The sequence below is a fragment of the Pan troglodytes genome, chromosome 16, assembly GCF_028858775.2.
Source record: "Pan troglodytes isolate AG18354 chromosome 16, NHGRI_mPanTro3-v2.0_pri, whole genome shotgun sequence".
NCBI lineage: Eukaryota > Metazoa > Chordata > Mammalia > Primates > Hominidae > Pan > Pan troglodytes.
The window spans coordinates 86647506-86719594 of NC_072414.2; the positions used below are offsets into that span (position 1 = coordinate 86647506).

Here is a 72089-nt window from a genome sequence, read left to right on the forward strand (position 1 = left end):
TTATAAAAGTGAAGAAGGCTGGATGCTTTCTGTTGAAACAGACTGTTAAGAACTTTGTCAAAGAATGAACCCTTACTGTAACCCACACCTCATTTGTCACCCTGATGGGCTGAGGAAAAGTGACATTTACAAACTGAGAATGAAAGCACATCCATTTCACCAGTCTGACACCCTGATATAATAACTATTTACCTTGAGAAAGAGGCACTGAGATTTCCGATTCTTGTGAATCTTCTCACTTTGGCACTTATTTTCTCACTCTGTCAAACAGCCCCAGATTAATGGAACAATTTGTTCAACAAATCATATTAGGAGAATGTGCACAGGGTAGAGAGAGAGAGGTGGGGGAGCAGAAGATTTTTACTCATTCAAAGCAGTGGTATCTCTGTAAATAAAAATGTAGTTATGCCTGACATTTACAGAGGGACAATGTGAAAGGGAAAGGGTGTAATGACTTCGGGCAGTGGAGAGATCACTTTGTAAGAACAGTAGTGCTCAAAGGGGAATAAGATAAAGTTACACATAACATCTAGATTGAGCTTCTTTCTAGAGCATATTTGTCAAATACAGCAAGATCTGCCTTTGTTAAAAAAAAAAAAAGTTTTCCATTAAAATTAAGCATCTTGTTTTCTGTGGTATACAGACATGTTCCTTTTAAGCCCACACCTGGGGAACCTCAAAGAATTCCAAGAACATCTTACTACAAAAGGGACAATTCAGGTCCTCAGAACAGATCACAGGTATGGGACGTGTGATAACTCTGTGATTAGGACTGAGATTGTTAATTCTGCTAGGTATTCAATTCACATTACACAGGCAAATAAAATAAAGTAATCGGCACAGCCTCAACATTGTTTGTTTCATGTCTTTGTGCCAGAAGTTTGAATGAATATTTAGAATATAGAGAGCTAATAAATATCATCTACAACAAGTCATGTTTATTTAACTATGCTTCTAACCTATTCTCTTCACACATGCAAAAAAATACGACATAATACCACATTTTTCACTAACTTTTGAAGGACACTCAAAGTTGACTGTGAGGTTCATCTTTTTGTGTTAGGGTTGTCACACTGCTATTATACCTTACATCCACAACAGAAATTGACACTCACTTGTCCCCTATATCTGTATCCTGTGGCCTTGGGTGTCAAGGGAAAATATTGCTTTGCACTGTTGTACTGCTTTGATTTCTCTTTCCTTTCTCATTTTCTTTTTCTTTCTTTTTCTTTAAGATTTTTACATATTTTTGAGCCACAGGAGAGAACCCAAACACCTCTCGACACAAAATTAGTTCCTGGAAATTCCTAATTAACATGGAGAGAATATTTTCTCTTTACTGGACTGGAACTTTCTACTGGGAAATGCTTTTTTATCCCAAGTTTATTCTAGAAATATTTTAGTGTAAAAGTGACCTGTTTGAATCATTAAGGAGTAATGACAGCTCAACAAAAGATTCATTTCCAGTCCTGCTTCAATGGTAAAAAACAACAGGAAGCCTCCTTCCATATTGCTGATATGACTGCCTCCAAAAACATTAAAAGGCATCTATACTTTTAGGTACTTATTCTATAGGAAAACATTCTGTTTCAGAGAGTTTAGGCCATTCTGATGACTGCTTTTTTTTTTTTTTTTTTTTTTGGCCCCACTTTTCATGTAGAAAATATTTTGCCAAGATATTGCATGTACTTTTTGGAAATTTGGGGACCTAATGTTCCAAAAAAAATATGTTCATGTTAGAACATTTTAAATTTATATAGAAGATAGAAAATCTCTCTTCTAAGTGCATAAGTGTGTATATATAGTGTGTGTCGTTTATACATATACTACATACATACATATATACATCTGTGCATATGGATATATCTATGTATCTCTCCATCTCTCTAGGATATAAGGTCAGAGATGACTGTCCCATGTCACCTCAAATAAGTGCTGATGGCCAGGTGCCGTGGCTCATGCCTGTAATCCCAGCACTTTGGGAGCCTGAGGCAGTTGATCACTTGAGGCCAAGAGTTCGAGATCAGCCTGGCCAACACAGCAAAACCCTGTTTATTCTAAAAACACACACAAAAATAGCCAGGCCTGGTGGCTCATGCCTGTAATCCCAGCTAATTGGGAGGCTGAGGCAGGAGAATCACTTGAACACAGGAGGTGGAGTTTGTAATGAACTGAGATCATGCCCCTACACTCCAGCCTGGGCAACAGAGCCAGACTGTCTCAAAAATAAATAAATAAATAATAAATAAATAAGTGCAGATGTATTTTAGGGATACATGTGAGCTAGAATTTGTAGTAGAAAGCCCTCAGGGGCATAGAAAACTCTATATTTTTATCATGGTTATAGTCATGTGATTTGTCTATTCTGATAGACTATTCCTAATCCTTGTAGAAATTAGGGTAACTTAACACAATGGAAGTTCCACTCAAGAATCAATGCAGATATCTGATAGTGGCAGGAGGCAGACAAATGCCCCTGCAGATAGAGGTGGGTCTCCAGTGACACCTCACCTCCAAGCCAAAGACAGTTTAAAGCCAGAAAGCCAAGCTACAAGTCAAATCCACAGACCGGATTGAGAACCTGTCTTCCCATTTGGCGTGCTTTTCTCTGATTGAAGCCCCACCCTTCACCTATTTTACATATACCTACCCTTTCCTAATTGGTTTTCTACACACTCCCAGGCACACACCTTTGAGTGGTGCTTCTGCTTTAGCCTTTTTCGAATACTCACAAACTAATCAGCAGACACTCCCTTATTCTGAGCCCATAAAAGCCACTTTATGAGCCCATAAAGCTCACACTGAGTGAGCCCATTCAGCCACCCTGGGAGAGAAACCACTCAACTACCGGGGGTGGGAGACCATCCTTATGTCCACTCTCTGCTGACAGCTGTTCCGTCACTCGATAAAATTATTCTCTGCCCTTCTCACCCTTCAATTGACAGCATATCCTCATTCTTCTTGGATGTGGGACAAGAGCTTGAGAACTGCGAAACACAGGTACAAGATATAACACAGGCAAGCTGGGGCTCAGCAGCAGTCTGAGCTGCTGTGCCAGCCAGACTTGGCCCAGGTGAGCCGAATAGATGGGGTGCTCCCTGCTGCAAGCCTGGCAAAGGAGCCAAGAAAAATCCTGCATCATAGCCACGTTGCCAAGAAACATTCCTCCCATGGTGACTCAGGAAACCAGGCTCCTTCCTTCTTGGTGCTTTTTGGTCTCTTAGGGCTTGAGGTCTTTGGTGTCTAGCCTGTGTGAAAGGATAAAGAAAGAGGAGTCACTCCCACACCCTAAAGATTCCAGCCCAGGGGTAACACACACTATTTCTGTGGATGCAAAGAAGACTGGAAAATATTGACCCAGTCTGGGCAGCTGCCTTCCAAGGATGATAACTCATTGTGGAAAAGGAGCTACAAAGCCAGAAGTCTCTGTTACATAGCGCTGTGGCCCATTGGTTTCCTTGACGCTGTTTCACTTTTTTCTATTCCCCCTTCCACTTGCTCATTGCTCACACTCCTTCATGACTTGGGTTTGTCCTGATTCTTCAGGTGCCTAACTCTGCCTCTCAGTGCCCTCTAAATTTTTTGAGTGTCTACTCTCAATTCTTTGACTCTTCTCTATTTTCCAATTTGAATTTCAGAAGGAGAATCTGATTGTTCTATTTGTCATCTTTTTATCCATGATAGGCTACTCTTTGGAATTGGTGTCTAAATGTCTGGTGTCCACCTTTAGTCTAATTAACTGTGCTTTTATTCATGGAGAGGTGGGGGGGGTGGTACTTGAAGTTTTTCTTGGAAAGAACTGTGGCCATCAAGGTTTTACTTGTCTATTATGTTTTTTTTTTTTTAGTTCTCCTCCCCCGACACACACTTATCACACATCAGATGCAGTGTAATAGAATACTAAATCCTTGTCATAGACTAAAAAGAGACAACATTCCAAGAAATGTTAAGGAAGCACTTAACCATGTGGATTTCTTTATTGGATTCCTGAAGCTTCTAATTCCTTAAGCTCCACCAATGATTTCACTTACAGATGACAACTAACATTCTTTTCTCCATGTACAGATTTAGCATTTTAGTTTGGGGAATATGATTCCTTTCTTTAGTCTTCAGCCACTTCAGGAAGAATATATCCAAGTTGGAAGAAGAAATTCTGATTTATTGTGGTTTCTTTAAAAAGAAGGAATCATGGCCAGACGCGGTGGCTCACGCCTGTAATCCCAGCACTCTGGGAGACCAGGGTGGGCGAATCGCCTGAGGTCAGGAGTTCCAGACCAGTCTGGCCAACATGGCGAAACTCTGTCTCTACTAAAAATACAAAAATTAGCTAGGTATGGTGGCAAGCGCCTGTAATCCCAGCGACTCAGAAGTCTGAGGCAGGAGAATCACTTGAACCCAGGAAGTGGAGGTTGCAGTGATCTGAGATCGTGCCACTGCACTCCAGCCTGGGCAACAGAGTGAGACTCCTTCCCCACCCCCCCCCAAAAAAAGGAGGAATCATAGCATCATAGCATTCAACTTGTCTGTGAAATACATTACTGCACATTATGGTTATAATTAGAAGCTTAGTTATTTTGAAATGTCTTATTGATAGGTACCATTGATTGAATGTGTTCTTTCTGTTGGGCAGTGCTTATTGTTTTCAGTCATCACAATTTTCCCAGATAAATGTTTTAATCTCTTTGTTCAAATGAAGAGGTAGTAGTGGTTCAAAGGGATGATTTTACTTGGTCTAAGACACACAGCTAAATACAGACCCTAAAAGTTAAATTTATGTCTACCTCAAACTCCTGTTTCTACTATATATTCGTAGCCTCTCAGTTTGGATATCTTACACTATCTTGCTATTTCCCAAGTATTTACTCCAAATAAAGAACAGAATATAATATAAAGTCAACCAATATTCCCTAAGCAAGAGATGCAGTAGCAGCAGTTTCACAAAGACTATCTCATTTATTCCTTTAATAATCCTGGGCAGGAAATTATTAGCAGTCCCATTTTATAGCTAAGAAAACTGAGGCTCTGAGGATTAAGTAACTTGCTTGGGCCACAATCTGTAAGTGGCACTATCAGGACTTGAATAGTGATCTGGCACTAATTCTGGAGCTCTTCCTACCTCCAATTTTTTATTAGTTAATAAAAATAATTCAGAGAGACAATAAGTGCCTTGCATTAGCATCCCACAGTCATAACCCCTCAGGTAGTGCTCCATATATGTAATGAACAAATTAATGGATTTACCTCCTACATCTGATGGTGAACTAAAATTATCACTAATTTTTTTTTCCTGCCTTTCCTTCCTGTTTTCCCTTTGATTTGTGATACACATAACTGGAAAGCCTGTTAAAAGATAATTTTCAAAAAACGATAAAATCATGACTCTCACACAGATACAAATATGAAGACATATTAAAGAATGTCTGTTACTGCTATAATACGAAGGAAAGAGGCAGATATCATAACCAGTTCAAAGGAAAAGTCAAAAGAACATAAATGTATATGGAATATACATAAATGTATAAAAGAATGTTGAGATGAATTGTAAATGGAGACGAAACTTTTCCACCAGGGAGGTGGTAGTGTTCAGTTAACTATATCCTAGAAAGGACACTGCTATCAGTTACCTATAATTTACAGAGTTACCAAATAGCTCAAAGACGGTGAACAAACAGGGCTAGAACTGGGCAGCCAGACAGGTGTGCTATAGATGATGAATATTTTTCCATTGAGATATTTGTATTTTAACAGGCCCTTAATGTAGTAGAGAAGCTCATTTAGAGTATTACATGCAGTAGATGATAGACAGGTTGTTTGAAATAAACATAATAGGACTAGTCCAATATATAGTAGATGTATGAATGAATGGGATGTTCTTTTCTATGCTATTTCCGTATTCTGTGTAAATGATCAGTAACGAACATCCTTGTAGAGCTGGCAAACACACAGAAGCAGCCAACATAGAGAGAATGGGCCTGAAATGCTGCTACCCTGAAGAAAAAAAAATACATATATATCAGCTCATCCTGGTTCCGGCCTGGGGCATGGGTGGGGGGTAAAGGATTAGAGTCCCTTGGTCCTGGTCTGCCATACATAAAGGGTCTCAAATTTACACTTAAAACGTCAGTGACCTCCAAATGAGGTTACACGGTCTCAGCTATACACTCCACGGAATGAAGAAAGAAAAAACACATCACGCAACTTTCAACATGTGTCTCATTTCCAACCACAATTGCTTGGAATTTAAAGCTGGCATTTTTAAAAATCCTGCAAGTAATTAGCAAAATTATATTTATGTGTGTCCCTCGTGTGTGTATATATATTAAGCACATTAATTTGTACAACATAACACTTCTTGCTTCCACATTTCATTTTTCTTTTTGTAACTTATTAACCAGGAGGCTCATAAACGCAAGTGGCCTTGACTCTCCCAGAACTGAGAGGACCTGCCCTGGCCCGAAGCCAAAGGCATTTTCCCCAGCAAATAGCTGGACTTAGGATCTGTTTAACAAAGCTCCTTTAAAAGTCCTTTGGAGTGCGCCGGCCGGTGACACCCAAGAGGCGACCCCTCCGCCCTTCCGCTTTTGGAGGGTGGGCGGCCGGGGGTGGGGGTCACAATGGCCAGCGTCCCCGGAGGGCGCCGGCTTCCAGGTGCGGGTGGGGCTGCGCGCCCCGCCGGGCCCGGAGAACTTTCACTGGGCGTCCGCGGCGCGCAGACAATGGGCCGGGGAAGCGCCTTATCGCGGCGCGCAGGCCTTCCCCGAGCGCGGCGGGAGGCGGCGGCGCTTCCGCGGGCCCAGGGCCGCCAGTCCCCCGTTCCCCGGTCGCCCGCCGCCCCCTAGCCAGGCCCCGCCGCCGCCGCCCGCTGCTTCCTCCCGCTCTTCCTCCCTGCGACCTCGCGGCCTCCTGGCGAGGCGCGGCCGGCGGAAAAGCTTGGTGGGGTGGCCGCGGCAGCGACACGCGCGGCCGGCCCCGGGAAAACAAAGGGGGGATGTGTGTGGCCAAGAGTCCGGAAATGGGGCGCCGGTGGGGGCCGGGGCGGCGCAGCTCTGCCTCCTGGAGCCTATTGTTTGCCGGCTGCACATGCACACGCGCTTAACAAGAAATTAACACATCCTGCCGCCGCTTATCTATCCATCGATGGCCAAACAGACGGCGCAGTCACTTTGCACGGAGAGGGCTTTTAATGTAATGACCAGGCCGGAGAAGAATATCTCAAGCCCTTCGTAGAAGTTCCTCTTTGTTTCCATACGGCCCTTGATACCATTTGTGATTCTCACGCTACTATGACAGCTTTTTAAAAAATGTATTACTTTTTTTGGTAGGGGGCGTCTTTGAATTTCTTAAAAGGGGGCATTCTGAAGATCCCTTGCCTAACACATTTTTTTTTCGTCTTTTTGGTACTAATTCTAAAATGATGTAGTTTTATAGTGTGCCAGGCACTATTCTAAGAGTTTCAACTGTATGAACTCTTTACGCTCCTTAACAACCCTGTGAGTTCCGTGGTATTTTTATCTTCATTTTCTAGATGAGGAAAGGAAGACATAAAAGAAACCACGCTGCTAGAGAGGTAGTAAATGAGGCAGCCCGGATCAGAATCCTGGCTTGCCAGCTTGAGTCCATACTCTGAAATGAAGCCTTCCAACTTATTTTTTCACCTCTGGGTTGCCATGATTTGGGTTTTAATTTAATTTTTTTTGATCACTGAAGTGCAGGACGTTTGTCTAGCCCTTGCTGTTCCTGAACGGGTTATCTAGGGAAGCTTGTAACCGAGCCGAATTTCATAGATCAGAGGAGCAAATGACTTCATTACGCATATGCTTTGCTGTATTAATGACTGTCTGCACGATTTAGGATTTAGGCTGTCTCTGGGTTTTTGATGAAGGGCTGTGGAATTGAAGTGGAATTTGTCGTTTCTATGAAAGGGACATGTTGTCATGTCTATGGCAAGTATTCAAGCAAAATGAGCACCAATAAATTTGAAACCGATTAATCAACCTGGACAATAAGCCAGAATTTCCATTTTCTGGAAATTTTCATCCAAGTTGGGTGAATGTGGCCTAAATTACCCTTTAATGAATGATTGGGTCTCTTTTGTGTAAAGCTGGGCCCTGTGTGCTGTTCTAGAGAAATGCCAACCCAATCTCCTACATTATTCAAACCCCCCGCCCCCCAACCCCAGCAGGTGAGGTCACCCCAGTTAACTCATGCTGAATTCTCAGTAAGGTCCAAATGCTCTTTGGGGACAGAGGATGCACGGATGAATAAGACACTCTTCGTACCTAAAGCAGTAACTCACTGAAAGACAATGACCAATAACTAAAATTCGATTTGATAAGTGCTATATAATATGGGGGAAGAATACACATGAGAAATCTCATATGTGTACTTTCACCTTGGGGTCAGATTACTACAGAGAGGTTCAAATGTTGGCTGGGCGTGGTGGCTCATGCCTGTAATACCAGCACTTTGGGAGGCCGAGGTGGGTGGATCATTTGAAGTCAGGAGTTCCACACCAGCCTGGCCAACATGGTGAAACCACATTTCTACAAAACATACAAAAATTAGCCAGGTTGTGGTGGCGTGTGCCTGTGATCCTAGCATCCGGTGGAGGCTGAGGCATGAGAATCACTTGAACCCGGGAGGTGGAGGTTTCAGTGAGCCGAGATCCCACCACTGCACTCCAGCCTGGGCAACAGAGTGAGACTCTGTCTCAAAAAGAAAAAAAAAAAAAAGGAGAGATTTAAATGCTTCGAAACACTCTTGTCTTTTACAAAGGAGCTAAGAAATCATTTGTTTAACAAATGTTTATTGAACCCCATTTTTGTGGCAGGTACTGTTTTATTTTCTTTTCTCCCCCGAGACGGAGTCTTGTTCTGTTGCCCAGGCTGGAGTGCAGTGGCGTGATCTCAGCTCACTCTGTCTCCCGGGTTCAAGTGATTCTCCTGCCTCAGCCTCCTAAGTAGCTGGGATTACAGGCGCCCACCACCACACCAGTGTACTACCCAGTGTACTCTTCTACTCTTGCTTACAGTAGAGGAGACATCTGTCTTGCATGTAGGATAATTCCATCCCTTCCCACCACCCACCCCAAAGATCCACTTGATGACATCTTGGACACTCAAAGCCATCTTAAATTCTACATGCCTAAAATGTACCTCGTAACTATCCCTCCTACATCTGATTATCCTGCATTTTTCCCACTCTCAGGAATGACCTTGCCTTTCATCTGGATGTACTCACAAGCATGGTGGAAGGCAAGGAGGAGCAAGTCACACCTTACATAGATGGCAGCAGACAAAGAGAGAACTCGTGTAGGGAAACTCCCATTTTTAAAACCACCAGATCTCATGAGACTTATTCACCAACATGAGAACAGCATGGGAAAGACCTGCCCCCATGATTCAATTACCTTGCACCGGGTCTTTCCCACAACACATAGGAATTCAAGATGAGATTTAGGTGGGGAAATAGTCAAATCGTATCACCCATGTTTCAGGGAAGTAATAAAAGGAAAGAGATGTTGTAAAAGTATAAGGAATGGAGTCCAAGGAAGTAAGAAACAGTCAAAGTCAAAGTGGTTACACTTCAAATGGAGAAAGATCATGTGTAATGGTTAGAGAGAACATGGCTAAATTAGTAAGCCAGTGATGGCTTGGGCCAGGGATGGTCAATGACGGGAGTGAATGAAGTGAAGTAGAAAGGAGGTCATTGGAGATGAACAGCTTACGATGTTGAGTGCTCAGACTCTTGGATAGTCTTCCACACACAGACTGGATTAACTCAAGATGACAGCAGGACTGGCAATGAAAAGGAAGACTGCCAGTCATGTGCTGTTATTTTTGAAGACAGGGAGTGGCGAACAGGTCTCTCAGTGGCAGCAGCAAATAGGGAGGAATGCGGCATAAGGAAAAGGCAGGATATTCAAGAAAGGGGGGCGTAAAGCAGATGAATGATAAGTTGAAAACATTTTATCTCTTCTGCTGCCCTCTTCCTGCCTCCACCAGATTCTGTCCCTGAGAAAATCAATAACATATGTAAATATTTGCATCTTTGAAGTATTTCAGGAAAAATTTTTCGTCATCATTTTTTGAATTTCAAGTTTTATTTTAGCTACAAGGAGGACATGTGAAGGTTTGTTACATGGGTATATCGCACCCAGGTAGTGAGCCTAGTACCCATTAGGTAGCTTTTCAACCCCCCTCCCACCTCTAGTATTCCACAGTGTCTATTTTTCCCATGTTTATGTCCATGTGTGCACAATGATTAGCTCTCACTTGTAAGTGAGAATGTTCAGTATTTGATTTTCTGTTCTTGCATTAATTCTCTTAGGAATATGGCCTCCAGCTCCATCCACGTTGCTGCAGAGGACATGAGTTCATTTTTTTTTTTTTTTTTTTTTTTTGAGACGGAGTCTTGCTCTGTCACCTGGGCTGGAGTGCAGTGATGCGATCTCGGCTCACTGCAAGCTCCACCTCCCAGGTTCACGCCATTCTCCTGCCTCAGCCTCCTGAGTAGCTGGGACTACAGGCACCCACCACCATGCCCAGCTAATTTTTTCTACTTTTCATAGAGACAGGGTTTCACCGTGTTAGCCAGGATAGTTTTGATCTCTTGACCTCGGGATCCACCCGCCTTGGCCTCCCAAAAGTGCTGGGATTACAGGTGTGAGCCACCGCACCTGGCCAAGTTCATTCTTTTTTATGGCTGAGTAGTAATATATCACATCTTCTTTATCCAATCCACCATTTATAGGCACCTAGATTGATTCTATGTCTTTGCTATTGTGAAAAGCATGGTGATGAACGTATGAGTGCATGTGTCTTTTTGGTATAATGATCTATTTTCCTTTATGTGTACACCCAGTAATGGGATTGCTGTGTCCGATGGTGGCTCTGTTTTAATTTCCTTAAGAAATCTCCAAACTGCTTTTCACAGTAGATAAACTAATTTACATTCCCACCAGCATTGCACAAGTGTTCCCTTTTCTCTGTAGCCTCATCAACTCTGTTGTATTTTGACTTTTTAATAATAGCCATTCTGACTGGTATGAGATGGTATCTCATTGTGGTTTTGATTTCCTTTTTTCTGATGATTAGTGATGTTGAACATGTCTTTATATATTTGGTGGTCACTTGTATGTCTTCTTTTGAGATGTGTCTGTTCATATCTTTTGCACATTTTTAATGGGGTTATTTGTTTATTGCTTGTTTAAGTTTCTTATAGATTCTGGATATTAAATCTATACTAGATGGTTTGCGAATTTTTTCTCCCATTCTGTGGTTGTCTGTTTACCCTGTGAATAGTTTTTTTTTTGTTTTTTGTTTTTTTGCTCTGCAGAAGCTCTTTAATTGATTTAGATACCCCTTGTCAATTTTTATTTTTGTTGTAATTGCTTTGAGGGATGTAGCCATAAACTCTTTGCCAAGAAGTGTATTTCCCAGATTTTCTTCTAGGATTTTTTTAGGTCAAGGTCTTTTGTTTAAATCTTTAATTCATCTTGAGTTAATTTTTGTATATGGTGAAAGGTAAGCATCCAGTTCATTCTTCTGCATATGGCTAACCAGTTATCACAGCACCATTGAATAGTGTGTCCTCCCTGCATTGCTTATTGTGGTTGGTCTGTCAAGAATATATAGTTGCAGGTGTGTTGCTTTGTTTCTGAGTTTTAAATTTTGTTTCTTTCTTCTATATGTCTGTTTTTGTACCAGTACCATGCTGTTTAGATTACTGTAGCCTTATAGTATAGTTTGAAGTCAGGCAATGTGATGCCTCCAGCTTTGTTCTTTTTGCTTAGGATTTCTTTGGTTATTCGGGTTCTTCTTTGGTTCCATATGAATTTCAGAGTAGTTTTTTTTTTTCTTTTTCTAATTCCATGAGGAATCATATTGGTAGTTTGATAGCAGTAGCATTGAATCTGTAAAATTGCTTTGGGCAGTATGACTATTTTAATGACATTGATTCTTCCAATCCATTAGCATGGAATGTTTTTCTAATTATTTGTGTCATCTCTGATTTCTTTCAGCAATATTTAGTAGAGTTTTCATCTCCTTGGTGAGCTGTATTACTAGGTATTTCATTTTCTTTTGGCTATTGTAAATGACATTATGTTCTTGATTTGACTCTCAGCTTGAACGTTATTGATGTATAGAAATACTACTGATTTTTGTTCACTGATTTTGTATCTTGAAACCTTGATAAAGTTATTTATCAGTTCCAGTAATGTTCTGGCAGCATTTTTAGGGTTTCTCTGTATAACATCATATTGTCAAATGAAGAGAGATAGCTTGACTTCTTCCTTTCCTATTTGAACATCTTTTATTTCTGTCTCTTGCCTGAATGCTCTGGCTAGGACTTCCAATACTTTGTTGAATGGAAGGGGTGAAAGTAGGCATCCTTGTCTTATTCCAGTTTCCAAGTAGAGTGGTTCCAGCTTTTTCCCATTCAGTATGATGTTGGCTTGAAACATAATGAATGTTTCTTCAATGCCTAGTCTGTTGAGGGTTTTCATGAAGAAGGGATGTAGGATTTTATTGAAAGCATTTATCAATTGAGATGGTCATACGGTTTTTGCTTTTAATTCTGCATATGTGGTGAATCATCTTTATTGATTTGCATATGTTGAACCAACCTTGCATCCTAGGAATAAAGCTTACTTGATTGTGGTGTATTCATTTTTGCTGTGCTGCTGGATTCAGTTTGCTACTATTTTGTTGATGATTTTTATGTCTATGTTCATTGGGGATATTGGCCTAATGTTTGCTTTTTTTCATTGTGTATATGGTGTAAGGTAAGGGTCCAGTTTCATTTTGGTATTAGACTGCTGCTGCATTCATAGAATGAATTAGGGAAGAGTCCCTTCTCCTTAATTTTTTGGAATTGTTACCAGTTCTCTTTTCTATGTGTGGTCGAATTCGGCTGTGAATCCATCTGATCCAGGGAAATTTTTTGACCGGTAGGATTTTTATTACTGACTCAATTTCAGAAATTGATGTTTGTCTATCCAGGGTTTAAATTTTTTTTAATTCAAAATTGAGAGACTGTGTGTTTCCAGGATTTTACCCATTTCCTCTAGATTTGCTAATGTCTGTGTATAGAATTGTTCACAGTATTCTTTGAGAATCTTTTTTATTTCTCTGGGAACAACCGTAGTATCATCTTTGCTATTTCTGATTGTACTTATGTGCATCTTTTCTTTTTCTTTGTTAATCTAGCTAGCAGTCTATCAATCTTGTTTATTTTTTTCAAAGGACTAACTCTTGGTTTCATTGATCTTTTGTATGGATTTTTGCATCTCAATTCTGTTCACTTCTTTGCTAATTTTAGTTATTTCTTTTATTCTGCTAGCTTTGAGGTGTTTTCCTTTTTTTTAGTTATTTTATCTACAATTTTAGATTGTTAATTTTAGATCTTTCTAACTTCTTGATGAAGTTAGGGCTATAAGATGTTTAGGGCTATAAAATTTTCTCTTAACAATGCATTAGCTGCATTTGAGATTGCAGTAAAATGTGTCCCTATTTTCATTAATTTCAAATAAGTTTTTATTTCTGCCTTAATTTCAGTGTTTGCCAGGAGTTATTCAGGAGCAAGTTATTTAATTTCCATGTACTTTTGTAGAGAGATCTTCCTGATATTGATTTATATTTTGCTGCACTGTGGTCTGAGAGTGTGTTTGGTATGATTTCAATTTTTTTAATTTATTGAGACTTGCTTTATGACTGAGCATGTGGTCAATCTTAGAATATGTACTGTGTGCAGATGAGAGGAATATATACTCTGTAGTTGCTGGGTGGAGTGTTCTGTAGGTGTCTGTTAGGTCCAGTTGTTCAAGTGTTGAGGTTAAATCCAGTTACTTTGTTTGTTTTTTGCCTCAATAATCTGTTTAACACTGTCAGTGGGGTGTTAATCACTATTGCTGTGGTTGTCTAGGTTTCTTTGTAGGCTAAATAGAACTTGTTTTCCGAACGTGGGTGCCCCAATGTTGGCGCTGCATATATTTAAAATAGTTAAGTCTTCTTGTTACATGGTACCCTTTATCATTGTGCAATGGCCTTCATCATCCTTCTTAATTTGTATTGGTTTAAAGTCTACTTTAACTGATATAAGAATTGCAATTCCTGCTCTTTTTTTGTTTTCCATTTGCATGGTAGATCGTTTTTCATCCCTTTACTTTGTGTTTGTGGGTGTCAGTACATGTGAGACAGTTTCCTGAAGATAGCAGATGGTTGAGTGTCTTTTTATCCAGTTTGTCACTTTGTCTTCTAAGTGAGGGTGTTTAGCCATTTACATTCAGGGTCAGTACTGATATGTGAGATTTTCATCCTTTTATTATGATTTTAGCTGGTTATTATGAGACTTGATTGTGTAATTGAGTTATAGTGCCTGTAGGCTATGTGCTTAAGTTTTTTTTGTGAGTGTGGTAGTCAGTGGTGTTTCGATTACATGTTTAGCACTGTTTTAAGGATTTCTTATAAGCCTGGTCTAGTTGAAGCAAATTTTTTTAGTGCTTGCTCCTCTGAGAATGATTTTATTTCTCCTTCACTTGGGAAGCTTAGTTTCGTGGGATATGAATTTCTTGGTTTGTATTTCTTTTATTTAAGGATTCTGAAAATATGTCCCCAGTCTATTCTGGCTTGCAAGGTTTCTGCTGAGAGGTCTGTTGCTAGTGTAATGGATTTCCCTCTGTATGCAACTTGACCCTTCTCTCTAGCTACCTTCGGTTTTTTTCTTTCACCTTTACCTTGGTAAATCTTATATAATATTAGGCAGAGTTCTCTGTATTTCTTGGATTTGCATGTAAACCTCTCTAGTAAGATTAGGGAAATTTTTGTGGCCTATATTCTGAAATATATTTTCCAAGTTGCTTGTTCTCGCTCCTCTCAGGAATACCAATGAGTTGTAATTTTTTTTACATAATCTCATAATCTTCTCTCCAAGGTTTTGCTCATTTAATTTTTTTTTTATCTTACTGAGTTGATTCAAAGAACTTGTCTTTGAGCTCTGAGATTCTTTCCTCGATTTGATCTATTCTCTGTTAATACTTCAGAAAGTAAAGTATAGTATTATGAAATTGTATTCTGCAATTCTTGTGGTGAGTTTTTTTCAGCTCTAGAAGTTCAGTGTGGTTCTTTCTTAAAATGACTATTTTGTCTTTCAGCTGTTGGATCATTTTTCCAGATTTCTTGAATTTCTTAAACTGGGTTTCAACTTTTTGCTGAATCTTGATGAGCTTTCTTGACATCCAGATTCTGAATTATATGTCTGTCATTTCAATCATTTCAGACTGGTTAAGAACTATTGCTGAGGAGCTAGTGAACTCATGAGAAGGTAACAGGACACTCTGGCTTTTTTAATTGCCAGAGTTCTTGCTGATTCTTTCTCATCTGGGAGTGCTGGTGCTCCTTCAACTGTGGTATAAATTGCGTATAGTCGGTTGGCTTCATTTCTGCATGCTTTCAGGAGGCCAGGACTCTGTATATGATCTTTATTTGTGGGTGAATTAGTGTGCTTAGTTTCACAGGTGTATATATTAGCAGCATAATTTTTGGTATTTTAGTTTGGGCTGTGAGGCAGTAGATGGCAATTAAGAGCAATGGCCAGCAGCTAGGCTAATACACAGCTGCATGCCTCTTTTGTACTTTCTTGTGTTCATAGGCGTGTTCTGTGGTGGGGTGGAGAGACAGATGGCCCTGCCAGGCCTGCTCCTGGGCCTTGAGGGGAACTTCTCTGGTCACTGGTGCCCCATCTGCATTTCTTTTGTGAGAAGTCCCAGGCTGCAGGGTTCCCTAGGGCTGAGGCTGTGGCAGGGAGACAGGCCACACCCTCTGTGGACCAGCCCTGTGGAGGGAGGCATGCTCCATTAACATCCTGGCCCAGGAAACTGCACATCTCACCCCTTCAGTGCTCTGAGAGGCTCCTCCTCTGCTCAAATGCTGGCCACAGATTTGGGCTCAGTACTCCTGAGCTATGAATCACAATCCTGTGGGCAACAGGATGTCCTGTGACTTGGAATCAGGCTCCAATTGCACTGGGAAAACCAATGTGTTCCCAGGTTACCCAAAAAGTACTCTGGTGGAGCTATGCGTTCAGACTGGGCTGTGAGGCTGCTCTATGCACCCGCTCCTACAGGGTGGCTGGGCATGGGCCTTGAGATGGACCAGCGGGCAGAAGGGTTCTCAGAACAGATGTGCCCCAGTCCCACAGGAGAACTGGCCATACTCCCCCTTGGCTCAGTGGTCAGCTGGGGTGACAGCCTTCCAGAGGCAGATGGGGTACCCTGGGGGATTGATGTCTATGACCACACTCTGCCAGAGCTTTTCAGTATACGAAAGCTCCCAAGCTCCACACTGTCCAAACACCTGTCTCTGTTTGTTCCTCAGGGACATCCTAATACCAGCTCACACATCTATGGGGGGTGTGAGGCCCCCTGTATCTAGGATCCCAGAGGTCTTCAGCAAGAGTGAGGTACCCCTCAGTTCCCTAACTCATCTCTTGCCCAGGAGCTGTTAAGGGCCAGGAACTACTAACCCTAGTGTTAAGCGTACCCCACACAGGGTTCCCATCTCCCTCCCTTTTCAGCATGGGCTTCAGCATTACCTCTATCCACTCTCAATGTTTTCTCAAAAGACCTGCCCAAATTACGTTGGTTTGTTTGACAATTTGATCTCTTTTAGTGGGAGCAGCACTTTCTGGCTGCATCTAGTCGCCATCTTGTCTTGCGTCTGTCTTCATATTTTATTTTCGAAGACTGACAGACGTCATTGAACGGTTAGTTCTCAAAAGAATTACGTCAATTATGTAAACTGAAGGGACTGACAAACAGCATTGGATAAATACCATAACCTTTGTATTTTATATTAAATGGAAATTTGTAAGTGGGATTTTTGCTTGGAATGTGACTCCTTTCTTACGTTATCAGTTCCATTTCAACAACTTTTCTAATCCTTCAAAATCTCGCCTTCCTGTGAATACATATGAGATACCCCTTTCCCACCATGGCTGCTCATCTCTTATTCTTGTATCTTGTTATATCTTATTTGTTACATATTCTTGTATTTATTTGTTATATAAAGGAGATCCACATTGTGAATTAATGAACTCAGTGTTATGCCAAATTTTACTATTCATAGCACATTTTTCATGTTTCTGGTGGATATTTTTAAGTAACTTGATATAATAGATTAAAATGTACATATTTCAAAAGAGAGAAAAGGAAGCAGTAGGAAATAAGACAGAGGAGGGCCTTTGACAAGATGGCGGCAGGAGGCAGTGGCGTTGGTGGGAAGCACAGCTCGAAAAGCGATAACGATTCTGGTTTCCTGGGGCTGCGGCCCATTTCGGCGGACCCAGCGCTGAGGCGGCGGCGGCGAGGCCCAGGAAATAAGAAGTGGGGCTGGCGGCGGCTTGCTCAGGAGCCGCTGGGGCTGGAGGTTGACCAGTTCCTGGAAGACGTGCGGCTACAGGAGCGCATGAGCGGTGGCTTGTTGAGAGAGGCCCCAAATGAAACACTCTTCTTCCTGGACACCGGCTCCAAGGAAAAAGGGCTAAGAAGAGAACCAAAGTCCAGAAGAAGTCACTGCTTCTCAAGAAACCCCTTCGGGTTGACCTCATCCTCGAGACACATCCAAAGTCCCTGCCCCCAAAGACGTCCTCGCCCACCAGGTCCCGAACGCCAAGAAGCTCAGGCGGAAGGAGCAGCTATGGGAGAATCTGGCCAAGCAGGGCGAGCTGCCCCGGGAGGTGCGCAGGGCCCAGGCCCGGCTCCTCAACCCTCCCACAGCCGGGCCCCAGGACACCGTGGAGCGGCCCTTCCACGACCTCTGGGCCTCAGACAACCCCCTGGACAGGCCATCGTTTGGCCAGGATGAGTTTTTCCTGGAGCAGACCAAGAAGAAAGGAGTGAAGCGGCCACCACGCCTGCACACCAAGCCGTCCCAGACACCCGCCGTGGAGGTGGCGCCTGCCGGAGCTTCCTACGACCCGTACTTTGAAGACCACCGGACCCTGCTCTCAGCGGCCCACGAGGTGGAGTTGCAGCGGCAGAAGGAGGCGGAGAAGCCGGAGCGGCAGCTGGCCCTGCCCGCCACAGAGCAGGCCGCCACCCAGGAGTCCACGTTCCAGGTAGCCGTGCGAGGGGCTGCTGGAGGAGTCGGAGGGTTCGGGGGAGCCGGGCCAGGGCGAGGGGCCGGAGGCTGGGGATGCCGAGGTCTGTCCCACGCCCGCCCGCCCGGCCGCCACAGAGAAGGAGACGGAGCAGCGGCGGCGGCGGGAGAAGGCTGCGCGCAGGCTGCGGGTACAGCAGGCCGCGTTGCGGACTGCCAGGCTCCGGCACTGGCACCAGGAGGTGTTCCTGCTGCGCGGGATCAAGGCCCAGGTGGCCCTGAGGCTGGCGGAGCTGGCGCGGCGGCGGAGGCAGCGGCAGGCACGGCGGAAGGCCGAGGCTGACAAGCCCCGAAGGCTGGGGCGGCTCAAGTACCAGGCACCTGACATCGACGTGCAGCCGAGCTCGGAGCTGGCAGACTCGCCCAGGACCCTGAAGCCCGAGGGCGACATCCTTCGAGACCGGTTCAAGAGCTTCCAGAGGAGGAATATGATCCAGCCTCGACAGAGAGCCAAGTTCAAACCCAGGTACAAGGTGAAGCTGGGGGAGAAGGGGGCGTTCCGCGAGATCTAGTTGTAGCTCCCATCAGAGGCCGGAGCCTCGCCTTTCAATAAAAAGTCCCTTCTAGCTAAAAAAAAAAAAAAAAAAAAAAAAAAAGAGGAGGAAGAATTGCAAATAAAATGGCAGGCATAGTTCTAAGTGCTTTACATATGTATTCACAGTAATCCTTCGAAAATAATACTATTATTGGCTTCATTCACATGAGGAAACTGAGGCTCAGAGAGAAAAGTTAGGCAACTTTTCTGGATTAAATGGTTAAGTGGCAGAAACAAATATAAACTAATAAAATCCAATTTTAGATGCAGTATAACCCTGCTGTCCAGTTATACAGATAGGTAGAATTGGTGAGATTGAGGAATTATCAATAGAAAACAAAGTAAAGAGAATCACAGAGAAAAATAAGGCAGGAGAGGCAGAGAACAAGTTAGACGCCTAGAACATAAGAATAGAACATGTTGGAAAACTTGTAGATTTAGGGATAAGAGAGACCTTGGTTGACATGAAAATTAAATGACTTAGCTGAAGGATGATTAATTATCCAATTAATGCTTGTTTTCTTCCTTTCTTTCTGAATTGTTAGGTGAATTATCCTTGCCATACTATGTACATTTTCTTCCTTGAGGAGAAATCTCCTCATCTCAACTGTATTGTGCTGAGAAATATAGAGCCAGAATGCTAATGCAGAGGTGAATGATCCATTTACAATCTGCACCAAGTGTGCAGGCTTTTGTGTTTGTTCATATGCCTCTGTGTGTGTGTGTGTGTGTGTGTGCACATGGGTGAGCGTGTGTGTGTTGATGGGATGGGGGGTTATGCTTCCATCCCTTTATTTAGGACAGTTCTTTTCTCAGGTGAAAATATACTGAGTGGATAGAAATCTCCTCTCATTATTTCTGTGTATCATTGCTCTTCTGCCTCAGAGGCTCATCTAGGGATAGAACTGTTGTTGACCAATATTCTTCTTTGAACTCTGCATCTACTTTTGTATGTTTTTGAATACAGCAGTAGGAAAGTGAAGTTGGAAAAACAAAAGTTCATAGTTTTCTGCTTTCATACTCCTAATTTGAGCTCACTAGGTTTTTGTTTTGTTTTTCACTAAATCTGAATTAAACAGAATCGCTAGGTTTTTCTTATTGTTTCACAAGACCTGTACAGCATTAGAGTTAAACACAGTCACCAACATTAACTTATTACCCAGTGAAAACGTTTCTGTGTTTAACATTCCAGATAGACATCACCAAGTCCTAGATTGATAGGAAACCTAGGAGTCATCTGGGCCAACCTCCTGTCTGAGGCTGGATTCCCGAGACTCATCTTGAAAACGTGAAAAAGGACTCGCTATTTTACAAGACAGACCACCTCATCAATAAAGAGTTTCACTTCAAATCCAAGAATGTGAAGAATTTAAAGGGATTTCAGTAGTCATCAACATTCCCTATCCTTTTCATAAGATCTCTGGCACTCATCATGCATTCTACTTGAATTTTTTCAATAATAGGACACTGACTAATGTGTGAGACAAGCCTAGTATTTCTGTAAGTTTCTCCCATCTCTGTTCTTGTGACCTCTTCCCACACCTAAAAATCTCTTCTCTTAAGACCATGTGTTACTCATTTTATTAACCATTCCTCTTTCAATATTATTTTAAGATCTCTCATTGTCTAAATTGTCATTCTCTGCATGATTTATGTAAGGTATAGAAAAAGGAATTTGGCACAGTAAATACCTCAGGTGTGTTTGACAAATACCACGTAAGAACACGGGGTGGAGAGTTAGGGCTCATCTACTCACCAGCTGTACAGCTTTAAAATGATCACTTAGTCACTTTCAAATACAGAGCATTCTTTGGGGTTGTGCTGGGGCACAATTTAGCCAAAACATTCAAGAATATCACTGTTAAGTCTCTTAATATAGATATTCAAGTTTTTAAAACACAGCGAAAATGTGTGTGATTCATTTGTTTGGCTGCTGATGTTGTGTGTTTGGTTTCATTTTGTATTCACTGAAACTGCAGGCTCACATGATACTTCCAGGTAACCAAAGCCTTGGGTTTTTTTTAATTCACCTTTTCAGATTAACATGAAGCAAATTTCACTCTTTTTGATGTGCATTAATAACCACTAACTCAATCAGGATATTAAAGAGTCTGTCACCATCCCCATTCTCCTGTGCCACTCTAGAGTGAACACGCCACCCTCCACCCTCTACCTGGCAGTTCCTGGCAACCACTGATGTATTATTTTCCTGTAAATTTGCCTTTACTGGAATGTCATATGAATGGAATCATGCAATATGTAGTTTGTGTCCATGTCTTGGCAACTTTGGTAAAGTTGCTATAACCATTGTGTACACACTCTATGTAAGCATAGATTTTATTTCTTTATGGTAAATGCCACAGAACAGTTGCTAAGTAATATATGCTTAGCTGAATAAAAAACTCAAACTATTCTCCAAAGTGACAGTATCATTCTGCATTCTGCATTCCCACAAGCACATACGAAGAGATATTATTTAATTATTATTTTAATATTCGTGAGATGAGTGCAATGACCTCTTTTATTCCTGTTGTTGGTAATTTATGTCTTTTCTCTTTTTGTTAGGGTAGGTTGGCAAAAGTTTGATACATTTTGTTGATATTTTCAACGAAACTGCTTTTAGATTTATTTTCTCCATTTTCTGTTTTTAGTTTTATTGATATCTTCTCTACTGCTTCTTATTTCCTTTTTTAATGCTTTTTCTAGGTTTAGTTTGCTCTTTATTCTTTAACTTCCTGAGGTGGAAGCTTACATTATTGATTTTTAGATATTTCCTTTTTCCTCTTATGTGCATTTAGCGCTTTACATTTCCCTCTAAGCATTTCTTCCGCTGCTCCCCACAGATTTTGAGAAGCTATACTTTTATTTTCATGTATTTTACAAATATTTTAAAATTTATCTCTAAACTTCTTATTTGACTCATGGCTTATTTAGAATTTTTATTAATATAAAAAGACACGGGGATTTTACAGCTATCTTTCTGTTACTAATTTCTTGTTTGAATCCATTGTGTTCAGAGAATGTATTTTGGTTTCCATTCTTTGATATTTGTCAATGTATGTTTTATGGCTAAAGGTGTGGTCTATTTTCATAAATCTTCTATGTGCTCTCACGATTATGATGTATTCGTCTGTCATTGAATGGAGTGTTCCATAAGTTACAATTAGATCAAATTGATAAGAATGCTGTTCAGGTCTTCTATATCTTTACTGATAATCTGCCTCCTTGATCTACCAATTATTGAGAGATGGGTGTTAAAGTCTACAAATATAAACGTTGAATTCTCTATTTGTCCTGTAAGTTATGTCAGTTTTTGCCTATTACATTTTAATTAACTGTTGTTAGAAGCATAAAAGTTTAGGATTGTTATATCTTCTAGAAGAATTTACCATTTTATCATCATGCAATGTCCCTCTTTATCCCTAATCACATGACTTGTTCTAAAGTACTTGTTCTTTGTTTGAAATTAATATATCTACTCCTACCTTTGTTTGATTAGTGTTAGCATGTTATTTCTTTTTATGTCCTTTTACTTTTTTTTTTAATTTTACTTTAAGTTTTAGGGTACATGTGCACAACGTGCAGGTTTGTTACATATGTATACGTGTGCCATGTTGGTGTGCTGCACCCATTAACTCGTCATTTACATTAGGTATATCTCCTAATGCTATCCCTCCCCCCTCCCCCCACCCCACAATAGGCCCCGGTGTGTGGTGTTCCCCTTCCTGTGTCCAAGTGTTCTCATTGTTCAGTTCCCACCTATGAGTGAGAACATGTGGTGTTTGGTTTTTTGTCCTTGCGATAGTTTGCTGAGAATGATGGTTTCCAGCTTCATCCATGTCCCTACAAAGGACATGAACTCATCCTTTTTTATGGCTGCATAGTATTCCATGGTGTATATGTGCCACATTTTCTTAATCCAGTCTATCATTGTTGGACATTTGGGTTGGTTCCAAGTCTTTGTTATTGTGAATAGTGCCACAATAAACATACGTGTGCATGTGTCTTTACAGTAGCATGATTTATAATCCTTTGGGTATATACCCAGTAATGGGATGGCTGGGTCAAATGGTATTTCGAGTTCTAGATCCCTGAGGAATTGCCGCACTGACTTACACAATGGTCGAACTAGTTTACAGTCCCACCAACAGTGTAAAAGTGTTCCTATTTCTCCACATCCTCTCCAGCACCTGTTGTTTCCTGACTTTTTAATGTTCACCATTCTGACTGGTGTGAGATGGTATCTCATTGTGGTTTTGATTTGCATTTCTCTGATGGCCAGTGATGATGAGCATTTTTTCATGTGTCTTTTGGCTGCATAAATGTCTTCTTTTGAGAAGTGTCTGTTCATATCCTTCGCCCACTTGTTGATGGGGTTGTTTGTTTTTTCTTGTAAATTTGTTTGAGTTCTTTGTGGATTCTGGATATTAGCCCTTTGTGAGATCTAATTAAACTAAAGAGCTTCTGCACAGCCAAAGAAACTACCATCAGAGTGAACAGGCAACCTGCAGAACGGGAGAAAATTTTTTTTCTTTTTTGAGACAGAGTCTCACTCTGTTGCCCGGGCTGGAGTGCAGTGGCGTGATCTCGGCTCACTGCAAGCTCCACCTCCCGGGTTCACGCCATTCTCCTGCCTCAGCCTCCCGAGTAGTTGGGACTACCGGCGCTCGCCACCACACACGGCTAATTTTTTGTATTTTTTAGTAGAGACAGGGTTTCACCGTGTTAGCCAGGATGGTCTCGATCTCCTGACTTCGTGATCTGCCTGCTTCGGCCTCCCAAAGTGCTGGGATTACAGGCGTGAGCCACCGTGCCCAGCCTGTCATTTTACTTTTAACTTATGTGAACTTTTATATTTAGAGTCAGTTTCTAGTAGATACCATATTGTTTTGTTTTGTTTTGTTTAATCCGACTGACAATCTCTTTCTTTTATCTGGTGTGTTTAGACAAATTCACATTTAAAGTGATTATCGATATAGTTGAATTAAAGTTTAACATCTTTTTAACTGTTTTCCATCTGTTACTTTTGTTCTTTGCTTTTTCTTCTTCACTATACCTTTGTGCTTTTCTTGCATTCTCTGGTTTTAATTAAAAAGTTTTTATAATTCCAATTTATCTCATTTCCTGACATATTATCTGCACATTTTCCCCCAACGTTTTAAGTTGTTGCTCTGTAGTTTGTAATTTATATTTTTCACTAATCTAAGTCCACCTTCAAATTAAAATTATATCACTTTACATGTAGTATAGGTACCTATAAAAAGTATTACAATTTTGTTTCTTATTCCTTGTGATGTTGCTGTGATTTATTTTAGTTATCCATATTCTTTAAAGACTTAAACACGTTTTTACTATTATTGCTTTAAAGAGCAGTTGGTTGTCTTTTAGATCAATTAAGAAAATAAAATAATTTATTTTACTTTTATTCATTTTCTAACCCTCTTCCTTATTTTTATTTTATGTAGATACAATCTAATCAATATCATTTTTCTCCTCCCTGAAGAACATTTCTGTTTTTTAACTTTCTGTGACACATGTCTACTAGTAAGGAATTTCCTCATTTTTTGGTTGCCTGAGAAAGTCTTCATTATTCTTCACTTTTTGAGGATAATTTTACTGGGCATAATTCTAGGTTGGCAGAATATTTTTTTTCTTTTTTCTTTCAACACTTTATATATTTCACTTTACTTTATTTCTACCTGTATAATTTCTGATGAAAAGTTGCCCAAATTTGTATTGTTCTTCTGTGGGCAAGGTTTTTGCCTCTCTGGTTTTCTTCAAGATTATCACTTTGTCTTTGGTTTTCTACAGTTTAATATTATATGCGTAGGTACGGAGTTTTTGGTGTTTCTCCTTGTTAGTATTCTCTGAACTTCTTAGATCCAAAGTTTGGTGTCTGTCATTAAGTTTTTACAGTTTTTGGCTATTATTTCTTGAAAAATTTTTTTTTCCTGCACTCTCATTTCTTTCTAACATTTCAATTGTACATATGTTACACCTTTTACTATTGTTCTGTAATTCTTAGATGCTCTGTACTGTTTTTGTGTTTCAGTTTGGAAAGTTTCTATTAATCTGTCTTCAAGTTAAATGATTATTTCATGATGGTCAGTTGTACTAATGAGCCTATTAATGGTATTCTTCATTTCTGATGCTGTTTTTAAAATTTCTAGCATCTCTTTTTGATTCTTTCTTAGAGTTGTCATCTAGCTTCTTACATTACCCATCTGGGCTTTTATGTTGCCTAATTTTTCCATTAGATCCTTTAAAATATAATATGAATTAAATGTTTGTCCTCTGTAAAACTTATGATGAAATTTAATTGTCACTGTAGTAGTATTAAGAGGTGGGACCTTTAAGAGATGATCAGGCCATGAGGGCTCCACTCTTGTGGGTGGGTTTAATAACTTATTTCTTAGCTCTTCTGTCTCCTGCTATATGAAAATTCAACATTTCTCTTCTTCAAAGGATGCACCATGCATGGTGCTATCTTGGAAGAAGAGAATGGCCTCACCAGACACTGAGTCTGCTAGAGCTTGACCTTGGGCTTCCCACCCTCCAGAACTGTGAGTCCATAAATTTCTGTTTATAGATTATACATTCTCAGATATTCTGTTATAGTAGCACAAAATTAACAAAGACAACTGTGTTAGGCCATTCTTGCATTGCTATGAAGGAATACCTGAGATTGGTAATTTATTTAAAGAAAAGAAGTTTGATTGGCTTACAGTTCTTCAGGCTGTACAAGCATGGCTCCAGCATCTGCTTCTGCTGAGGGCATCAGGAAGCTTACAATCATGGTGGAAGGTAAAGGGAGAGCAGGCAATGTCACATAGCGAGAGAGAGAGCTAGAGGTGGGGCGGGGTAGTGCCACACTCTTTTAAACAACCAGATTTTGCATGAACTACCAGAGCAAGGACTCACTCATCACCAAGGGGATGGCACTAAGCCGTTCATTAGGGATCCGCTACCATGATCCAAACACCTCCCACCGGGCTCCACTTCCAACATTGGGTATTACAATTCAGCATGGGATTTGGAGGGGACAAACATACACACTTTATCAATAATGTATTAATCATCGTTATTTTAAGTTCCTGGTCTGATAATACCAATATCTGAGTCGTCCCTGAGTCTGATTATGACGACTGCTTTATCTCCTTGGCCTATGTTTTTCTTCCTTTTTGACATACATTGTGATTTTTGTTCTTGTTGAAATTTGCTGGGTAACGGAAACTAAGATAAACAGGCTTTTAGTGTGAAGATTTATTTTAATCTAGCTTGGAAGTGGATAGTGTTTAATGTTGTAGCTATAGGCACAAAAAGCTTCTAGCTCATGTTGTGTTTTTGTTGTAATCTCCTCTTGGCTTTGTGGCTTCTTTTCATATTGCTCCTCAGAGTCTGTATCTTGCAGCACTTCCTGTAGTAATTTACTGTTGTTACTCCTGGAGGGTTGTTAATGGGGTGGTAGAGTGTAGAGGAGAAAGCTAGTTCTCTAATATTCTTAGTAAGCCTTAGTCTTTTAATGGTTCTGTTTCTCAAAAGTATGGATTTCAGCAGTGTTTTTGTCCCACCTTTTGGGGTAGAGATTCCCCTTGCTATTGCCTCTTAGTCTATTACCCAGCTATTCCATTCCCAGCCTATATATTTGACCTGTGTCCTCTGTAAATTATGGTTCTTATATACTTGATTTTCCTTAGGCATAACAGAAAGGCTGGTGCAGGCTGGAGTGGAGCAGAGATCACCTCCCTCAGCTAGGATAAGGTCTCAGAATTGCCCTCTAAAAAGTTCTTCCCCATGGAAACCAGGCCTTTGTTAGGTACAAGAGTCTGGAAGGGCTTAACTCTCTCTCCTCTTCCTCTTTTCTTGCCAGGGTCACATGGGGAGCTTTCTCCTGTCTCCACCGTGAAAATTTGGTGGGGTTCCTGGAGGGAAAGCCCACAAAAGTTTACAGTCTTACCTACGACTGTGGCCCTCAGGAGCTTATCCTTCTCATACTAATGTGCACTTAATCTCCAGCCATTCATCAGAATAATCATTTAGGTGTTTCTACAGGTTTGTTTTGCCCCAAGTAAGAAGATCCTGAGTCCTGTATATCTCTGAATGGGCCTAACACTCCAGATTTCATGGTGGTAGTCTGTCCTGCAACCTCATCTCTCTGATGGAGCCAAGAAATGTCATCGGCTTCAGGTTTCTTCTAGTTTTTACTTATTATGAGGGCAGGAGTCATAACTTTTAAGCCTTTGATATGTCAAAGCTAAAACTGGAAGTCTTCTCATTGATTGATTTTTTAATGTTAAACTAACCTTGCAGGTCTAGGATAACCACCACTGGTCATGATGTATTATTCTTTTTATACATTCACTGTTTTGATTCACTAACATTTTGTTAATCATTTTTGGGCATATGCTTATTGAGAATATTGTTTTATAATTTTCTTATAGCCTTTCTCCTTTTGGTGTATCAGGCTAATATTTCCCTCAAAAAATTAGCTGAGATTTCTGAGAGGATCTTTTTATGTTGGACTGGGATTATTTGTTTCTTAAATATTTGATATAATTTATCAGTGTGCATGCTTCCGTGTTTGCATGGTATGTTGTATAAATGTCAATTAGTTCAAGTTTATTTATAATAGCATTCAAGTCTTATATATTTTACTAATTTTCTGTCTGTCTGTTCTATCAACTTTTGAGAAAAGAGAGCTTAATGTTCCAGCTATACGACTGGCGTATTCATCCTATCTGTTAACTTTTAGTATACGTATTTTGCAGCTGTATCATTTGGTATGTGATTATTTTGACTTTTTCATGAATTAACTTAATAATTGTTATTTATCCCTGGTTATATTCCTTTAGTGTGAAGGAATCTTATGTTTTTTGTTTGACATGCAGCTTTCTTATAGTTAAAGTAATTTATCTGTGCTTTATATTTAAAGTGTGTTTATACCATCACTTTGTCACCAGGATATAGTTGGCTCTTGATTTTTATTTTATATATTTTTACATAGACAGGGTCTTGTGCTATCACCCAGGCTGGTATGCAGTGGTGCAATCATAGCTCACGGTAACCTCCAGCTCCTGAGCTCAAGTGATCCTCCTGCCTCATCCTTCAGAATAGCTATGATTATAGGAACACACCACCATGCCCAGGTCATTTTTAAAAAGCTTTTCTAGAAACCTGTTCTTGCTGTGTTGCTAAGGCTGGTCTCAAACTCCTGGCCTCAAGTGATCATCCCACCTTGACCCCCCAAGGTGTTCGGGTTACAGGTGTGAGCCGCTGCACCTGGCTAGTCTTGATTTTTTATTTGGGTTAATGGAGACTCCAATCTCTGTCTTTTAATTGGAATGCTCACAGCATTTACATTAAATGTAAGTATTGATATGGTGGTTTAAAAGATACATTTTGCTATTGCTTTTCCATTTTTTCATATGTTCTTTGTTTCCTCTCTTGTCTGTTTCCTTCTTTTTGATTAATTTAGTATTCCAGTTCATCTTCACTCACACCTTCTTATATTACCTTTTAGCTACAACTTTGTGTATTACTCTTCAGCTGTTTTCTACATTTAGCAATGTGTGTCCTTAACTTGTCAAAGTTTATCTTTAAGTAGTGTTATTTCATAAATAATACAATAATTAAAGTAGTATACTTTCATTTCTCCTGTCCTTTTCTCTCTTTTGCCTTTATCATATATTTTACTATATGTGTGTATTAATTCCTATAATGTGTTTTCCTTTTAATTTTCAGAGCTGTAAATATTTAATATGTACAACTTGAGGTATTTGGAGATAAGTATATACCTGTGAAACCATTGTAACTATCAATGCCATAAACTTATCTATCATCTCAAAAAATTTTCTCCTGCCTTCCTTTTTTTGTTGTTGTGGTTAGAGCACTTAACATAAGATCTACCCCCTTAGCAATTTTTAAATATTATAATACAGTATTTTAAATTATAGGTTCTATGTTATTGATTAGATTTCCAAAACATATTTATTTTGCATAACTAAACCTTTAATTCTTTAACGAATACCACCCTGTTTCCACCTCCACCAGCTCCTGGAAACTATCATTCTACTTTCTGTTTCTATGTGATGATTTTAAACTCTACATTTACATGAGATCACACAGTGTCTCTCTTTCTGTGTCTGGCTTATTTCATTTAGCATAATGTCCTCCAAGTCCATCGATGTTGTTGCAAATGACAAGATTTCTGTCGTTTTTTGGGGTAATAATATTACTCTGTATGTATATACCACAGTTTTTAAATCCATATTTCTGTTGATTAACATATAGGTTGTTTCCGTATCTTGGCTTGGCTATTGTGATGAACGTTGTGTATTAGTCTGTTCTCATGCTGCTAATAAAGACATACCTGAGACTGGGTAATTTATAAGGAAAAAGAGGTTTAATGGGTTCACAGTTCTATGTGGCTGGGGAGGCATCACAATCATGGCAGAAGGCAAAAGGCATGTCTTACATGGTGGCAGACAAGAAACGGGCATGTGCTGGGGAACTCCCCTTTATAAAACCATCAGATCTCCTGAGACTTATTCACTATCACAAGCATAGCACGGGAAAGACCCACCCCCATGATTGAATTACGTCCCACCAGGTGCTTCCCACAACATGTGAGAATTGTGGAAACTACAATTGAGATTTGGGTGGGGACACAGCCAAACCATATCATGTTGCAATGAACATGGGAGTGCAGATATGTTTTCCGGCTCTAGATTTCAATCCCTTTGGATATATAACCACTAGTGGGATTGCTGGATCATATGGTAGCTCTATTTTTAATTTTTTAAGGACACTCTGTATCATTTTCTATCACAATATGTTGTTTATTAATTTTGTAACCTCTAATGCAATTGATTGATTTCCCTTGGAAACAGTTTTAATTTTTTGTATTTCCTTATTTCATCCAGTCAGCTGAAATACCATGAGGATATTGGATATAGCTCTCTTGATTTTAAGGACAGAGAAATTGAGGGAGATAAACCTCAATGTGGACAGCTCTGCGTAGGGTTAAATATGGTGTATTAGTCAGTTTTCACACTGCTATAAAGAACTACCTCAGACTGGGTAATTTCTGAAGAGAAAAAGTTTAATTGACTCACAGTTCTATAGGGTTAACAGGAGGCATGACTGGGAAGCTTCAGGAAACTTACAGTAATGGCAGAAGGCTAAGGGGAAGCAAGCATGTCTCACCATGGCAGAGCAGGAAAAAGAAAGAGAGCAAGGGGGGAGGTGCCACACACTTCTTTTTTTTTTTTTTGATGGAGTCTCTTTTTGTTGCCCAGGCTTCAATGCAGTGGTGCGATCTCAGCTCACTGCAACCTCCATCTCCCAGGTTCCAGCGATTCTCCTACCTCAGCGCACCGAGCAGTGGGGACTACAGGCACACGCCACCACACCTGGCTAATTTTTGTACTTTTTAGTAGAGACAGGGTTTCACCATATTAGCCAGGCTGGTCTTGAACTCCTGATCCTGTGATCCACCCACCACAGCCTCCCAGATTGCTGGGATTACAGGTGTTAGCCACTGCAACCAGCCACCACACACTTCTAAACCATGAGATCTCATGAGAACTCACTCACTATCATGAGAACAGCATGGTGGAAATCTGCCCCCATGATCCAGTCATCTCCCACCACACTCCCCCCCCCCCCAATTTGACATGAGATTTGGGTGGGGACACAAATTCAAATGGTCTTATACAGTTAATTCCTTCTCACCTGTCCTAGTCTGTCTGGGCTACTATAACGTAAATAATATAAACTGGCGGCTTCAACAAGAAACATTTACAGCTCATAGTTCTGGAGGCTGAACATCTGGGATGAGGGTGCCTTCATGGTTGGGCTCTGGTAAAGGATCACTTCCTTGTTGCAGACTGCCATCTCCTTGTATCCTCACATAGTAGGGAGAAGGCAAGAGAACTCTCCGGGGTGCCTTTTATAAGGGCACAAATTCCATTCATGAGGATTTCACTGTCATGACATTATCATCTCCCAAAGACCCTAACTCCTCATATCATTGCAGCAGGGGTTAAGATTTTAACATCAATTTTGGGGGCACATAAACATTCAGTCCATAACAGCATTCCCTTAAACAACTTAAAGGCTGGGCACAGTGGTTCACACCTATTATCTCAGCACTTTGGGAGGCCACAGCGGATGGATTGCTTGGGGGAGTTTGAGACCGTCCTGGGTAACATGGCGAAACCCCATCTCTACAAAAATACAAAAATTATCCAGACATGGTGGCGCATGCCTGTGGTCCCAGCTACTTGGAAGGCTGAGGTAGGAGGACTGTTTGAGCCCAGGAGGCAGAAGTCATAATGAGCCATGATTGCACCACTGCACTCCAGCCTGGGTGACAAAGCGAGAACCTGTCTCAAAAAATGCAAAAGCAAAACGACTTAAGTAACGTTGAAAACCGCTGTTATAGTTCTTTTCATCTATTATCTTTGGTAATATTGGGTTATTCTATCTTAGTATAATGGTGTTATCTTCTCCATCAAAATTCAGTTTAAAGTGTTTCTTGTCCAGCTTAGCAAATCAACTGCCAATCATTTCATTCTTACTGGTTTTTCTGAGGTGTGCTCTATTTCCCTGTCATGAAGTCCTGGCGAGAGGTTCAGAAAACTAATTCTTATAACAAGCCAACTATATTTCAATACAGAACTTTCCAAAGTATTAGACTTAAGTCAGCAAGAGAGTGTGTCTAGTTTATTTTCTAAGTACATTATCAAAAATATTATTTGGGTGCCCTGTTGACCTCTTAAATTCTGTAATTTACGCAAAAATACCACACTGCATAAATTATATGAGTGAGAATAAATATTTAGTTTATTGGAATTCTTGAGAAACAGGACAGACTACAAAATTTTCGTCACAGATTGTAGTATATCAAGGACAACCAGAAGGTGCGCTGACATGGATATTGAGCAAAGTGTTCAACATAGCCAAGCGAAAATTTTACAATGACAATAAAAAATTTTAGGCATTGGTGACATTTGCCAATGGCATAAAAATAAGCTTCGCTAAGTTTATACCTGGAAGAAAAAAAATGTTTCCATATGACACTCCTACCCAACATAACGTAAGTTATGTTATCATAACTTCAGCTGCACATCTCATGAGTGCATGCTTGCTATGCAAATCATTGCTAGAAAAAAATATTGTAGAGCAAATAAGTAGTACAAAATAATCAAACCAGAATTTAAAGGTAAGAAAATTATTAACTGTGTTGTGCCAATACAGCTATTGTAGTGAAAGGTAGGTACAACAATAATTTTTAAAATGTATGCATCACAATACTTGTTTCTGTGTGCACACACAGATATATTAATACCAAAGTTTCATCCTTTTATGCCTTGAGCTAGGCAACTAGAAGAACTTATCTAGCAAATTATGCTATTCATAGTAATTTAATAACTTGCAAAATCTTCAATGTAACACTAAAATAGTATGTGAATGATTAGCTATATTTATTTCTATGTGTCACACTTATTTTTGGCTGATAGTAGTAGTGATGGGGGATATTTTATTTGACCTCATGACAACTCACTCAACTTTTCTTCTTGGCTGGAAAGCTTTCTAGGTCTAAGGTTACTGAAAACAGTGATCATTTAGGTGAGAACCCTTGTTGGTGATACGGCGTGTCAAAATAGCCATATATAAGAAAGTTGTACATAAAGAAGTAGTTATATTTTGGAAGCTCATGTATTTTCTGACAAGGTGAAGCAAAGTTTACTTGCAAGCTCTTTCGGCTCATTTGCTTTCATTGCCCGTCCACCTGTTTCAGCTGGTTTGTTATCTTTAGAGCCATGGAATTGCAGTCCATCTAATTCAACCTGCAGTACTCAGTTCATTTAACTAGGTCAATGGCTGGCTATGTCAGAGGGTATGTGTGTGTGTGTGTGTGTGTGTGTGTGTGTGTGTCGTTCATGTATCTGTGTGTGTTGTTGTTGGGTGTGTTTGTGGTTTTTTCCACTGAAAAGAGAACTAACCAATCAATTTTTTAAAAAGTCTCATAGAAAATGTGTTCATTATAAATCCCTAGTCAGATTTAGTCAGACTTAGTAAGTTTTTCTGGAAGTGTCATTAGTCTCAAACAATGACAGTGTTTTCCTAAGTAAGACCTCAGATCCTCCAGGGAGTCACCCATCACTAAGTGACACAGAAAATCATGGCTAAATGTGAACAGTAGTTATTACTGAGGCATGAATATCGAGGAGGTCTTTTTTCTTAATTTTTACATTTTAAAAAAATTTTTTACTTAAAGTTCTGGGATACACATGCTGAAAGTGCAGGTTTGTTACATAGGTATACATGTGCCATGGTGGTTTGCTGCACCTATCAGCCCATCATCTAGGTTTTAAGCCCTGTATGTATTAGGTATTTGTCCTAATGTTCTTGGGGAGGACTGTCTTTAACCATGGTATGCACTATTCTATTGTTTGCATTTTTTAATAGTGAGACTTATTTCATTTGAATTACAAAATAACAACAGAAAAAATAGTTAAGGAGACAGATGGTTTTACAGTGTTTCTGTGTAACTATACATTGAGCCAGGCCATGAGATGATGGAATTGAAGGGACCACATAGATACAGCTTTAGTTGTACTTTGCCATTTTGAACAGCCGTGAGCAACCCTGAACCATTCGCTTCCTTTCTTTTGCCTATCTGCCTTTCTTCTCATTGTTATTCCTTTTTTTAACTGAAGTGAAATTCACCTAACATAAAATTTATACATTCACAGTGTTGTGCAACCACCATGTCTACCAAGTTCCAAAACATTTTAACCACCTCAAAAGAAAAGCCTGTACCCAATAAGCAGTTATTTCCTATGTTCCTTTCTCCCTACCCTTCAAAACCACCAATGTGCTTCCTGTCTGTGTGGATTTATATAACATGGATATTTCCTATAGATGAAATCTCACATGGCTCTTTGTGTACCTTTTCATATAGCATAACACTTCCAAGGTGCATGCACATTGTGTCATGTATCAGTACTTCATTCCTTTTTATGGTTGAATAATGTTCCATTGCATGGATATACCACAATTTGTTTATCCATTCATTCTTTAGTGAACATGTAGGTTGTTTCCACCTTTGGCTGTTATGAATAGTGCTGCTATAAACATTCATGTAAAAGTATTTGTTTGAATGTGTTCTCAGTTCTTTTGGGCATATACCTAGTAATGGAATTGCTGGGTTGTCTGATAATTTAATGTTTAACTTTTTGAGAAATCACCTGTTTCCCGAAGGGTGCTACTAGATTTTTCATTTTCTGTTTTCCATTTTCCTCTCCTCTTTTTACCTGACAACTCTGCTCTTCTTAAGGGAGGCAACTGTTATGTTGTAGAGAAAGCACTTGACTTGTGGGTCAGGCCTACATCTTACTGTGAAGTTGGGCAAATCATTCAATTATCAGTTCTGAGACTCAGTTTTGTCCCCGGATAATGTAGGACACTGATAATGTTTACTTCATGCAGTGTTGGAAAGATTAAATGTTATAAAGTATGTTAAAGTGCTTGGACATTTGATAATTATTGAAACATGAGTTGAGCAGAGTCAAATAATTTTCTAAGGCATAGGAGAGCATTTTCCAGTCTCTTGAACTCCTCCGTTTCTACCCCATTCCACATTAGAAGTCTGCATCCGTTATGACACAATTACGCAATTACAGCCACATTAAAATTTAGGTAAGAAAGATACAGAAGAGAAAGAATGAATACATTAGCTGGGTAGTTATGCTTTACTTAACTTTATTCCTTCTAAGGTCTATAAGTGTCAGTCTGTTAGGGAAGAAAGTCTGCTTTGATACTCTGCAAGTTCTGAATGATGAACATTTTGCTTTCTAGGAATTTTATTCTGTATTCATCTAAAATCATCATCACTCCTCTGCCCAGAATACTCAGAATCTACCCCTTCCAAGTCAGAGGACAATCTGGAGTCATCACTATGGTCTGGGAGGCCCTTCATGATTCTATGGGCAACACCTCCCTGACCTGATTCTCTGCACTCTCCAGTAGCTCATTCTGCTCTAGTGACACTGGTTTTTCAATCCTACCTCCAGCACACCATGTACACTCCAATGCATCCTTTGCATTTCTTCCTTCTGGAGTGCTCTATCTGCAGAAATCAACATAACTAACTACACAGTTCTTTCATGCCAAGTCAATGGGTACCTTAACAGAGAAGTTTTCTCTGAACACCTCATATAAAATAATTTATCTATCCTACTGTTACTTTCTATTCTCTTAATCCAACTTTATTTTTGTCTTTGTCATAACACTAGTCATCTTCTGCAGTGTTATTTGTTCATTTATTTATTTGCTTATTGCATGTCTTTTCCCACTACAATATAAGTTTCTGAGGGCAAACCCTTTGTTTTCTTGCTCACTGCTCTTTACTTGGTACCAAAAAGAGTGTCTGGTACATAGTAGGTGTCTTAATAAATATCTGTGCCAAAATGACTATTAATACAAGTAATAATACTATAAAACATCTTTCTCAGAAATATTACACGAATTATGCAAACATAAATTTGCTCATTGAAGCAAAATTAAAACTTTTGTCAAATTCCCCCCTTATCTCCCAATGAAATATGACAGATTTAAATGTAGAACGTATTTTTATGTAGGTTATAAGCTCTCACAGGCTGCCCTTTTATATTTGTTATAGGAAATAGCCTATTATGAGTGTTGAATTAATATGGATCATGATTGATTTAAAATGCATGGTGTTTTGTGCTGGTATTCAGCCAACATCTATATTCAATTAAATAATCATTACAGTTGCCAGCATTTGTGCATTACACTAATGGCAAGAGATACACTTGCAAGGGCTGAATTTTATTCTGGGATGATATAGGTGCCATCCCAAGTCTGAGAGAGATGCTGAAATGTGAAATTCTGTTCTCATAAATTAGTATGTGCAGAGTGGAGAGTCAACTCATGCGAGTACCTAATTGTAAAATCTCCGTGTGCACATAAAAAGAAAACAAAGGAATTCCTTGATTTTATTGAGTTTGAGGGATAAACTGGAGAACAGATTTGCATTAAGTTTAACTGCAATATGTGTCACTTTTCCTCCTAGCTGGATCTGCAGGCAACATCTCATTCTGGAGCTGATTCACCTGCTCTGCCAGGTGTCCGCACCCACCATATGTATAAATATTTGTCTAAATTCTTCCTTTTTTATCATTCTGTTTTTGTGTATATTAGAAGAACCAGAGCCAATTTGCTAGAGAAGAGCAGCTTTTCCAGCTTTCTTTTGGCTGTTGATGTCTTTGGTCGCTCTGAATAGTCCCTCTTATACTTGGCTGGTAAGAGACAAATTTTTCTGAGCTAAAAGCAGCCTTGGTGCATTAGAAACTAAAAGAAAAAGGTAACCTATTATCTTTCCAAGAGTCTCGAGTCACATATATGTGTTAGCATCTTTTCAACATGCCTGTTTTGCTGGGAATCATTTTATGTTCACATTTTTTTTTTGTCGTGGCAAGATTATTGGTTTTGAAGTCAGACAGATTTGGATTTGAATTTCACCTTTTTCGCTCTAGTTCTGCCATCTTGAGCAAATTGCTTGATCTCCCCAGACCTCAGCTTGCTCATCCGTGAAATGTGTGAAACTGTAGTGCAGAGGTACTGTGCAGTTTTCTCCTTCAGATTCCTGCTCACGGGTCACCTTTTCTGAGAGACCTTCCCTAACTACACTCCGCAAAAAGACACCCCTGCCCCAGTGCATAGATAGTATCTAATGTGATGTCTGGTCCATAAGGAAGGCTCAGTTCATAAATACACCCTTATCTTTGTGGAGTCAACAGAGGAGGTGCTGAGATTCAAGAAGCTGGTGGGTTAATAGTGTGCTTGGCTGGATTAATGAAATCAAAACATTGGACCCAGTGTAGACACATATAGTCTTGAAAATAAGATAAACTTATCCATTTGCAGAGGGCTCGGAGGAGTAGACCAAGTTGCTTGCTAACAAGCAAACAAGCAAGCAAACAAATAAAAATCAGTGTGGGCTCCACAGAAGGCAGAAAGTTGAATCTCATCAGTCAACATTCAGATCAAATCACAAAATCTTTCTCGATTATTTTATGTTATGTAATGTGATTGTCATGTGGATTTTGTGTAGAAGCAGTTTGGCATAATGAAAATGTTGCTAAGCTAGCAATTAAAAATTAGGAGTTTAGTTCCTTCTTCCATTAAGTAGCTAAATAAAATTAAGAGGTTTGTAAGTCATGTCCCTGAAAAATAAGCTTGCTTCCTTTCATTTTTAATCAGTATTATTATTTGAGAGAGACAGAGGGATGGTTGGTCTGTTTTAACATTTAGGCCTCCAGCAATCCTGACTTTCTGTGCTGATTAGCACCTAGAAAGTTCAAAGTAATTCCAAAGAGGATATGGTCAACCCTCATCCAGCTTGACCTATTTAGTGCAAACATGATAGATATTTTCTTGGACCTATTTACTGTTAAAATATATTTTTGAGGTCACTATTACAGTTCTAAAGATGTAACTTAATAATATTAAATTACATTTGCAGGTAAAATGAAAATATCTATAGAGGCAGATAGGATTTTTTAAACATCATGACTTCCTTACACATTATTTACATAAATATGGAAGTCACGGAACATTTCTAGTCCGTGTTCTCATCTATAAAATAGGCAAAATGCACTAAAAAGCCAGAGCAGAAGATTTTGCATGGATTTGGATGGCTGCCAATCATTTCTTCAGACCAAGGAACACTTTACAGCCCATAATGTCCAACCATGCACAGAGAGATACCCTCCTCAGAGTAGTAGTTTGATAGAGAAGTAGAACGGGCAATAGAAACATTAGTTGTATAAAACGGGGAGATAAAAGCATGAGGGGCTGGCTTCCATGCCTTCACTAGTGTGTGCTCACACTCACCATGAGTGAGAGTAGAGTGTCCCTCCTAGATATTTTCCCTGTCTTTCTGGTTGATCTGGGGAAGATGGGGTGAGGAGGATGCTGGTATGACTATGCAATTCTTGCCAAGGGAGGAGTACACTGGTATAATGACTATATATTTTTTTCTTTGTTCCCTAAATTACCTCAGAATAAACATTTATTTTTTTCTCCCCTACCTGATGCAGTTGTTCTTTGACTAGGGCTGCAACTATCAGTGCCAGAACAGCAGGGATGATTTCTAAGCAAAAAACTGTTAATTGTGTTTTTAAACTTTCTATCAAAATTCCTAAGGCATGATGGGGTGGGTTGTTCCTTCACCCTATCTAGCAAAATTGGGGCTAACAGTGAATGCAGTCATGTTGTCTGGCAGTAAAAATCACTCAGTAGTTCTGCACCTATGCAACCTTACCCTTTCTGAATGGGAGTGGACTGAGGAGCTACTTGCTAGATTTGCACTGCCATCTGCAATCTAGACCAGCATGGTGATGATTCTGTCTCTTCCAAAGGTGAAAAAGTTTGGGTTTTAATGAAGAGAAGGAGAAATAGGAGCTGAGAGTTAAAAAATGAGTAAATGGGTTGCTAATTGAGGAAAATTCAATATTATTTAAAAAACCCAAGAGTTTCAGAACAAGAGATGACCTTGTCTCTTACACTTGATCTTAGCCAAAAGGCTGAGAAGCAATGACCTTGTCTCTTAACTCAGTTATTCCAGATGCCTGCAAAGGTGAAGCTGTGTATTTGCTGAGCTCACTCCTGCTTTTGGAGCCTGACAAGTTTGAGAGGACACCTGCACACATGAGTGGCCTCATCTTGGGAGAGAGTCATACAATATGATAAAACTGAACTAATTACTAATGACTTTGTGTGTGTGTGTGTGTGTGTATGTATAAGTGTGTATAAATATATATATATATATATATACAGAATCTGTAGTCAAAAACCAGGGGGCAGACTGTGGTGTTACGATATATACTGGTTTTCATCCATGGTTCCTGGCTTATAACTCCCATAGCCCTTTAATATTGGGTGTGTCAGGCCTCAGGGGCAGGCATCTGACCTTCTCCTGCCCTCCTTTCACTCTGATGTTCCTCTGTGTTTCTAATTGTGGGCCTTAAGACTCTCCCATGAGAGGATCCCACCCCCATACCCTGGGGGAAGGAATGCTGATGCCATGAAGCTTTCCTAGAAACCCAAGATGACAGGGTTCACTGAGCTTCAATAGCCGAGCATGAGGTTTCCGGAGGGCAGCACCGTCAGGGAGGGAATGGAAGCGCTGTGCCTCGTCCCCCAGACCTCTTCATCTGTATCCTTTGCAATTTCCTTTATACTCAACTGGTAAATGTGTTTCCCTGAGTTCTGTGAGCTGCTCCAGCAAAATAATCAAACCCAAAGAGGGGGTTGCTTTACCAGTCAGAAATTTCCATGTTTGTTCATTTGTTTCTGCCCACTGCATACTTCAGCAAATGGGGACTTACCCCAGCTTATTTGGTCTGCTGCGCCACTCTAGCCCGCAGCTCCTGGGCTGGCCCTGCTCCGCTGCCTCTTCCTGTCACATAAGTCAGCTGCTTGGTGCCAGTGGTGGGTGGGAGGGCTACCGTGGTATAGCTCCTTTCCACCCGCCATTTGGTGTGTCCCAACTCCTTGTCCCACATCCAAGAATAAGATTATGCAGACAACTGGAGGGTGAGCAAGGTGGAGAAGAGTTTTATTGAGCACCAGAACAGTTCTCAGTAGAGAAGGGACCAGAAGCAGGTAGTCCCCCACCCAAAGGCAGGTCATCCCCACCCAAAGGTGGGTGGTTTCAAAGTGTGGCTCAGTCTGGGGTTTTTATAGGCTTAGGTGTGTGCTGTAGGTAGCCTTGGAAAAGGCAACATTCGATTGGTTTATAAGCATTATTCGGGAAGAACTAATCATGAAAGAGGGGGCAAACAGGAATAGAAGTTCTCACTGTGGTCAGGGACTGCATCTGGAACCGACAGCCTGGTTTTCAGGCTTCAGGCTGTCTCGGGTTGAAGGTCAGGTTTCACCAGGTACCTGCTCCCATCTGCCTAGGATTTTGTCTGCGTCCTGCTGCTATCAGTCCCCCTTCTGAAGAAGTACATCTAACTGCCATTAGGATAAGGACAGTGTGATGGTTAATACTGAGTGTCAACTAACTTGATTGCATTGAAGAATACAAAGTATTGATCCTGGGTGTGTCTGTGAGGGTGTTGCCAAAAAAGATTAACATTTGAGTCAGTGGGCTGGGCAAGGCAGATCCACCCTTAATCTGGTGGGTATGATCTAATCAGCTGGCAGCAAATATAAGGCAGGCAGAAAAATGTGAAGAGGAGAGACGGGCCAAGCCTTCCAGCCTACATCTTTCACCCATGCTGGATGCTTCCTGCCCTCGAACATGGGACTCCAAGTTCTTTGGTTTTGGGACTAGGACTGGCTCTCCTTCCTCCTCAGTTTGCAGACAGCCTATTGTGGGACCTTGTGATCATGTGAGTTAATACTTTAAAAACTGTCCTTTATGAATATATATCCTATTAGTTATGTCTCTATAAGAGAGCCCTGATTAATACAAACAGTGACTACCCTTTACTACTTCATGCTGACAGGAGGCATTGTTTTGGGAGAACAGCAGTCAGATCTCTCTCAGATGCCTACCTAAGCATCCCCAGTAAGAGAGAGCCATTGTCCGGGGTTCTGTTTGCATGACCAGCTGGAGTTTGATGGTCTGAAGGTGAGAAGAGGCAAACTGGGTTATTAGAAGACATGGATCAAAAAGAAACAAGGGGGTAAAGGACAGCTCAAAAATCCTAAGCCTGCTGACACACCTATCTGGGGCTGTAGTTATGCCTAGTAAGACTTGGGTGCATGGGGCTTGGCTTTGGTTAGCTCCCTTGGTCTTATTTTCCCAGAAAAGAAGCCTCTAGGTTATGGGCACCCCATTTATCCCCATCAACTGGCATGATTTGCAGGATAATTGCCCAGATTTAGGGTTTTGATCCAGATTTTTACGTTACCCATCCTTTCTGTTTCTTCTGAGCTGCAGCCATAGATCACTGGTTGGATCACAGGAATTAGCAGTGTTAGTCTAAAATGCAGGAAAAAAAACACAGAAAAACAACTAATAAGATTAGAATTCAATGACAAGTGTATGATAAGTTTTAAAGCATAATTTTTGCTTTTCTAGTTCTTATTTTTGTTTAAGCAAATCATGGTAGAACTGAGTTGTTTGCAAAATAAACTTTAGTCTTATACTTGGCCTGATTATTTGCATAAAGAGCAGCAAGAATAATCATTTTCACATAGGCTTTTAAAATTGGCTCTAATGGAATTCTATTCCATAAGGAATCTCAGATAAGACTTTTTGAAGCTGAGCCCAGCCATGGTCTTGTACCCTTAGATACCTATGAGTTGGGTGCACTTTTCTCTTCTTAAGGTCCCAAGATAACTTGGGGATCCTGGACCTGTTGGAAAGTGACATTCTTTACTCACCACAGGTTAGGAACCCTGTACAAGGACTGCAGACAAGGTATGAGGCCAGTTTTCCCAAGGGGCTTTTATTGGCTCTACAAGTCAAGCTTGATTTCTTAAAGGGAAGTATACCCTTCCAGTCAAAGCCTTGATAAAACAACCAGTTTCTCCAATTGAGTCCTGTTGCAAAAGAAAATGGATTCTTATTTCATGTATGCAAATAACTATATTGCCATAAGTTAAGAATACTCACAAATAGTTTCCAAATTCTTGAGAAACCAGGCAGAGAGAAACAAACATGCTCCAAATTTTGTTCACAGGAGTGTACTTTACCGAACTCTTAAAAGCTGTAAATTGCTAAAAATCAGTTTCTCTGACTCTGAAAAACAAAACAAAGGATCAGCAGTGTATTAAGCCAAATCAAAAAGATTACTTCAGTCTTCGATTCAGTCCATTCAGTTAACTCTTCTGCTTGATATTCATGAACATTTCAGCTCTTCATAAGTCCTGAACATTTTTCCTTTATTCCATTGTCACAATCTCCAAAGTTATCAGAAACCTGCATTTAAGAACACCTGTCAAAGTCCTATACCTGATTATAAACCATTTTTCAAAGAGGATCAAAACAAGACAACATTTGTCTATTAATGACAAAATGTCTTAGGGTAGTCACAGTCAAGAACATGATTGACAAATTTGATTATTTCTGTGGTTTATAATAACTTAAAACAATAACCCTAATTATGATTAATAAAATATACTCAGACATTAAAATTTTGGAAATGCCATGCAATTTTGGAACATATATTATTATTCACTAAACTATAACCTGAAGAGGATTAAACATTATTTTTATTTTGACAATTCCAGGTAACTAAACATGTCAAATAAATTTGTTTACCTCTCTTTTGGATGTTCCGGGGGCCCTCTCTAGCATCACAAAGTTAGGGGCCAGGAAATATAATTTTGAAACTGAAATTTGATTTTGGAAAGTCTATCAAATATGTTAAAGGTTTGAAACACTTGCTATTATGAAATAGAATAGAAAGTTACCATAAGTCATTTATTTAGTCAAAAAGATGACTCAAAATTTTTTTAAAAAGCAAAAACCTTAATTTTTTAAGAGGGAAGACGTAGCTTTCCAAACCATCTGTCTCTTGTCTTTCCCTTCTTTTTTTGGCGGTTTATTCACAAGGCAAACAAAAATCTTTCATTATCCTTTAATATTACATAAAAATCTTGTTCAAGAGAGGGAAAACCAGATTTCACCCTTGCATGTAAATCTATTTTCAGTAGTCTCAATTACATGTTATAATGGTAACTCTTAAACATTTCTAATTTTCTAATCTTGTAAGTTATTTTCATTATGTTCTAGTTACAGATAAGGTCTAACTCTTAACAGCATAGTTGGGGTGTGGTTGACTCCACATGTCCCAGGCCTTACCAAACTTTAAAGCAGGCAAGTCAAATAATTTGCAAAAGCTGAAGAAGCAGTTTATGACCTTAAAGCATTTAGTGAACCTAATACCTGACCTGCATAATTTAAGCCACATGTCTACATTTTGAAGATGATTTTATTTTACCAATAATCTTTAAAGCTGTCTTTATTTCTCAAACGTTAAAGTCACATGAACTAAAAGGAATTATAGCTTTCATTTTTCTTTTAAAAACACTTAATCTAAGTGCTTATTTTTCTTTAAGCCAATCAACTAGAGCTCTTTTATGTTAACATCACACACATAATATATATATACACACACACACACACACACATATATATATATAACTACACAGACAGAAGAAGATGCAATAGTTGTAAGATTTTTTATTTGCCAGTTTATTAATTGGATTATAGACCTTAGGGTGGCATCCTTCAAGAAACAAGGCAGTTAGTATGGCTTAATAAGCAGCCACAGCTGGAAGACAGAAATGGATCCCCAAAATTAAGGGTCCCATTTTTAACCAGATCCTGGATCCTAAAAAGAGGGAGTCAGCCCATCTCCCATTGGAGTCTTTGAAGTAATTTTCTGATGCCCATCATAACTCAAAATTGTCAGATAAGACAATGCAAAACAGAACACAGCTTTAGATTTTGAGAGGGATCTATCTGCTTTCAATTCCTGGAGTTCCATGAGTAAAACAGAGATTTTTCCCAAAATGGGGTCTGTGACTTCTCCTCTGTTTTCACAATGAGTCCCAGGCTATCAGAATTTGCTTGGGGCATTAAGAGTAGCAAGACAAAATGGAGAAAATAATTCAGGCAACTGAGGAGAAAAAAATACCTTTTTTCAGAAAAACAAGATCGACAAAGAGAAAAGATATAAAGGCCTTTAAAATATACCTATAGCTTGAATATCCACTTTTAATTAAGCTGACTTTTAATCATAGCACTCCCTCCTTAAAAGGTCCTTTTAAATCTCTTATTACCCAACCTTAGCCATGCCAAATGGCCAATATTTCTAGTTTTTGAACTTATTGGGTAGGCAGAGAATACAGTGATTTTTACCATTCCTACAACCAATTTGCACAGAGAGAGGGAAGCCAGAAGTCTGATGGGAAGAATTTTTACCCTTGGCCAGCAAATCAGGCTTTTGGGTTCCTTTCCCCCAAGCTGTGGAACCCTATTGACCCTGGAGTCTGTGAAGGGGGAGCAGACAAAGAGATTATCTCCATACTGTAGAAGTTGTCCATCTTCAAGAGATTGCACAGTTAGATTTGTAATTTCTTCCCAGTTTGTTTTTAAGCCAAGCAGTTTAATGTTTGGAGAAATTAAACTTTTTGCAGTTTGGGGGATGCATCCAAGGGGAGTGTTCCGTGGTATGGAGACATAATTACCCAACTGCAAAGAGAAGACAGAGGAGGAAAAAGAAGGCTTTTTTTCTTTTTCCACAGTCTAAGGGTCAAAGGAATCCCAGTGATTCAGGATGCAATCAAGAAGAGTGCAGGGTGAAGATGATTGGTTACCCATCTAGAAAGAGGGGGAAAAGGCATCCCTTTGCTCCTTTCTCTTTCCAGTGAATACCTGGAGCATGTGAGGGAGATAAATAGTGTCCCCTTTTTTCTTCTGTCTTTTCTTATCCAAGTCATGGCTGCCATGGGGGGTGCCACTTATGGGTGCAAGTGTGATCTTCAGCCATTTAACAGGGAGACCTAGAGGGTAGGGATATTCACACTTACCTAAGCTGCTCTGTCCTCCCACTGTTTGTAACCTTTTGGTTCCCGAGAGCTCATCTGTGCCATGGATGCAAGCAAGTTCTCCACCCATGAAGTGGGAAGGCCTAATCTGCAGGGCTAATAAATTATGCTCATCTGTTCTGCACCCTGGCCTTCTGCTATAAATGCCTCTGGGTCCCCCAGATCTAGTCTTCCCTTTGGGGCTTCAAACCAAAGCTTGAAGTAGAATTTGGGACAAAAAGATGCCTCAGGAGACTCTGCGGACCCATTAAATTAGCCCCAGATGGCCCTCACTAAATTGTAGCCAGCAACCAGTAGGGCAGCTCCTCTGTTGCTTCCCTATCATAAACAGAATGCTAAGGTGAAGCTGTGGAACCAGGTCCTCCTCAAACAAGGGATAGAAAAGGAGTCCCAGGAATTTGGGACCTGGCCTAGTAAGATGCTGCCCAAAAGGAAAAAAAAATAACCCCTCACATAGAAAAACTCCCTTTATTCACAGGACTATGTTAACTCATGTCATGCTGGAGAAAAAACAACAACTGCAGAGGAGGGGAAGGTGACAGGGGGAAAAACTTCTTGCCCTATGCAAATGGGTTCCTTTAACAAGGGAAAGAAAGCTCTCAGTCACTGATTGCATCCTTCTTGCTTCTAAGAATAGATAGAAAACGCATTGTTCTGAATTATATTCCTGATGACTGAGCCAAGGGCTCATTATACACAGTAATATTGTCTCTATGGTTTGCAACAACACCCTTAACATTGTATATAAAGAAGGGATAGGCACCATGAGAGCCACAGGAGAAAAAGAAAAATGCCATAGGAAAGATTAGGGTCCATAGTGTTGACACCCTAACAGGCGGCTGGGGACTGGAATCAGTCCAGGGACCTTTGAATAACACCAACATGAATCTTAGCCATATACCCTTAGCTGCCCCAGGACCTCCAGCCATTCCCACATAATGGCTAGAGCTACATACAGGGAGACTGAATTGGAACAAAGCTAACATTCTCAACACCCGAGAGTGATGGGGGTGGGTTAACAAAGTCCTCCTGGGCAAGCATGTCCTCTGAAGCCACACCATTCGCTCTTAACTGGCTGACAGAGGCTCAGTTCATCATCTGCCTTCAGAAAATAGTCTGAGAGCAAGAAGACTTGGAAACTAAAGTCAAAGAGTTTTAGGTCCACATTTATTCGCCCTTCTGCAGATCCCAAACAAGCCCCCAATAATGACACAGGATGTTTTCGGGTGCCACTTCACCAACCAGTAATTTCCATGGCCTGTGGTGTTCCAGCCTGGGCTTCGCTATGCTCCAGGCTCACTGCTGGACTTGGCCTGCCCACGTGGCCTGGCAGGCTGCGCTCAGCTCACACTACCAGTCTGGATACCATGCTCACTTCAGGATCCACACCCAGCCCATGGCTGGCCTAGGCATGCTGTGACCTGCTTCTGCCTTGGGCACTGGAGACGACAGCAACCACAAAACCCCAAAGTGGGTGTTACAGCATGTCACAGCTCTTGCTTGGGGAACCCCGAGGTCTGGGCCTCCAGAAGGGTCGCAGCTCATTTGTGTTACAGTTCATTTGTTCCCATGGTCTGCACACTTCAGCGAATGGGGGTGTGTCCCAGCTTGTTCAGTCTGCCACCTAGCTCTGCCCCACAGCTCCTGGACAGGCCCTGCCCTGCTGCCACTTTCTGTCACGTGGGGCAGCTGCTTGGCACTGGTGGAGGGTAGGAGGGCTACAGTGGTACAGCTACTTTCCATCTGCCAGTGGGTTCTGAGTTCTTGTCCTGCATCCAAGAAGAATGAGGTTATATGGACAACCAGAGTGTGAGCAAGTTGGAGAAATGTTTTATTGAGTGATGGAACAGCTTTCAGTGAAGGGGGACCTAAAGCAGGTAGTCCCCCACCTGAAGGCAGGTTGTCCCCACCTGAAGGTGGATAGTCCCAAAGTGTGGCTGAGTCTGAAGTTTTTATAGTCTCTGAATGAGGGTGGTGCAGGCTGTAGGTAGCCTTGGACAAGGCAACATTCGATTGGTTAAAAAGCATTATTCAGAAAGAACCATCAGGAAACATGGGACAAACAGGAATAGAAGTTCTCACTCTGGCCGAGGACTTCATTTGGAACTAGCAGCTCATTTTTGAAGCTTCAGGCTGCTTTTGGCTTGAAGGCCAGTTTTCATTGGGGACCCACCCCTGTCTGCTTAGGAATTTGTCTGCCTCCTGCCACTATCAATGGGAACCCCTACTTGAAGCTGGTTGGTCAGAAGTTCCAGAAGCCCCAACTTGCAACTGGTGTGGGACTTAGGGACTGAGCCCTCACCCTGTGGGATCTGACACTATCTCTGGATAGATATCATCAGAACTAAATTAGAGGACACCCAGTTGGTGTCTGCTGCTTGGTGTGTGGAGAAGAAAACCCTATACATTTTGCCACAGAAGTCTTCTGTGTTGATGATCATTGTGGTGTGAGAGTAGAGGAAACACATGCTTAAGAGAGTTCTCCTTACACAACCAGTGACTCCTTTCTCCCATTTTCTCCCTTTTGGAATGGGAATGTCTATAACTGTTATATTATGCCTATCTCATCATTGTATTTTGGGAATAGATAACCTGTTTCTAGTTTCACAGTTTCAGAAATATAACATATTTTTCTCCAGAATGGATTATATGTGGAGTCTCAGTCATGCATGATTTTGATGAAGAGATTTGGAGTTTTTAGCTGATTTTATTTAGACGAGACTTTGGACTTGAGTTGATTTTGTAATGCCTTGAGACTTTTGAAGATCTTGGGATAGAGTGAATGTATTTTGTGTGGGGGATGGAGGAGAATCTTTTGGTGTCAGAGGGAAGACTCTGGAAGGCCAAAATGCCCTCACCCCAAAGATGTCATATCCTCATCCCTGAAACCTGGAAATGTGACCTTATATGAAAATGTAAGGTCACATTTGTAGATGTAATTGATCTTGAGATAAGTAGATTAATCTAAATTATTAGGGTAGACCCTAAATGCAATCACATATATCCTTATAAGAGGGTGTCAGAAAGAGATTGACACAGACAAAAAAAGGAGAAGGCAATGTGAAAATGGAAGAGTGATGTGGCCAAAAGCCAGGGAATGTTGGCAGCCACAAGAAGCTGGAAGAGACCAGGAGTGAATTTTCCTTTGGAGTCTCCAGAGGAAGCATGAAGCCACCAACATTTTGATTTTGTCCTAGTGATACAGATTTTGGACTTCTGGCCCCAGAATGGTGAGAGAATAAATTTCTGTTATTTTAGGCACCCAATTTCTAGTGATTTTTTACAGTTGCCATAGGACGTATATGCAATAACACAATGCATTTATCCATTCTCTGCCCATTGGACACAGGGATTGCTGTTGTGAGTAGTCTTGTACATGTTTCCCAGTGCAAATGCACTACAGTTTTTCTAGCATAGATACCTGGGAGTGGAACAGTTTGATCATATGCAAAGGTTCAATTCCATAAGGTAATAGCAAATTGTTTTCCAGAGTGGTTGCACCAATTTATACTCCTACCAGCACTACATTTTCTGCCGATCCTTATCTTATACACCACTTGGTGCCATGAGATTTCTTAATTATTTATCAATCTTAGTGAATGTAAAATTGTGTCTTATTGTGTTTTTCTTTGCACTTCCTCGATTACCATTGTGGTTAAGCTTGTGTATATTTTCAAACTTTTTGGCCGTTTATAATTCCTTTTCTGTGAATTGCATGTTCTTGTCTTTGCTCATTTTTCTAATGCATTATGTTATCTCTTTTTATTGACTTTTAGGAGTTCTTTTATATTCTAAATACTAAAACATTCTTTTTACGGCTTATCTTTTTACTTATTTTATGGTGTCTGTTGATGAAAAGTTTTTGATCTTAATGTCAATTTTATCAATCTCTTCGTTGATGGTTAGCATTTTTATGTCTTTTTAAAAATTCTTCCCTTCCCTGAAGTAAAAAAAAATAATTTGTCTACAATTTATTTTAAGAGTTTTGTCTTCCACATTTAAATTGTTAATCTATCTAGAATTCATTTTTCTGTATAGTGTGAAGTGGTTTCATTTTTTTATCCATGTAGGAATGACCAATTATTCCACACTATGTATGTTATTGTCCCTTGTTTCTCCACCTATCAGCAAGGCCATCTATGCATCTTCAAGCTCCAAATATGTATAGGTCTGTTTCTGTTTGCAATTCGACTTTATTAGTCTATTTGTACATTCCTTAGCGAATATCATACTGTTTTTATTGCTAAAGCTTTATAATTACTCTTGATAACTGGAGGGCACCTGCCTTCTGTTTTCTCCTTCAGGGGTATCTTAGATATTCTTGACTCTTACTCTAAATTTTAAATTCAGAATGTCAGAGTTCAAGAAAATCCCTTTTGGAATTTTAAAGGCAATTGCATGACATCCATAAATCAAGTTGCATAAAATGGACACCTTTGTGAAATATCCAGTTTTATAATTTGCATCCAGTTTTTATGTATGTATAAATATAATAATTTAGATTATATAATAATCCATATTAGAGTGATTATAATTTTATGATTTGCATTCAGACTTATAATTTTTTTCCATAAGACTTGCACATCTTTTGTTAGATTTATTGTAGGTGCTTATCCTATATTGCTATAGTAATAATATATATTTAAAATTCTATTTTCTGGCCATGCATGGTGGCTCATACTTGTGATCCCAGCACTTTAGAAGGCCAGTGCAGGATGATCGCTTGAGCCCAGAAGTTCGAGACCAGCTTGAGCAACATAGTAAAGCCCCTATTTTTACAATAAGTAAAAAACAAAATTAGATGGGTGAGGTGGCATGCCCCTGTAGTTTCAGTTATGCAGGAGGCTGCGGTGGGAGAATTCCTTGAGCCCAGGAGGTAGAGGCTGCAGTGAGCCATGATTGTGCCACTGCACTCAAGCCTAGGCAATAGACTGAGACCCCATCTTGAAAAAGACCAAATTCTGCTTCCCAACTGTTGCCAGTATAGAGCTGCAAATGATTTTTATATTTATAATAGTCAACCTTTATGCCATACTCTCTTATTGTAATGATTTATCTATGGAGTCTTTTGGATTTGATATGTAGGCAATCATATAATCTGTGAACAATGATAGTTCTGGTTTTTCTTTCCCAATCTTTATGTTTTGCATTTCTTTTTCTAGTCTTACTGCACTGGCTACGATCACCTGTAGTATGCTGTTAAATAGAAGCAATGAGAGCAGTCATGCCTGTTTTTAAAAGAATGTTCATAGCATTTCACCATTAAGAATGCTTTCTGTGAGGTTTTGGTGGATGCTCTGTAAAGTTAATGAAGTTCTCTTTTATTCCCAGATTTCTGAGTTGTTTGTTATTGTTGTTGTTAAGTAAATTGGAATTGAATTTTTTAAAAATAGACAAAATAATATCTCAATTTCAGGATCACAGGTATGATTATATTAATGACTATATCTAATATATCTAGCCCAATGTATCTGGATTATTTTGTATCTTATTATTTTTAAAAGGAATGAAGGGAGCTGATAGAACTTATATTGTATATTTTTGAAACCATAACTTGATACTGATGTTTCCCAGAGATTTCAGACTCTTGATTTTTTTTGTAAGATACAACTTTATCTTATTTAACCCTTACAGCAAAACACAAATCTACTTATATTCACTCAAGTCATAGACTTACAATAGCAAAATATGAGTAACATAAACTTGTGGGCAGGCTAGATACTACATTAGAACTCTTCATGTATCAAATTACCAAGAGATTTCCTGGTTATCTTATAACAAGAATGATTTGAATGTCCAAATATCTGTCTTTAGGCTTTACTTTTATCCCTTTCTATAGTCTAGCGGTATTCTCAAGCATGGTGCGCCTGAGAATTCCTCTGTAGGTTGTATGTAGGAGATTTGGGGAGGCTCTGAACTGTGTTTATTTATTTATGTTTACAGTGGTTGATTTTCATCATCTATGCATATTTTGAAATTTAATTCTCTTGTAAGATATAACATTCTATCCATATAATTACAGCCAATAATTCCAAATATAATAGTTCCAACTCTGCAGGAATAGATTTGCAGCATTTTTTAGAGTCTCATGACATAGTCTTCTATTAGCATCAGTCCTCTTGAAGTGAGGTCCATTTGACTTTTTATTTGCCTAAGTTGACTATTTCTGATATTAACTCATTTCTAAATCAGTTCGAGCCTTTCTTCTCATCTTCATTTCTCCCAGCATCTAATTCCTTGTCTTAATAACCTTCAGTTTCCCAGAGTCCCAGAGTCTTGTCCTGATTTTGCGGCTCCCCACCAGTCAAGGACTCATTCCCCTAGTTACTGTCCCTTCAGCCCTGTTCCAGCAAAGCTGGACTTAACTCCATCTGACTGTCAGCCTCTCTGGTACTCTGCATATTCCTATCTCTAGAGTCTCTGTTGACTCCATTAATTCTGGAATATCTCTGGGGTCACACCAATCTCCTGCCTAGCCTACACACACATTCCTTTCTATCCCTGACAAGTGAGAAAAAAGAACAGATCCTAGAAAATGTCTTCATTTTCTTGGTAGGCTTATCTTTTATGTAAGTATGATAATATTATATATATTCTGATATACTATATTATAAGTAGAGCTTATAATTCCACTGATAAGCAGAGTAAGGAAACCCTACCACAGAGTGTTGCAAAAGAATAAGCATCTGACAGCTTCAGTGAGTCAGCTCTCTGTATGATACTAACCTGAGTGACTTAAGCAGCCAGATTTCAAAAAGAAATAGATTTGCCTCCAATTATTCTAAATGCATCTGTTTAAATTGGCTATAATACAGCAAATTTCATGTAGCTTTAATGGTACACATTAGGACATGTAACTTTATGACTGGAAATAGGTATGTTATTAATTTAAAAATCCAGTTTCCCATATCCCCTTTGATACAGTAATGGGCTCTTGGAGTGAGAGACTCATATTCCAAAAGATCCATGTGCAATCCAACTACAGGTTAGAAATCAAATAATACGCAGCCACTTTCATTTTTCAAAAACCTCAAACAGGGCATATATAGGTTGTTACTTTATGATGACTTGCTAAGATGCATTGTTTATGATTCTTTAGTTTCTCTCTGTTTTCAGATTTCAGTGTCTTCCTTTGCCAAGTTTTAAAAGGAAAAAAAATAAATTAATCCTCTGGAGCTGAAACAGAAACATTTGGTCTCCTGTAATCCTCAGTTCTTAACCTAATGTGGCAGCTCATAGGGAAACTGTCAGATCTGCAATCCTAATTGCTATAAGTTGCCTACCATGTGTACACATGTAATGGTCAGGAGTGAATATGCGTTGACAACTTATATTCTCTGTTCCATAGTTCTAAACATCCTTAGTGTGTGTGCGGTTTTACCTCTGTGACTCTTGGGTAGGCTACATATGGGTGTGTAAAGTAGCTGTTGCCAGCCTGGAAGCTAGCCTCTTCTGAGAACATTCCTACTCATATAGAGACAAACATGAGAAACTATGGCATTAAAATGTTTTTTGAAACATGGTGGCATGAATTCAGTTGAACATTGTGTCTTCATGGCCACATTTAGTGAGACTGTCAAACACAAAACAAAGGACCCCATCATAAATGCTGTGTAAAAACTCTAATAATTTCATGATAAAGAGAAAAATAACCAAGGAATATTCTCATTAGCAATTATTCGTATCTTATTAAGCATGGGTTTTTATTCTCATTTTGACAGTTCATGTGCTATTTTTGCATATGTGTGTGTATATCCATGCACATGTACACATGTATGCACACACGTACACTCACTGCAGGGTCCTGTTATTAAATCACTGTTGGCAGATGGCAAGTCATCAATAGATGCTTCTTGAATTGAAAATGATACCACATGTAATTGACCTTCTGTAACAATTTCTTTCTCATTTTATTCTAATTGTAATTGGTGGAGGGATTTTTAATAAAATTAACATGGTCCTTTACACTAAGCTGGAGAACTTTTCTAATCTATTGGCAGTAAGTGATGGATTTGAAATTTATTGCAGAAGGATTGGGACTTTGTGCTAATTTCACCTTTGAAAAACTTTGATTTAGAGGTCAGTGATGTGATTTTTCATTTTCTAATGAAAGGTTGATCCTTTATTGACAATAGTAAAGTTAGTAGGTCTCCTGTATAACATGATAAAGTACTAATAAGCCAGCCGGTCTGGAAATTTTTAGAATCAGATGGGGAGAGCAGTCCTTACCCCATTGTCCCTGTCATTTGTTCTCAAGCCCCTCTCTTAGTTTTTACACTCAATCCTTGCAGAAAGTAAATGTTCATCATCAGGCCCTCTTAATCTGTTTCAATAAAATTGTTCAAGTAACAGAAGAAACTGCATCTGTTCTCTAGAAGGCAGGAAGGTAGGGAGGGTGTGGTATGTGCTGCGCCTACCAGGAGAACAACATTTCTTTGAAGTGTTATGTAGTATTTTAACACATTCCTGCATTTTAAAAATTCACCTTTATTACAAATATGTATACTTTTACATTACATAATTCTCCTCCTTCTAACTAAAGGAATTTGAGAATTTGCCTTTTTTTTTTTTTTTTTGAGACAGAGTCTGGCTCTGTCACCCAGGCTGGAGTGTGGAGTGCAGTGGCGCGATCTCGGCTCACTGCAAGCTCCACCTCCCGGGTTCATGCCATTCTCCTGCCTCAGCCTCCCAAGTAGCTGGGCGCCCGCCACCATGCCTGGCTAAGTTTTTCTATTTTTTAGTAAAGACGGGGTTTCACTGTGTTAGCCAGGATGGTCTCAATCTCCTGACCTCGTGATCCGCCTGCCTCGGCCTCCCGAAGTGGTTATTTGGTATTTTTTGATGGACGTTAGCAGAAGAATTGACATACACCAACTTAAAAACCCTGACTTTGGTTATACTTGCTCTCATCTAACATCATAAGTTAGCTTTGTGGTAATCCTTGATCTGTGGGTCAATCCCCAGATTTTCTTTGCTAACCAACCTAATTTGGGGCTCAGTTTCTATTTTGTCTTACAGCTAAGCCCCAAGTTATGATAAAAGAAGAACGGTCTCTCTCCATGACTTGTTCCAATGCCAAGGAACCTAGACCCAGTGAGCACACTCTGTTTTTGCATCAGCACCTCAGGGTCCTATGTCCTATGCCAGGCAAGGGCTCACCCTTACAATCTTCTTTCCATTTGATGACACCTCCCTTTATGGATCACAATGGTACTTAGTGTACCTGGGATCCTACTTTTGATCCCATCAAAGATAATACATACAGCCTGATTCCAGTAACAATAGTGCTTGCCAATACACAATGAGTCATCGTAGTCTTCATATTGTACATCTCAAATGTCCTAATTGGCTCATGCAGTTGAACCGTATTCACTGGTAAGTTCTCACTTAATAATAACATCAACTGCTTCACAAAGAGATTTATTGTGGTTTTCCATTCATTCAAAATTCTGAATGACAAACGGGTATGACCTCTTTTGAGGAGTGCCTATTTAACCTATGCTTGATTGTAGTTATTTCACAAAGTGGAGATAGAGTTATTTAGAATGAAAATTCCAGATCATTTTTTTTTTTCACTCAGTCACAGGACTGCAGGATATCCCCAAAGAAGACCACCCCAGAGTTTCCACCCTGTTTCCTCATGAATTTCCACTCACTCATCTCATATCAAATCTACCTGCAAACCTCAGCTCCTCAGGTTTCTCTAATCAATATCCACTTCAACAAGCCTTGCTGAAGGTTTGAGGGGTCCTGAGCTGAGGTCCATCATTCATCTCACAGCTTTCTGGGGCAGTGAAATAAAATAGATAAAAATGAAAACTCTAAAACTGAGGTTCTCACACTGCCAATTCTCTCTCTCTGACCTTGGATAAATTACTTTACCTCTCCTCTCCTCAGTTCCCTCCCCTTGAAAGTGGGAATACAAATAGATTTTGTCTCATAGGGTTGTGGTGAAAAGTTAATGAATTGTTACAGTAGAAGCATTTGGAACTTTCTGGGTCCAGAGGAAATACTCAATGCAAGTAACTTCCAATTATCTTATGGTTTTCCCTTCCTTTTCTTTTCATACTCTTCAGAATCACACAGTTTTTCCTATTTGCTTTAGGATATTAGTTCAAACAAGATTTCTTCTTAATTGAGCATGCTTTTAGGGTCTCACCAGCCATGCAAGAGATTTACAGAAATATTTATTCAAATTATTCAGAAAACTACTCTGGAGAATAAAATTGGATTTTTCTACTTCATTTTTACAGTGGCTTCGATAGCTAGTTTTATTCTTCTCTTCCTCCTGCTTCTCCTCCTTCTTCAATAGTTATAAGATGACTATAATATTTGCCCTTCCTTTCAAACTGTCAGTGTTCTCCATCTCTTCCCTGAATATACTTTGCACACTTGGGCTTTTGTACTCACACGCATCCCATTATTTCTGCCTGAAGTGCCATTTCCCACACTCCTAATGTCCAGGTAATATACATCCTTTAAAACCCAGTTTACATACTATCTCGACATACATAAATAAGCATTCTCAATTCTGCAATTCAGTGGCATTGCATATATCTTAGGCGGTGTTTATGACTTCGTATTTATAATTTGGCATTCACGTGTCTATCTTCTTTTTTTGACTGAAAGCATCTTTAAGGCAAGAGTCTTGGATTTCCATTTTGGTTCTACTATGTCAACTGCAGTGTATACACACCCAGATAAATGTTTATTGAGTGGAGTAATACCAAGGTGTGAAAGGGAGAGTTTCCATCAATTTCCCATACTGGGAACGGGGGAGAGGACAGTAATAAAAGAGAATTAGAAATACGAGGTTTGTGGTCAGTCTTTAAAGTGCTGTGTTCTTTTGTCAGATTCCAGGTGCTTAGATGGAGTGACTCTGCATGCCACCCTAACACTCCATCATCTCTTCCATTACTTCCAAGAAATCCACACTTCAACTGAATCAAACCAATCCAATAACCTGAATGTACCAAATCATTTTGTGCCTTTTAGGCCTAATCATCTAGCATCCTCTAGCCTACTGGAAGATAAGGAGTTTGCCTTTTATCTCTGTGTTCCCAGCATCTATAGTGTCTATTCTTACTGGATGCTCAGTAACTACTTAGGGATGAATGGATGAATGAATTCATGTTTTTAGATGCTCTTAAATACATATTTGGCAACACTCAGGCCTAATGTTAGAGGAAGACTCTGGCAGTGTACAGCCAAGGATTCTGTAATGATAACTAAACTGACTACTATCCTTCCTCTGAGGTAGGGCAGAGATGGTGATGAACAGTTTAGTATAATTTGTAGGTATGTGTATCAGTCCATTTTTACACTGCTATAAAGAAATGTCTGAGATGGCTTATTTATAAAGGAAAGCAGTTTAATTGACTCACAGTTCTCCATGGCTGGGAAGGCCTCAGGAAACCTACAGTCATAGCAGAAGGCGAAGGGGAAACAGGCACCTTCTTTACAAGGTGATAGGAGAGAGAAGAGTGAAGGAAGAACTTCCAAACAATAAAACCACCAAATGTCAAGATAGCTCATCCATTATCACAAAAAGAGTACGGGGGAAACTGCCCCCGTGTTCCAATCACCTCCCTCCCTCTACACATGGGGATACAATTTGAGATAAGATTTGGGTGGGGTCACAGAGCCATACTATAGCAGTATGTGACATGAGAGCAGTTACATGGGTAACAAATCCTCTTTGATCTCCCCTGCTGGAGGAGATAGAGCTGAGGAAGAATTAGTATTCATATTTATTGTTATCATTATTCTTTGAATAATTAAATATTAATTTATGCCTGAATTAACTAGACCTTATATAAACCATAAAATAGACAAACCTGGCTAAGAACAAAATTGATGTCCAAGAAGATTTCAAGGATCTGCTGTTATATAGAGACTTTAGGTTTATCTAAGATGTGTGCAGAGTGTGGAACATCATATATCCTCTCTGAAAAAAAAATCCTAAATGCTATGACATTAGCCACTTGCTTATAATTAAAGTATGTTGCCATTTCACCAAGCTTTCATTTACAGGAGAAAGTGCAAATTCCATTCCCCTTGAACTTTAGCTATTTCCAACTTTTTTCTTTGTTCTTTTCTTTAAAGCCTTGCAACAAATGCATCCCCATATGCTTATATTAGTTAATCTAGTATTAAACATATTGGCTGCGCAAAATGTTGGCACCCATTAATAAATGTTTTCATTTTTTCATTCTCTCTCTTTTTTTTAACTTTAGATTCTTCCTTTGACTACACAAGCAACAGCTGTCTAGCTGCCTGAACAGGACTGGATCTAATGCCTCTACAGAAATCTAGGTCAAAACACTTGGAATGCATGAATATCAAACAGAGTTTTCAAAACAGCAAATGAATACATCTTTAACTGGTGACATTTTCCTGTAGCATATGGCTGCAAGCTCAGGGGACTAGATGCTTTTTTGATGAATATGTTCCATCAAAAACTAAGAGATGGCAGTAGGCTTTTTCCACCTTCTGTTTTGCCTTATGAAATGATAATGCAAACTCATAGATAGACACAATGATCACAAGTCTTTTGCCTTCAAACCTATTCTAAAGATGCATTTTCCCTTTTGGATGAGTTGCTTTATATTTATATGGGTTTAGGTTTTGTACATAGTCATTAAAGGTGACAGCCAGTGGGGTGGTTTCTTTTCCTGGGTAAAATGTGATTGGTGGAAAGCTTCAAAAAATTGAACCGAAAAGCAAATACTCACCAAAGAGGGAGACTGGGGAGTTTGGTCACATAAGTAACTTATACTCCCAGTGGCAAAACATTGAATCCCAATCCATTGTCAGTGTCAATATTGAGGTGCTAGACAATCATTTACCAATGAGTAAAAGAGAAAAGCCTTGGGAAATTGGAGGCTAGCTCCTTAGTTCTGGATCTGCCAACAATAAGCCAAAGGTGACCCTAGGCATGCCTTATCATCTCTATGGCCTCACTGTCCCTCTCATATGTCAGATAACAGGACAGGGCTATATTATTTCGAAGGTCTCTCCTAGATGTAAACTTCCAGCTATGTGTAAGTGTATTAAGCTGTTTTGTTGTTATTATATCATGTTGTTTGGAATGAATGTCACAGCAGAGAAGAGTAGGCCTTGATTTCTTTTTTGATTGGCTGTAAAATTCATTTTTTATCAAAGAAAAATTCTCCAGAATTCTACCTTTTCCCCACCAATAAAATAAGGCAACAATGGAGCTGTTGGTTAAGCAGGGGAAGGAATTAGGATGCCCCCTTGGCTTGGTTTGTCTCCTACTTCTCAGGGCAGCATCTGAAAACTAAGTGTGGAAAATCTGGGTCTCCACCAAGCCCAGTGTGAAAACCACTGGCTTCGAGGATGTGCGTATTAGTAATGGTGTTGGCTGTGGAGAGAGAGGTGTCAGAAACGCATTTTTTTCTTTGTGCATTTAGCTAAAGTGTATTAACCAAACTTAGTTCATTTCAGTGACAGCTTAAACTTTAAGCCTGATATTCGCTCTTGGTTTGGCTTTTGTTTAAAAAATAACCAGCAGAACCTGTGATTGTAACAGGAATCTATAAATGGATTGTTTGATTCACAAGGTGAACTTGGATATATGTTGCCTTCATTTGGTAATGCCTTACAAGAGTCTTGAAAAACTCATTTTAGAGGTGAATTCTCGTTCCCACCACAGATATTCTGTTACCCAGTTTTATGCCTCAAAAGCTACCACTGTTACTAGGTACTTGAGTAAGTGTTCAAAGTAATTTATAATTATATACTTATACGCATATGTATGTGTGTGTGTGTGTGTGTGTGTGTGTGTGCGCGCGCATGTTTTACTTTTTAGTGAAGTGGTAGGGTGTGGTATATACATAATAGCCCTTTTTTTTTTAACCTAGTAATACGTCTCAGATATCATATCTTAGCAGACCTGTATAGCCTGGTTCTTTCTTTTAAAAGACTTCATAATCCCTTATTGTGGACATATAATAAATTTTAAAATAATCCGTCTTAAAATACTTTTACTTGAACTTACTTGTTTTTTTCCCCATTTACTGTCAAGATAGTGATGAATATCCAAGCATGTATGTATTTATGAATAGATATGAGAACATCTAAAGGCAAATCTCCTAGAAATAAAATTGCTGGGTCAAAGGATATGTATACATTTAATTTAGGTAGATAGTGCCAAATAATGTTTAACTATAGTTATTATTTGCAGTTTAAAAACTTGACTGTAGTTGAACATATTTTCATATGTTTAAAAATTACTTATATGTAAAATCTCTGTTCATCTTGTATGTCCATAAATGGAGTTAAGACAACTTAGTAGCCATCTGGAAAAAAATAAAATAGTATTTCTACTTTATTTGCAGAACAAAAATAAACTCCAGATGGACCAAAGATTTTATGCTAAAAATAAGTACATTAAAGTACTATTAGAAAACATGACAGGATGTTTTCTTGTAAGTAATCCGGAACTAAGGAAGATCTTTCTAAGCATAATACAAAACCTGCAAGCAATGACTCTGAAGGTGTGTAAGTCAATAAATCAATAGATATTGAAAAAATTTTAAAAAGGAATGACCAACTTTGGGTAATGACAATGACACATTGGACCCAGAGTTGTTCACATCGAATAGTTTGTAGCAGACGCCCATTTAGGCTCAGTTTGTAGAGACTTGAAAAACTGTTGCTTTCACCTGAACAGTGAAAATAATCTGGATAAGCTACAAAATCATATTTTATTTAAAACCCATCAGAGGACCAAGAACACAAAAAAAAGCTAAATGAAATTAATTCTAGAAAACAAATATCTCTTCATAACTACACTAGACCCACAGCCACTCTCCTCCCTCATGGAGCTGCAGAAGAAAAGGCCAGACCATAGATAAGAATAAGGAGAAGCCAGCCTAACCTATAATGGTCTTTTAATAACTCTGGGTGGCCTGGCATGACAGATGAGAATTCTACAGGGCCTCAGCCACATAGCAAGTCAGTATCCATCCTCCAACTCTTCACGCCCACCCTTCCAGGTCTTCACTGCCTGCTTGACTGCTGAAAGGTAGCTCACTGAAGGCTGGTGACACCTTAGGACAGCCAAGAATAATTTCTGCTGATCAGGAGAAATGAGAGAAACTGTCCAGCCATACAGCCCTTCCAAGAAAGTGAGGCAGCCACACACACAGATATACATACATCTCAATGAATAACATATTATAGAGTTTGGCATGTTTTAAATTTTATAAAAAGAGTATGTCATTCTGTAGTTCGTCTTCTGAATTTTTATTTTTCATTTAAATTACACTGACAGCCATTCATTATATGAAATGTGGCTGTGTTTCATTTCATTCATTCATTCTTACTGCAATTCCTTTTTGTGACTATACCTTAATATTTTTAGCCATTCCCTTCTCTATGAACAAGCATTGTTTCTGGATGACAAAAATGCTGCTGTAAACATTCTTGTACATTCTTCTGGTACTTATGTGCTAAACTTTACATTGTGTAGGTACTCAGGTATGGACATTCTGAATAAAGAAATATTTAACTTTACAAGATTATGCCAAATTATTTCCCAAGTGGATTGTAGCAATTTACACCAGCACCAGCAAAATATGAGATCATATTGAGCCATAGCCCCTTTAACTCTTGGTATAATCAAGAATTCTTAATTTCTGCAATTTGAAATTTGTAAAAAGCATCTCACTTTTGTCTTGACTTTCATTTTCCTCATTGCTAGTGTTGTTTAGTGGACGTATGTATTTTCTCTTCTGTGCGATTTTTCTGTCTTTTTCCCATTTTTCTACTGGATATTCCTTTTCTTGATTTTTAAGAGTTCTTTATAATTACTTGATAGTAACTCTTTTGAGATATATGTATTACAAATACCTTCCTCCAGGATAAAGCTTGTCTCTACTTTCTCCTTTCCTTGAATGAAAGTTCCTTTTCCCAATAGTCTCCACACATTTCTGTTACACATCAAAGTTCCATATGTCCATAGGCTATTTCTGATTTCCTATTTTATTCCACTGTTCAATTTGTCTATCTTTGCATTAATGCTGTATTGCGCTAATTACTATAGCTTTATAATATATTTTTTCCATCTGGTAGAAAAAAGTCCCTCTAACTTTTCTTCTTCAGTGTATCGTGGTAATCAATGCTTTGTTTTCCACATAGACTTTTAAACAAAACTCGTCAAATTCCCTAAAAAAGGTTACTGGGAATTTGAGTGGGAATGCATTAGATGCATAGATACAATTATCTTTTCAGATTATTCCTTCTTTTCATAAATATGTGCCATTTCTTCATTTATTTACAGTTTTTTAAATGACTTACAATAAAATTTTAAAATTTTGTACATAGACGATTCCCATTTTTGTTGGATTTATGATGATATTTTATAATTTTGGTTGTTACTATAAATAGTGTATTTCTAAAATGTTTTTAATTGCTTATTGCAATGGAAAAGCAACTGGGTCTGGATATGCAGACATCTTGCTAAATTTGTGTGTTTTTCTTAACAATCTACTGATATATTAGGAGTTTCTACATAGACCATCATATCAACTGCAAAATAATGTTTTATTTCCTCCTTTCCTATCAAATTACCTTAGAGTTTTTTCTTTTCTTATTGTTCTAGCCAGTATCTCAAAACAATGTTGAATAGAAGTGATGATATTGGGCATCCTTTTCTTTTTCTTCGTATTAGAGGAGATGGTCTCAATATTTCTTTATTATGTTATTTGTCATTTTTCAGGTTGAGAAAGGAATATTCTATTTTAGGAAGAAAATTATGTGTAAATAATCCCGTTTTGTTGTAGTAGCTCTACCTCTGTTTTATTATATGTTGCTCTAAATATAGCATTGGAAAAATAACTCATTAATATCGGTGACATTGGAAATTCCTCTTTTATTTGCGACAATGCTCATTAGTTGTGTTGGCACTCAGAAACTGATATTCCAAAATATGGTGCTTTCTAAATGCTGAACTGAAAAAGAAGCCTCCAGGTCTCTGTGATCTTCACCCTACGCCCCTCTCCCAAAGCATAGCATATTGTCCTTTTTAAAAGTTCTCTTATCTGCTTAAGTCTGGACCTAACAAAGAATAATACAGTTACCTCTGGTCTCTTCTCTGAGTTTTCATTAACTGAACCCATATTGTAGGAAAGAAAACTAAAGTCTGTCAACAAACCTGGGCAAAATTTTATCACAAATTATTTTCTGCTCTGCAGGCCCAACACACTCTGCCCCAGACCATTGAATCTTCCCCAGTAATCATTTATTGTCCCTCAACAGAATTCCTCTTCTCCCCCTTTCCATCACATGTTTTGCCAGGATCCAAGCCCTCATTCTTTCTCTAACCTGAAAACAGCATCTGAGCTTTTGCCTTCTGTACCCCAATGAGGGGCTGGGCCTTAATTCTGATTTTGTGTATATATACAAACTTTCCTCATTAAAGGGATAACTTTTCTAATATCAAATAATTAGAAACTAAAAATAAATTAATTTTTATATTATTCTGTTTTCAAGAGTTTGTATAGTGTACAATGTAGTTTTTCTTGAAAGCTTAAAAGAATTCACTCAGAATACTTTGTAGCTCAGCATCTTTTCTTCTGAAACTAATTTTTAGTAAGTGTAAAAAGAATGCTCATGTGTTCGGCTCCCTTTTAGTCAATTATGAATTATATTTTCCCATGAATCTTTTTTCACTGTTAACTTTTAAATTATTTGGCATAAAATTATATGTATTTTCTTATACTTTTAACATCTTTTCCATATCTTTTATTCTTCATCTTTTGATGATTTTTTTCATTTTTTGATTATACCTGTCAATAAGTTTTTACCCCTAAAAAAGCAAACTTACAAAGATTTTGGGGGGATTAGGTTGGCATCAATATTTGCTTTACTTTTATGATAAATTTAATTGTCCCTATTAATTTATTATTTTAATTCTTTCTTTTAATCTTAGGCTAGTTTTAGTCTTTATTTTTGAATGTACTTTACCTTAATGTAAATGTTTTCTTCACCCTCCCTTGTTTACTTGTGAAAATATCTTTAATAAATGCTTAAAACTTTGAATTGTATTGAAGACCAGTGGTTCTCAATCAGGACATTTGGCAATGTCTGAAGACTTTTTTAAAAAATATTATATGACTTGAATTGGATCTAACTGTCATGTAATGGGTAGAGGCCACTAAACATCCTACTATGTTGCTGCCGAACATCCTAAATGCATAGGACTGCTCCACAGAACAAAAAATTATCCAACTCAAAATGACAATATTGCCAACATTGAGCAGCTCTTGTATCCAGGAATATACACTTATTTTGATATTTGATATTTAGATAATATTTGTTCAATATTATAGGCAAGCCATACTAAGAAACACACAACTTTCTCCTTTTTCCTTTTCATAATTTGCTAGAGGACAAAAACTAGTGGCATTCACATGTGCTTTATTTGGCTGGTTCTATATTTTAAAAAATAATCATATTCTACTGGATAGATAAGCATGTTTCACATTTTTACAGTTTCTGCTATTTAATATTTATCATAAAAATTTGGTTTATAGTATCCATCTGATCAATGCAGAAATGTAAGTTTGTACCCCTGAATTATATACCAAATGGTCATCAGTGTCTCTTTTTAAAATTTTAGTTTGCCTGAAGGAGACAACACATTTCCATTGACAGTAGTGGCTCACTAAGTTATCGTAGCTGTTTTCCTCAAAGATATGCCAGCCACAGAGGGTCAGTCATATTATGATCTTTTGACATGGGATGGGTGTCTCTGATAATATCCTACTTCTGTAGGGTGACGTAATGTCTATTTCTCCCCTATCGGAGTCAAAACTTATTGATATATACAAATTACTAAATTAAATATGTAGTACTGGATCTTTGTTTTATATTTTACTATGTAGACAAAAGCCCTGGGTTTCTGACTTTGAAATGCTAATAACTGATGCTTATTTATTTCAAAACAGGATGCAGTATGTTCTTATGTAGCATCAGGCTCACTAAATATTACTTTGCTGTGGTTATTAGGGAACCATTGCATTATGGAATTATTTTCTAGGCTTTACTTAAAAACTTAAAATATTCAATAGATTTAGATGTTTGGTAAAATTTTATTTAAGTTTATACTTATGTATCAGAAAAGAATGAAGTTTCCTTTTACAGAAGCTACATTGATACCAAACTTTACCATTTTCCTGGAAAAACCAGTTTTCCATAACTTTGCCTTTTCCTTTTTGATTGAAAAAATCTTTCATGTAGGTGGGTTCATAAAGTCAAAATTTAGATCACTCTAATTAATTAAATTTCAGAGAATATAACCATTGTTAAGAAAAGAAATAGAGCCAGGAATATTTTCAGACATTGAGAATAAATGCTGGTAAATTTTGTTTTATTTTTCTTAGTCTGGCAATCCATACTGTCTAAAATGTTGACTATACGAGAAAATACAAGTTGTAGTTCATTTGGAGGAAAAGTCGTATCATCATTTCTTATGAAGTCTGAGAACTTCCTCGGCTTTCACTTGATAATATGTCACTTTTTTCTCTTGATGGGAGGTAGTAGGGAAGGGATATTAATTACCATTTCATATTTTAAGCTTTATAAATTAATTTGGCAAATACAAAGTGATATGGTTTGGATCTGTGTCCCCACTCAAATCTTGTTCAGTTGTAATCCCCAATGTTGGAGATGGGGCCTGGTGGGAGGTGATTGGATCATGGTGGTAGTTTCTCATGAATTTTTTAGCACCAACCTTCTTGGTACTGTCATCAGAATAGTGAGTTCTCAGGAGATCTGGTGGTTTAAAAGTATGTACCTTGCTCTCTCTCTCTCTTGCAATGTAAAACATGCCTGCTCCAGCTTTGCCTTCCACCATGATTTTAAGTTTCCTGAGGCCTCCCCAGAGACCTAGCAGATACCAGCATTGGTGCTTCCTGTACAGCCTGTGGAGCCTGTGAGCCAATTAAACCTCTTTTATTTATAAAGTACCCAGTCTCAGGTATTTTTTTATACCAATGTAAGAATGGACTAACAAAGTAAGTGTTTTTGTGAAGTTCAATAAATTAACAGCATGGTAAAGACTTCCTGTTCATGTAAGAAAAAACAGAACAAGAAAGCAAATAAACACAAGGCTCTAGTGAACTAATGGATCAGTAATAAGCCAGTGATGTAGTGTGGTTACCAGAAAGGTAAAGGGATATAAATGGCATTAATAGAACAAACAGACTTAGTTTCATTCTCACTGTAAAAGTCACATCTGGAGTAAAAATCCCAAATATTTGTCTCTATGTGCCTTGCATTCAACTAGGCATTTTGCATACATTATATTTAATCCTTTTCCTGAAAAATAATCTCCCTCATTTTGCAGATGAGAGAAGGTAATTGGCTTGCCCAAATCACTTGGCTCATTAATGGATGAGCGGGGATTTGTTCCCTGCCCTATCTGGTCCCCAAGCTGACAGCCTTTACACTATGCACCACTGGCCTTAACTGTGTCTTGAATCTCACGGGGAGAATTTAAAGATTAGAACAGGTCCAGAGGAGGGTGTCTAGGATGACCAAGCATCTTAAACTATGACATGTGAGGAACAGTTGAAACAAAGAGTTTTGCCAGTGAGCAGTAGCATTAGAGGCCATGAAGAAAATGGTCTCCTTAATACTTGGTAGGGTAGAGGAGGGTTGAGATTTATTCTGTGTAGTGTATGAGCATGGACTTTGGACCAATTATTAGAATCTGGTGGAGAGATTTACTTAATACAAGCAATAATATTGTTTTGGTTTTTTTCTGTAGGATGGAATTGGGATGAAGAAGGAGAGATATTCTTTAAACATTTTTTAATAGAGAAGAAGAAAAATTGACTGGAAGTGCTCAAACTGCAGTTAGGTGAATGGGATATTTTGCACTATTTCTGCCTTGGGCATGATACTGAAGAAAGTGAATTTTAAGCTCCCCTCAACTGTAATAAATCATGGGTATACTTTTTACCACAGGTGTATCAGCTTAGCAGGGTCAAGATCCTTGTTTAATTACACTAGTTTCTTACCTCTCCACCTCCTCACACCTTGAATGCAATAGTTGTACATTAATTTAATGAGCAAGTGAATGCACAGAAAAGTCAAAGATAAAATTAAGTAGTGTTATAGTGGTGTGAAAATACCTTTACAACCAAGAAGAATCTTCTTATTAAAAGACCTAGAAGGTATTAAAATGGAACAAATTATTTCCATAAAGCATTACTGACTTTTTTATATGTTAATGATATTTTGACATGTAAATGTAACTTAGGAGTCTGATTGTAATGTGTTAGATTATTTCCAAATGAGGAGAGATTTTAGAAGAAACACAAGTTTCCCCCACCACCTTTCAGAGCCAAAAATCAGTATTTTGTTATTTGATTAAGAAAGAGCAGAGTGGGATACTATGTTCATTGGAAAAACAAAATTAGGCAGTTTGGTGGTAAATATGCTCTAGGCCACTGCCCAGTCCTTTAAATTTGTGATCGTGTCTTCCTTTTGAAATACATGTAAATGCTGAAAGTAACTCGAAGTCCTGCGACACCAAATAGTGACTAGAGGCTATGGAGAATTTGATAAAACACAAACACGTGGCTTGCAAAAAATAAGACAGGGCACATGTGGGCACGGTGTCAATCCTGGGCCCTGTGAGAGCACAGCAATGATGTGAGAGCCTGATACTTAGGGGTAGAGATGGAAGGAGACCTAAAGGTTGCCAACAATTAGAGATGTAGGGAGTGAAAGAAGACAGAGAAGGGCTAACTTTTATTCCTACACTAGGTCTCTTGATTTGGGTCACAGTGGGGATGGTAGATTTTACCTTCTGCTGTTTGAAAGCCATCTCTTGGGTTGGACAGATGCCGCTCATTTAATAGGAAACAAGAACTGCTCCTGGATGGAATAATCCTTAGGACAATTTTCAGATGTGGCCTTTCAAGGAATGCTAGTGAGGGACAGGGCTGCAAGAGAAAGCAAGTGCTCACAGGATTCAGCCACTGTTGTATAATAATTTGCAGACTCTTTGTTTCTGGTTCCTAGAAGGGAGATTCTAAATCCTTGGAATTTCCAGAGTGCTAGGATTGTCCTTGTTATTCATAATGGACCCCTTAAATCATAGTTGACTTTATGCTAGTGAGTTTATGACTATACATGGTGGGCCCCTAGATAAAGGATGAGGGCTGGGCCATGCCAGACAGACCAACCATGTCATTAGATGGTTGGGGCTTTAAGCCTGGTGATATCAGCCAGACCTGAAATCCAGAGGGAGAAGAGGAGCTAAAGATTGAGTTCGGTCATGTACCCAGTGATGAAATTAGTCTTGTCTATGTAATAGACTTTAATAGAGACGCGAAACCTCAAAGTTCATGTGTGCTTTCCTGGTTGATAATCATACACTGATGTGCTGGGAGGGTGACAATACTGAGGACATGGAAGTTTAATGTCTGGGATCCTCCAGACCTTGCATCATGCATCTCTTTCTTTGGCTGATCTTGATTTGTATCTGTGACGATAAAGCTGTAATCAGAAGTATAGTGCTTTCCTGAGTGCTGTGAGTCATTCTCGGAAATTATCAAACCTAAAGGGGCAGTGAAAATCCCCCAATTCTTAGCTAGTTGGTCAGAAATGTGTATGTCGTGGACCCCGGAGCTTATGAGCTTGAGAGAGAACTCTGCCCTTTACCTGTGAAATTTGACCTATCTACCAGTAGTTAGCATCAGAATTGTATTGCACCCATTAAGTAAAACACTCACTTCAGGATAAACTTGCATGGGTGAATCCATACTGTGGGAGGCCCTCTTGCATGGTGGTGAATATCTTTGCCTCTGGTGAGAGGTGGTCCATGTTCCATCCCAGCTCTGCCACTATCCAGCTCAGTCAGTTTGGACAAATAGCTAACCTTCTTTTCATAGCTTTGGCATCTATTAAATGAGAATAGTAGAAGTAACATTCTTCTAGGGTTATTAGGAAACTTAAAATAATTAGTATGTCTAAAGCACTTATAAGGTAATTTCCCAATAGATTCTCCTTGTCTGCTGCCTAGATAGAGCCAATTTCTCAAGACAGGGGGATTGCAATAGAAAAAGGGTTTAATTCATGCAGAGCTGCTGTACAGGAGACTCAAATTTTATTATTATTCAAATTAGTCTCCCTGATAATTTGGGGATCAGCGTTTTTCAGGATAATTTGGTGGGTAGGGAGTCAGAAAGTGGAGAATGCTGATTAGTGAGGTTGGAGAAATCACAGGGGGTAAAAGTGAGTTTTTCTTGCCCTTTTCTGTTCCTGGATGGGATCACAGAACTGGATGAGCCAGATTATTGGTCTCAATGGCATCAGCTGGTGCATCGGAACCAGGGTCTGCAAAACGTCTCAAGCACTGATCTTACGTTTTACAACAATGGTGTTTTTCCCAGGAGCACTTTGGGGGAGGTTCGAAATCTTGCAGCCAGTTGCTGCATGACTCCTAAACCACAATTTCTAATTTTTTTTCTTTTTTCTTTTTTTTAAGTTAAGGTCTCACTTTGTCACCCAGGCTGGAGTGCAGTGGTGCGATCTCGGTTTACTGTAGCCTGGACCTCCTGGGCTCAAGGGATCCTCCCACCTCAGCTCCCTACCCTCAAGTAGCTGGGACTACAGGCAAGAAGGGGGTTTATTTGGGGAAAGAACTGTTATCATGTGTGTTTCAAAGCTAAACTGTAATCCAAATTTTTCCCAGTTAGTTCAGCCTATGCCCAGGAATGAATAAGGACAGCTTAGAGGTTAGAAGCAAGATAGAGTTGGTTAGGTGAGAAATCTTTCACTGTTATAATTTCCTCAGTTACAGTTTTTGCAGAGGTGGGTTCAATAGCAGTGATTGGCACACACAAAGCCCTGCTATGACTACTTTAACATAGCATTTCATGGCTCTTTTTAGCAAAATAATAGAACATTTAGGAAGTATAAAGAGTAACTAGAGTATAAAGAGTATAAAACTAAAGTATAAAGAAAGCATAAAGAGAAACTATATGAGTAACTTTTTAGTTTCTTAGTAAATTATCTTCTTCCAACGGGTAAGCCAGTTACAATGGAAATAATATAACAAATACACTATGCTGTATTTATATAAACATATTTACATAGAGTCAAAAAATCTGCTAATTATTTAATAGATTTTATTATGTTACTAAAGTTTCAGATGCTGCCTCCACAATGATGTAAACTTTGGTCTTGAGTGTAGCATGCCCTCTTTGCTCCAGGCTGCACTCAACATGGACGCACCCACTCCAGAGAAAATAGGATAAACAGGAGATGGGCAATCACATCTAATCTGGGATAGCTGTGCTGATTCATGTTCTGTGCTTATTTAATTTTATTTTTTGAATCAACATTGAGAAGGAAAAAGTTGAGATATTAATTACCCGTTTACTGCCAATGTAGCAGAAAATGTAATTTATAGCCTACTTGCGGGAAAAAAAAATCTGCGTGCTTAATTTAAGAACTCAACTTATTCAAATAACATTTTCAATTTGATTATTCATTTAATTGAAATGGTGCTCTTTCAGTCAGAATTGCTTTTGAGATTCCAATTTAGCAATAGTTAACTAAGAGCTCTCTGTGGAAAGGATCGGTGGACGGTTCATGGATAAAAATGCATGGGGAAATAAGCGTATTTGGTGAACTGCATTTACCTGCAAGTAGTAGTCAAATCCATTAGCAGTGTTTCTTTTTCAACTCAGTTGTTGTTTCAGTGTAAAAAAGAATCATGAAGTTAATCTGGGCCCATAGAGTACCTGAAAATGATAATTAAAAACAGAGCCCAGAAGCAAAGTTTGTCCATGGAGTTATGAATAATCTGAGGGTTACACAGACGGAAGTCAGCCTTCAGATTCATATTTAGAAGAATAAAATTTTGGTACCCCAGAAACAGTAGGCTCTGTCTCAGAAAGAAAAGTCCCTCCGTTTTGCCATAGTGATGTTTCATGGCTGGCTATCCAAGCCAGCCTTCTACACTGCAAAAAGACAGCAGATATATTCTGGCTGTCTCTAAGAGCTGCAATAATTTTTTTAAATGGCCGTCAGAATTTTTTTATTATTATTCAGGCACAATCTGCAAACAATAAAGTTTGCAGTGTTTAAGTATACACTTAATAAATTTTTGTAATTGTATACTATCGTGTCACCACCACAATCAAGATATAGAGTATTTTTCTCACCCTAGAGCTGCGTCTAGCTCTTTGTAGTTGATTCCCTCCCCTGCTGCCCAGGCATGGGCAACTAATAATCTACTTTCTGACATGGCAGTTCTGCCTTTCCTAGAATGTCATATAAGAGATCATACAATATGTTTGTCATGTGGACTTGATTTTTTTGGCTCAGCATAATGTTCTTCAGATTCATCCATGAACGATTATTATGAACATACATATAAAAGTCATTCTGTAAAATTATGTTATCATTTTATTTGGGTAAATACTCAGGAGTCAGATTGCTGGGTCATATAAGTGGAGGTTTAACTTTATAAAATTCTGTCATATGGTTTTTCAAGTGGCTATACCATTTTGCAGGCCCACAGGCAACATTTGGGAGTTGCGATTTCTCTGTATCTTCACCAGTACTTGATATTGACAGACTTTTAAACTTTAACTATCCTAGTGAGTGCCTGATGGTATTTTATTGTAGATGTAATTTGTATAACCCTAATGACTAGTAATTTTGAATGTGTTTTCGTCTTTATTGTATTTTATATACATTATTTTGTGAAATATTTTCACAAATAATTTGCCCACTTTTTAAGAAGACTTTATTTTATTATTTGGTTACAAGCGTTCTTTATAAATTCTTGATAAGAGTCCTTTGACAGATACATGCTTTGCAAGCATTTCCGCTGCGTTCATGGCTGGTTTCTATATTTGCTTTCTTTTTTTCTTTTTTACTTTTTTTTACTTTTATTTTAGATTCAGGGAGTGCATGTGCAGATTTGTTGCCTGCATCTATTGTGTGATGCTGATGTTTGAGTTACAATTGATCCCGCCACCCAGGTACTGATTATAGTACCCAATAGTCCATTTCTGAACCCTTGCCTTCCTCCCTTCCTTCCCTAGTTTCTATTGTTGCCCTCTTTATGCTCATGAGTACCCAATGTTTAGCTCCCACTTATAAGTGAGAACATGCAGTATTTGATTTTCTGTTCCTGTGTAAATTAGCTAAGGATAATGGCTTCCAGCTCCATCTATGTTGCTGCAAAGGACGTGATTTCACTTTTTTATGACTGTATAGTATTCCATGCTGTGTATGTACCACATTTTCTTTATCCAGTCTGTCATTGATGAGAATCTAGCTGATTCCATGCCATTGCTATTTGTAAATAGTGCTGCAATGAACATATGAGTGTGTATGTCTTTTTGGTAGAACGATTTATTGTCTTTTGGATATATACCCAGTGATGAGATTGCTGGGTTGAATGGCAGTTCTGAGTTCTTTGGGAAATCTCCAAACTGCTTTCCACAGTGGCTGAACTGATTTACATTCCCACCAACAGTATATAAACATTCCCTTTTCTCTACAGCCTTGGCAGCATATGTTGTTGCTGCTGTTTTCTGACATTTTAGTAATAGCCATTCTGACTGGTGTGAGATGATATCTCATTGTGGTATTGATTTGGTGATTAGTGATGTTGACCATTTTTTCATATATTTGTTGGCCACTTGTATGTCTTCTTTTGAGAAGTGTCTGTTCATATCCTTTGCCCATTTTTTAATGGGGTTATTTGCTTATTGCTTGTTGATTTAGGTTTCTTATAGATTCTGGATTTTAGACCTCTGCTGGATGCATAGTTTGGACATTTTTTTCTCTGTTTCTGTAGATTGTTTACTCTGTTGGTAGTTTCTTTTGCTGCGCAGAATCTCTTTAGTTTGATTAGATCCCACTAGTCAATTTTTGTTTTTGTTGCAATTGACTTTGGAGGCTTAGCCATACATTCTTTGCCAAGGTCAACGTCAAGAAGGGTATGTTTTCTTCTAGGGTTTTATAGTTTAAGGTCTTACATTTAAATCTTTAAATTTCTGATTTTGCTTATTTGGATCTTCTCTCTTTTTTCTTTGTTAATCTACCTAGCAGTCTATCAGTCTTGATTATTCTTTCAGCAAACAAACTTTTGGGATCTTTCTGAGTCTTTGTATGAACTTTTAGGTCCCAATTTTCAAGAGTTTGGCTCTGATTTTAGTGTTTCTTTTCTTCTGCTAGCTTTGGGGTTACTTTGTATTTGTTTTTCTAGTTCCTCTAGCTGGGGTGCTAGTTCATTAATCTGAGCTCTTTCTAACTTATTGAGATAGATGTTTAGCACTGTACACTTTCTTCTTACCAGTGCTTTTGCTGTGTCCCAGAGATTTTGGTATGTTGTGTCTGTTTTCATTTATTTCAAATAATTTTTTGACCTTTGCCTTAATTTCACTGTTTACCCGAAAATCATTCAGGAGAAAGTTGTTTAATTTTCATGTAACTGTGTGGTTTTAAGAAATCTTCTTTATATTGAATTATATTTTTACTTCACTGTGGTTCAAGAGTATGGTTGATATGATTTGGATTTTTAAAAATTCTTTGAGACTCACTTTATGGCCAAACGTGGTAGAACTTGAAGTATGTTCTATGTACAGAAGAGAAGAATGTATATTCTGTAGTTGATGAGTGGGCTATTCTGTAGATATCTATTTGGTCCAGTAGTCAAGTGTCAAGTTTAAGCCTAGAGGTTTTTTGTTAGTTTTCTGCCTCAATGACCTATATGATTCTGTCAG

General features: G+C 38.9%; 1 long non-coding RNA gene and 1 pseudogene across 1 annotated transcript; both read left to right on the forward strand.

Moving 5' to 3' along the window:
* Positions 1-17249: 17249 nt before the first annotated feature.
* LOC453669 (ribosome biogenesis protein NOP53-like) lies at positions 17250-18685 on the forward strand (annotated as a pseudogene).
* Positions 18686-21849: 3164 nt separating this feature from the next.
* LOC129137169 (uncharacterized) lies at positions 21850-59844 on the forward strand. The gene is made up of 2 exons (XR_010151521.1): positions 21850-21989; positions 56538-59844. It is a non-coding gene; the product is annotated as an uncharacterized LOC129137169 (long non-coding RNA).
* Positions 59845-72089: the final 12245 nt, after the last annotated feature.